Genomic DNA, 72,089 nt, shown 5'->3' on the forward strand with positions numbered 1-72,089 from the left:
TTTTTTTTCTTTCAAAAGAAAATATTCCAGTGAGAAAGCCCAGTATTTATATTATGTTCATATGCAGGGAGTGTACAGCTATTGAGGGAGAAAGTAATTTAGGAAAGAGGTAGACTGGAAGGGTAGCAACATCTTTTTCCACAAACGTCACAGCGCTGTAGACCTGCGTAAAGATGGCAGCTGTTGCTCCAAAAGCCATATGTGGCAGCACAGACATCTTTTTTATTCCCTCTTACACGTAAATTGAGATAATCTGGGCAAAGAAATCTGGATTTCTACTTTCTCTTGGTGAGATTTCAATTCATTTGAAATTAGGCATTTTTTTCCTTATATAAGACCACAAGATAGGGCATTATGTGTGGAATGATTCATGGTACCTTATTACATTTAAAGGTTGTTTTTCTGGATTAAAAACAAGGGACAGAATAAGGAGCGTACCACTTTGAGACTCTCAGATTGGCAGGTTGCTGGATTTGTTCGCTCCCCCCAGGGTGTAAATATGTGAGCCTGACACTTGGGTATTGGGACAGACGTGTAGGAGTTTGGAAACTGGTAGAGAACTCAAAGTGAGGAAGATAAAAATCTAGAATTTTTATTGATTACAATCTGCTTGTATATGCAGAACCCTCAGGGTAGGTTCAAACGCAGCGCTGTTTAAAAATATGTAGTTAACTAAACTTGAAAATCAGAAGCTAAAACAATGATCATCTTAATGCCAACCCTAGACTACTGACTTGGGAAGGCAATCAAGAAGAAATGGGAATTGCAACAAGCTTCAAAGATGCGGTTTTTTCTGTGTTGGACTCATGGGTAGAAGCAATTCCAGATGGCTGGGTGTGACAGAAACAGCAGACCTCAAATGCCTGGTATATAGCTATACTGTGGTAGGTGCTATAGGAGATAGAAAAATATTTAAAAGATACATACTTTCATCTTCACAGAGTTCATAATTTAGTTGCATGATAATGGTTAAGAACGCTGGTTTTACATTCCGGCTTTACCTCTCACTGGCTCTGTGTTCTTGGTTAAGATTTTTAAGCTCTTCAAGCATAATTTCCTCACCTGGAAAACACTGATAATTGTATCTCCTATATGGCAGTTCTGCCTGCTTCCTTTCAGTTCTTCCACTAGGCAAGCTCTCGTTCCCCTCACTGCCTTTGCAAATATACCTGTTACCTGGAAAGCTCTCTGCATGGCTGAATCTTTAGAGTTTGGCCATTCGTGTCACCTCCTCAGAGCGCTCTGGTTCAGAAAAATAGCATGTCTCCGTCCACAGATGAGGCTGTCAAAATACTAAAGGACTGAATAAAGATGAGTATGCTATTATCATCTACCCTAACTAGGCTTTGTTTGAAATCTAAAGCGTTCTGGAGGATGTTGGGTCAGAAAACTTTTCTGTAACGGGCTAGATGGCACGTAATTTAGGGTTTGCAAGGCAGTACTCAACAAATGCGAGTGGCTGTGTTCCAATAAAACTTAATTGATGGACAATGAAATTTGAATTTCTTATACTTTCTACCGACACTGGACCGGATTTGGCCTCTGCCCTGCGGTTGACAGACCCCTCATCTACGAAAATGGCAGACAAGAAGGGAGTTGGAAAAGAACGGATATTGCACAGCAGGCATCAGGGATCAGACCGCTGCTGTGCCAGACTCTCAACCTCCCCGAGCGCCAATGACTTCTTAAACGGGGCTGTGGCCCCCATATCGGGGTGTGAGATGAGGGTTAGATGAGTACACACAGGCGAATCTCAGAGCTCACACGAAGTGCTCCTTGGTGCATAATTCCTTTTCAGCGGCTACGCCTCGGACGCTTCAGCCCCCGGGGCGCGGGAGGAGGGGCGGCCCCCAGCCCGAGCGGCTGCTCGGCGGGACCAGGGCGGCGGCGCGGGGCGAGGCCGGGCCGGGCCGAGGCGCGCGGCGCGAGTCGGGGGCGGGGCGGCGGCGCCGCCGCGTCGTCGTCGTCCCCGCCTCCTCCCCAGGGGCCGCGTCGGAGCCTCCGCGGCGGCGCTCACAACCCGAGGAGAGCGGCTTGCCTGGAAGCGGCGGCGGCCATCGAGACTCACCCGAGGCGCGACCCTCTCGGCCTCCGCGCTCCCAGGCCGCTGTGCCCGCGTCCCTTGAGCCCGGTTGCTCACCTTTCTTCTCTGCGGCCAGCTGCGCCATGGCGTTGGCGTTGGCGGCGCTGGCGGCGGTGGAGCCGGCCTGCGGCAGCCGGTACCAGCAGGTGAGCGGCGCGGAATCCCTCCCCGGACCCCGGACCCAGGGCCCTGCCCGCCGGCCGCTTCAGGCCTCTCCGGCCCAGCCTGTGGCCGACGCGACGCCGCGGCTTGACAGGCCGCGCCTGGCCTGGGCGGGCCGGGCGCGCCCCGGGCTCGGATTCGAGGCTCTGGCCCATCCCTCGGCGACCTGGGGCGGCACTCGGGCTGTGGAAAACCTCTGCCCCGCAGCGTTTCCCGCAGTTTCCGCAGCGGGCGGGTCCCCGAGGACCCCGAGGGTCGGAGCCCGAGACCCTCGGGAGGCATCGGCCCGGGGGCATTCAGTGTTCCTTTTTCCACCTTTGGTTTGATGTCATTGGAAAGAAAAGAAAAGGAAAAAAAAAAAAAAAAAAAGCACGCCTGAGATGGAAAAGGAAACTAGGTGGAGAGAAAAGATTAAAATCGCTGCTACTGCGGCCGATAGCTCCCCGCAGCGAGATGCGATTGCTCAGGGTTTCAGAGCCTAGTCTGTTTGTGGAAACCCATCCCCCTCGTCTCTGTTTTAAGACAAAAGTCAAAAATGAGACGAGAGGCAAGTCCACAGTTTGCAGTAGATTTGGAAAAAGGCGATGTTTTTTTAGCTGGGGCCAGCCCCAAAATGTCGAGCTTCGTTGAATGCTGCAGGGCGTGTGCCTGGGTGTGTGTTTTAAAAGCTTGGAAATGACGTTTAAAGAGATTTAATAGCATGGCTGGGGAGGAAATGTATAGGGGATGATTGGAGTATTATCTGGGTCATAATTTATAAATTGAGGCCCTGGGGAAAAGAGCTGCTTGTTTTACTCGCCTGTGTATGTAGCTGGGTTCCCCTCGGAAATTCACAGTCTGCAGGGTTTTAGTGGTATTTGACCTAATACTTAGTAGTTGTGGAAATTAAGCCGGGTAGTAACTGGTGTTGATTGGAACCTCAGATAACTGCTTGCATCTTGTCCTTTCAGATGTTTTTGGTATAATTTGCATACAGATGTCAGTCGTGCTTTTATGAAATTAAATGTCCTATCATTGATGATCTACAGTTTTGTATTTTAGAAATAAGGAGAACCGGTATGATTAAAACATCTAGATTAACCCAGTGCGGCCGGTTACCAGTTTGTTTTGCTGTCATCAGCCCTGTGTTGTAATTTCCTCCCTCCTCCAGCCGGACTCCTGAAATGACTGGTTAAGAATTTAGCTTCTTGGTTTCATAAACACGCCCAAACTGGCAGTGCAGTCTAGTCCTTACATCTCTCACTGTCTGGGGTCTGGTACATGCTTTTTTGTATGACCTTGGGCATGGCTCTGGGTTCCTCCCTGTTTAATCAAATACAAGTGACGGTTGTCACTTAACTGTCACCACAGTGTTCAAAAAGCTCATGTACCCCACAGTGTGTTCTAATTCTTTTCATCCTGCCTTGGGTAAGGCAAACAAGCAAAAAGCTGTGGCTTTTCTTTGTACTGCCATCTTCTTGAGCTATTAGGTAATGCTGACATATTGCTGGAATACAAAAATTTTGCTGCTGGAGTATTAAAACTATGTATACATTTCTTGGTGTAGTACTTAATATCTTTAAATAGGCAGAATTGAAGTATGCCAGGGACAGGCTGTCCTTATTTTATTTTTTAAAAATCATTATTTTGGAGAAATAACTTCCAAAAACAGCATGGAAAAAGAAATAATCTGCCTAGAAAAATTGCAAAATATGAAAGTCAACCTCGTCTAAAAAACCCCACAATGAAACCTATCCCCCATGGGTAACCAGAGTTAGTATTTTGATGTGTATCTTTGTGGACTTATAGGTATGTAAATATACACAAATATAAATCAGTATGCATTTGTACAGATAAGGAAAGCTAATATTGATTGAGCATTTACTTTGTGGCACTCACAGGACTAAGTGCTTTACATCCATTATTTCACTAATCCTCATAAAACCCCCATGAGGCAGTGTTTGGTATGATTGTATAGATGACAAAGTCAAGACTCCAAGAGGCTACTTAACTTGCTCAAGGTCACAGCTTCTAAGTAGTGATTACAAGGATAAATACACACTCACCTGCTTAAAACACAGGCTCACGTTCCAAATATAGGCATGTGCATTAGCAGATATATATGTGCCTATGTATTTTCTTATGTACCCATACGTGTATATATAGAGGTACATCTTTGCACACATGTACTGTTCTATGGGCCCCTGATTATACTTATACACATTTTGTGCATAGGTGCACATGTGTATGTTTACATACCGACTGTGCCCCTGTGTATCTTGTTCTGAGACACAAGTGCATTCACAGAGTTGCATATATATGTCTATGTTCGCATTTGTGTACAGAGGCACACAATACAGGTAATATAAGGTGGGTTAGTATTTTAATGCCTGCAAAGCATGTAATTATGGCTGTGCTATAGTTCAAGTCAGTTGCCTGTTGGTCACTAAGTATGTTCATAATTTTTTTCATTCACTGAAGTTTCTTTTATATACATCATCTGTTTTCCTTAGTATAAATTTTATTTGTGTTTTAATTTTTTTCTTAGTATAAGTTTTTAGAGGTGGAAATGCTTCGTCAGAGAATATACATATTTAAAAGGGTTTTGCATTATAGAATGTTGGTGAATTGTCCAGGCAACTTGATAGGAGCATGATACTCTGGTTGTCACAAAAGGCCGTTCTAACTTCTACTTGATCTGGTTAATCAAATTGAGCTGGTCCTCTAGTAAAGTAAAGGCAGTTGAAGACTGTAAAATTCGTTACTAAATAAAAACACAGTTTTGCCTTTATGGTCTTTTTATCAGTAGGACACCATGTGCATAACTTGAACTTAGCATCATGATGCACAGAAAGTCTGAGCTCATAGTTTCCCTGTGACTTTATTTTTTTTCCCCCTTTTTGCATTTTGAAACAGATTGTATATCCAAACATTCAGAAGCACTGTTTCAGAGGGTCTAGGTAAGCCTGAGAAACTTGTTATGTGTTGCTCTCTCTGCAGACTTTTATTCCTGTTCATCCATTCTAAGACCTCTTGGCCTCACTAGAATGGATCTTTGCCTGTATCATGAATTTTGCCAGATACTTTCCTAAATGTTTTGAGATCTTTGAATTTGAATCTAATCTCAGGGCGCAACAATGACACTGCCATATAGGCCTAAAAATAGACTGTAGAATGTTTAGCTTTCGACTTCACTCATTGCCTGCTGAAGAAGTTGACTGCTTATAAGCATCACTAATAAGTTTGTATCGTCTGATGACACTGTAGAGCAGCTTTGGGAATGATACCTTTTTGGATAAATTCTTTCAGGATTGCGGAGGAAGGTTTTGAAAGATCACAGAAAGAATTTCATCTCTTCCAAGCCAAACCATATTTATGCTAAAGTGTTAGATGAAGTCACGATCCTGGAGGAAGGGTGAAAAGTGCCCATGTGGTTTTATTTTTTTATTTTCAAAAGTCACAATTATATCTTGGAATGCCTCTTAGGATGTTATGTCCAGATTTTAAGGTTATTTTGCTGTCTTGCTGGCCTATATGGCCAATGATCAAAGAAAACTTTTCCAAAACTTTTGAGAAGATGGGTAGAGTTGTTTCCACAGTACCTACACCATTTTACATTCCCACCAGCAGTGTGTGAGAGTTCCAATTATTTTTTTGGGGGGTGGCACAGTGTTCCAATTTTTAACATCTTCCTCAATACTTGTTATTTTATTTTTTTGATAAAGCTATCTTAATGGGCATGAAGTTTTATTTTTTGATTTACATTTCCCTAATGATTAGTGATATTGAGGATTTTGTGCTTATTGACCATTTGTATGCCTTTGGAGAAATGTATATTCCATTTTTGAATTGGGTTGTTTGCTTTTTGTTGAGTTGTAGGAGTAGAGTCATTTCTTAATAATATTTACATTTTCAACTTTTTACCATGAAAATTCCAAACATACTAAAATACGGTGTAATAAATCTAATGTACTCATCACTCCGCTTCAGCATTGATTAGCAAATTGGTAATATTGTTTCATTTATACTCCCCACCATTATTTTGAAGCAAATCCTAGAATGGATGTCATTACATCCATAAATTTTTTTTTGTAACTCTAAAAGATGTAAGCAGATAGTATCCCATGAGAAATATATCATGAGGGCACTTTTGCAGTTTATTATGAATATGGAAACAGGATTTGTGAGTGTCAGGAGCTGTAGATTACAACTGTGATTGGTATTTGACTCCCTCTTGGTAAGCAGTGAGTGTTTTTTGTGTAGCAGCGATGATTCTTGCTGATCCATTGTTATTTTCTTGTCTGGTCCTACTGGTGACCACTTCTTAGGGGAGATTTAACCAAGGCAGGTTTAACCAGATTTAACCAGATTTAACCAGACTTAACCAAGGCAGAACTCCTTGGTTTGGGTAGGGACTAAGGCCCAATTGAGGAAATCCTGGCATCATCTCAACTGATGCCACCGGCTGGTTTGCCTGAACATAACTTCACATTACTTTATGCTAGACACCCATATATCATGTTACCTGACATAACATTGTATTATGAAATAAATCCTATGAGAGTGACTTTGTATTCTTACTAATTTAAAAAAAAAAAAAAAAAAAAAAGAAGGCCTGAAGAGGTTCAGGTGCCATCTTCTGATTTATTTGTTCTTAGGGCTTTAAAATAATTGCTTTGGTTTCTTAATAATTTATTCTTACATTGTCTTTGAACAAGTACAACTGTTTAGTGGAACCATATACTTGTAGTAGTCGATGGTGCCTGTTTAGATAAAGCAGCTTCTAACACTTTAATTAGAGATCGATGTTGATAACCAGCCTGATGATCTTATCTTTATTCTCAGATCATTTTTGCCACTATAGGCAATTGCTAAATATCACGTATTAAATTTGTTGAGCTTTACATACTCCAGTTGCTACTGTTTCTAGTAGCTATCTAGATAGAAATGCAGTTATGGGTTGTTGCCTTCATCAAGTGTAGTAATAAAGTGAGTGTTATTAGACATCATGTAGCACATCCTGCTATAAAAATTAGGATGACTCATTTATTTTTGAATAACACAATTTATACTAAAAGTTATAAGTACTGGGTCTAAATACTGATCAATTTCAGAATGTTTCAGGTGAAATATTTTCTTACTGATTAAAGCAATTTCTTTCATATGTGTGAATATGTATATATACACATATATATATATGTATGTATTGTGTGTGTGTAGATGTATTTTTTTATCCCCCTTAGCAATATTGACAGTTTTTCTTTTAAATTCATATATTATAGTAATATCAGTTACTAGTTAATGAGCTGCTTGAATGGGATTTAGAGGTTTTTCTGGAAATTGGATGGTTTATGAACAGAAATATAAGAGCTTAGGGAACGGCTTCTGTTTAATAGCACTTTGATTTTATTTATTATTCCGTGCTTAAGTGTGTCATTTAAAATTAAACATTTGTTGGGGTGTCTGGGTGGCTCAGTCAGTTAAGTGTCTGACTTCAGCTCAGGTCATGATCTCATGGCTGATCTCAAGCCCTGCATCGGATTTTGTGCTAACAGGTCAGAGCCTGGAGCCTGCTTCAGATTCTGTGTGTCCCTGTCTCTCTGCCCCTCCCCTGCTCATGCTGTCTCTTTCTCTCAAAAATAAGCATTAAAGAAAAAAAAAAAAATTAAACATTTGTTGTTATACAATGGTACACAGATACTCTTCGTATACTAGAGCCAGACAGAACACTTGCAAAGGAAAGCTTGATTTCCCTCCCAATCTCTTCTCAGAGGTGTAACTGCCCCTCAAGTTTGTGCGCATTCTTCAGGCTTTACAAATTTTTTTCCCCAGGGCACCTGGGTGGCTCAGTTGGTTAAGCGTCCAACTTTAGCTTAGGTCGAGATCTTCCAGTTTGTGGGTTTGAGCCCTGCATTGGGCTCTGCACAAACAGCTCAGAGCCTGGAGCCTGCTTGGGATTCTGTGTCTCCCTCTCTCTCCCTGTCCTTCTTGCGCTTGTGTGTGCTCTCTTTCTCAAAAATAAATAAATATTAAAAAAAATTTTTTCCCTTTCCCTTTTTTTTTTTTTAAAGTAGGCTCCATGTGCAACATGGGGCTTGAACTCACGACCCTGAGATGAAGACCTGAGCTGAAATCAAGAGTCAGACACTTAACTGACTGAACCACCCAGATGCCCCTTCCCTTTACTTTTTAAAATAAGCCTTTAAAACATTTTTTTAAATAAACTTTAATTTTTGAAACATTTTTAGATTTTTCAAAAACATTGAGAAGATAATAGTTTTCATGTACCCCAGAACCAGTTTTCCCTATTAACATCATTTATTAGCATAGTACATTTATGACATTAACGAGCCAATATGGAAACATTATTATTAATTAAAATCCATTCTTTATTCAGATTTTCATTTTTTAATCTTTTTATGTTCCACAGTACCATACAGGTTACCACTTTACATTTGGTCGTCATGTTACCTAAGGATCCTCTTGGTTGTGATGGTTTCTCAAATTTGCCTTGTTTTTTTTAAAAAAAAAATTTTTTTTAACGTTTATTTATTTTTGAGACAGAGAGAGACAGAGCGTGAACAGGGGAAGGGTCAGAGAGAGGGAGACACAGAATCTGAAACAGGCTCCAGGCTCTGAGCTGTCAGCACAGAGCCCGACGTGGGGCTCGAACTCACAGACCGTGAGATCATGACCTGAGCTGAAGTCGGACGCTTAACTGACTGAGCCACCCAGGCGCCCCAAATTTGCCTTGTTTTTGATGACCTTAACAGTTTTGAGGAGTTTGAATCAGGTGTTTGTAGACTGTCCCTCAAATGATTTTTTTTTTTGCAGTTTTATTGATAAATAATTGACATACATCACTGTATAAGATTAAGGTGTACAGCACGGTGGTTTTATTTATATGTATTTTGAAGCAGTTACAATAGGTTTACCTAACGTCCATCTGCTTATGTAGTCAATTGCATTTGTCTAAATCTTTTTCCATGATTAAATTGGAGTTGTGGGTTTTGGTGAGGAAGACCACAGATGTAAAGTGCTATTTCCATCATATCATATCAAGAATGCATAAAACCAACATAACATTGTTGATGTTGACCTTGATCACCTGGCTGACGTGGTGTTTGTCAGATTTCTCTACTGTAAAATTACTCCCCCACTCCCTGCCTTTCATGCTGTGCTCTTTGTAAGGAAGTCGCAGTCTATGTACCATATGCACTTAAGGATTGAAGAGTTATGCTCCACCTTGTGGAGGGCAGAGTATTTGCATACATTATTCAGAATTTTTCTGCGTGCAACATTTATCTCTTTGTATCTATTCATTGATATCAGTGTGGACTCATTTATTTTATTCTTTGAGTTGTAATCTAGTACTATTTTATGCCTCAAATTGTTGCACTTTTGGCCATTGGAACTCTCAGTTGGCACTTGTGTCCCTCTGACCTGGCTCCATCTTTTGGTTTTTTTAAGCACTTCCTTGCATTTGGCACCAGGATCATCATGTGCATTTCCTGTGCCACCCTAGAATCAGCCATTTCTCCAGGGAGCCCTGGCTCCTTTAATTGGAGAATGGTGTTAGAAACCAAGATCTGTGCTCATTGCTACTGGGCCCTTTTGGTTGACAGAGGAGAGAAATATATGTGTGTATACCTATCTGTATGCATTTCTATATGTAATCACCTGTATCTATGTTAAGCTAACCAAGTCTAACCCATTACTATGTGGATCACTCTAGCCTCCTGCCCTGGCCCCTGTGTAAATTCCCATTCAGTAGTGAGAAACCTTGCTTCCACTACCCGCCATCCATTTACTTAATTCTTTAATTCTAACATACGTGTGGAGTGGTGTCACAAATGTTAACCTATTCCTCTGTGGGAAACAGTTTTCTCAACTAGAGGACAGGGCATATGTACAGTTTCTTTGCTTTTAGGTTTATAGACTACTCATTTCCAAAGTTGCTTAGGTCGTACCTTTCCCCTCATCTTTAGTGGGGTTGTTTCATACATTTATAATAGATTGTTAAGAAAAATGATAGGAGTGATTTCTTTTTTTCCCAAATTTTTGTTAATAATCATGTGGTTTTTATGTTAAATTTTTTATAAGTTTTGTTTTTGTTTTTTATTTTTTGTAATGTTTACCCATTTTTTTGAGAGAGAGAGAGAGAGAGAGAGAGAGAGAGAGAGAGACAGAGCACAGGCAGGGGAGGGGCAGAGAAAGAGGGAGACACAGAATCCAAAGCAGGCTCCAGGCTCTGAGCTGTCAGCACAGAGCGCAACACGGGGCTTGAACTCATGAAGCATGAGATCATGACCTAGGCCAAAGTTGGCCACTTAACAGATTGAGCCACCCAGGCACCCCAGTTTTATTTGTTTTTTTAAAGGTTTTATTTTTAAGGACTCTCTCCACCAATGTGGAGCTCGAACTCATGAGCCCGAGATCAAGAGTCACATGCTCCATCGATTGAGCCAGGCGGTGCCCCAGTCATGTTTTGCTTGTAAAAAAATTGCTTTACAAACTAATTTGGAAATAGTTTCAACTTACAAGTTGCAAGAATAGTATAAAATAAATCCGTATATTTATTACTCACATTCATCTTAAGCATTAAGGTCTGATTAACAATGAATACAGTGCTGTAAAAACTGAAAGCACTGTAGGTAAAACCCAAGTCCCTTTAACCTCTACGGTCTTTTTTCTATAGAATTCTCTGCTTATTTTGCTATTTTCTTTGTTACTAAATTGTTCTTAATTTATTTTGTCCTTGTTAAATTTAGATGAAATTTTGTGAACTAGGGAATCGGGAATACAGTGTTAGTATTTTGAAGCTTTCATTTTAGGAGCTTTATGTTGTAGCATCCAAACTCTTCACATACCTCTGCGTTAATAAGCAGGTTTGTTGTTGTTGTTTTTCAGTAATCTTTACATCCAACATGGGGCTCGAACTCATGATCCCAAAGTCAAGAGCTCTACCGACTCAGCCAGCCAGGCACTCCAATAAGCAGTTTTTGAAGCTGGTCATGTAGACTTTCTATCTGGAGGGTTCACTTTGGGCACTAAGTAGAGACTGGGTTAGGAGAACATAAAAGAACTTTATTAAAACATCTAATCAGTAATACTCCAGCTTCTATCATGAAGTAAGAGGTTGTGTGATTGTGGGTGAGAATTTTAACCTCTTATTCTGGCCTTATTTTGTATTGTGTAAAATGAAGTAGTTGGACTATTATTATCACTTTGATTCCTTCCAGCTTTATAATTGATTGCTTTTGCATATAGGAGCTAGTGGCTTTGATCCAAAGAGACAGCATTCTACTGATGATTTAGCAAACGTCTTTGTAATAATTATTAAAATTTTTTTTAATGTTTATTTATTTATTTTTGAGAGAGAGAGAGGGGGATGGAGGATCTGAAGCAGGCTCTGCACTGAGAGCAGAGAGCCCAATGTGGGGCTTGAACCCACGAAACGTGAGATCACGAGCTGAGCCAAAGTTGGACGCTTAACCGACCACGCCACCCAGGCGCCTCATGAATAATTATTTTTAAAAGTGATGTCAGTAAATATAGATGGTGAGTTTATGCTAAAAGATAAATTATACATTGTTTAAAAATATAGAAAATGTTATCTTAATAGTATATTTTAAAAACAGATGGGTCATTGAGTATAGAATACCATTTTGTAATTTTACAGTACTAGTCAAAGCATTCTGTTTGTAAATCTTTCCCTTCTGGTCAGCTTCAAATATTGTATGTCCCAGAAAATAATTAATAATGCTTTTAGAAATCGTAACTAAAATTTTTTCAAATAAACTTTGTTTTTTAGAGCAATTTTAAGTTCACAGTAAAATCATCACTTGCTGTCACACAATTTTATTCCTTTGTGATAGAAGCTGGACTATTACTGATTAGATGGTTTTATTTTAAAGCTTTTATTTTATTTATTAAAACAATTTTTTAATGTTTATTTTTGAAAGAGAGAGAGAGAGGGAGGGAGAGAGAGAGAGAGAAGCGCAGAGAGAGAGGGAGACACAGAATCTGAAGCATACTCCAGGCTCTGAATTGTCAGCACAGAGCCCGCCATAGTGCCTGAACCCATCAATGGCAAGATCGTGACCTGAGCCAAAGTCGGATGCTTAACTGACTGAGCCCCTCAGGGGCCCCTAAAGATTTTATTTTTAAGTAATCTCTGTACCTGATGTGGGACATGACCTCATAACCCTGAGATCATGGGTCATGTGCTCCACCAACTAAGCCAGCCAGGCACCCCTGATGAGATGTTTTAATAAAGTCTTTGTAAAAGTGAGAAGCTACTAATTTTAAAAGTTCTAGAGCTTTTTTTTTTTTTAAAGAAGTTGGCTCTTTGAGTTATAGTATTCTTTTTTTTTTTAACTTATTTTAATATTTATTTATTTTTGAGAAAGATAGAGTGCACAAGGAGGGGAGGGCAAGAGAGAGGGAGACACGGAATCCAAAACAGGCTCCAGCTCTGAGCTGTCAGCCAAGAGTCCAACGCGGAGCTTGAACTCACAAACTGTGAGATCATGACCTGAGCTGAAGTCAGACACTTAACCGTCTGAGCCACCCAGGTGCCCCGAGTTATAGTATTCTTATTCACTGCTTTTAGTAGTAGCATTTTCAGAAATTTTGAAATTGTCATGTTACTCTTGAAATAGGATAAGAAGAATGATTTGGGGGTAATCTGTAGCCTTGAGGATCTTACACGTGATTGATGGTTGATACTAGGTTTTTTTCAGCAGTTTTGTCCTTCTGTGACTGAATTGTCACAGATAGAGTATTTTAAGGTGTGGTTAAAATCAGTTCTACTCAGTCATGTATGTAGCAGCATTAATTGTCTTAAGCATGTTGGCCGAGTTTTATTTCAGGTGGCTGAGTTAAGTGAGGCGATCACAGTTACTTGATATTGTGAGTTTCACAGCCGTCTTGCCACCTTTCAGCTGTGACCAAAATGATCAGCTGAGTAGAAGGGGAGAAAGTTATGGGAGGTGTGAAAGGTAATCGTTGGCTTATTATGTTAGCATCTACTATTATTTGGAAGGTTAAAATATCTTCATGTGTCAGGTTTAATGTAATCCAAATGCCATTTTAAGTTTGACTTCACATTTCAGTGAAAATATTTAAAGTAAGAATCTGTAATTGTGTTGAAAAGGATCTCAACAATTACCAGGCCATACCTTCTAATCCTGATTTTGTATTTCTCTTAGCAGATTACTTTAATTATTATTTAATTGTCCCTGGTTAATGCTGTAGTTACTTCAAGAAATGAACTTTTTTTCCCTTTAAAAAAATGTACACTGGGTTTCAGATACTATAGTGATATTATAAAAGGTTATTTAATGATGAAGAAAAATTCCACCATGCAGTGAATGAAAAGCTTATTCGATTATTTATATTCACCCAAATGGCTAGAAGGATATTTGAAAGATGGGATTATTGTGGTTTTTATTTTCTTCTCTATATTTTTGCCTATTGAGTGACTAAAGAGAATGTATTACGGTATTGGTGTGATACTAATTACTTTAATTCAGAGAATGAGATAGCAGATAAAAGACATCATTTTAAGGTGGAAGAGTAGTACCTAGTACCTGGTTCTAGGTAGGACGCTTCTGAAAAGGTGAAACTTGAGCCTGGCCTTGAAAGATGAGTAAGATGTAGATGGGGGAGACAAGTATTTGGGGGAAGGATGGAGTCTCATGACTTGTTTCCCATGGGGAACATGTTTCAGGTCTAGAGTGCATCACCCTCTGGTCTGGAGGCCTCCTCTTACCTAGCCCCCAGCTTAGTTTAGGTAGTCTGTCCAAAAGGGGGTTTGAGTACTCCCCCCAATAGGTTAGTTTCTCCTGAGCACAGTGAGAATCCCCTTTTGTGACACATTTTGTAATCATGTTTTATGTTTTAAACTTTTTTTTTTTTTAGTTTTTATATCAAAGTTATATATAGGCGTATAGGTTAGAGTAAAATAGATCTCATATACTTATTACTAAAAACAGTAGTCTCCTGTTTAGTTGCCTATGTCTTAATTCTTTTAACTGTTTCTTTTGCTGTTTTGCTATTATCCTTGTAGCTACATAACATTTTATAGTGTGCTACTTCTTGATTTTTCAGTTTTCAGTGTTTAAAAAAAACTTGACTTAACTGCTATGGGAGGTAAGGATTTCTCTCTCTTTTACCACCCTCCCACAGCTGCATGTACTCCTGCTTCCTTTCTTCTCACTTTTCTGATATAGTTGTGTCCATTATGTGGTTAGATCAATATTCAGCATTTACAGTAATTGAAAAAAATAAACACTGTTCAGGGCTGAAATATGTACTATACTGTGGTTACTTGTCCTTGCCTGAATAGTACTTTATTTTCCCTGAAGTTAGTAATTATTTTGGGAGTGGGGGGATGGGTGAAATTGGTGATGGGGATTAAGGAGCATACTTGCTGGGATCAACACCCCAGGTCATGCATGGAAGTGCCGAATCACTACATTGTACCCCTGAAACTAATATAACACTGTATGTTAACTATACTAGAATTGAAATAAATTTTATAAAGTAATTACTTTTTTGTTTGCTCATTTTCTATGTACATATCAGAAATTGCTAATAGCACTAATTAATCCTCAGACTTTGACCTAATATTCTCCATAGGTTTTTTTGTTTGTTTTTGTTTTTCTTTTTTGATATGTTCAAACATAACAGATATTTTATTGCTGTTGTTTAGGGTGGGAGGTATCTTTTCTGGCCATTTGACCCATTCTGGAAGGTTGCTCCCAAGGTCCGCCATTTCCTTGTTATCCCAGGGGTTTCCTTTCCCAGACTTTTTGATTGAAGCCCCTTTCCTTGATTCACTTCTTTCTTTCTCTCCATTTACTGCCTTATTTTCCTAGAACACAGCCTACAGTGTCTTTCTGAGGAAGAATGCATGGGAAGTTAAGCACCCCCTTCCTTTTTTTTTTTTTGACACTTTGCACATCTAAGGCTGTTTTATGTTGTTGTCACACTTAGACTTCTGGTCCAGAAACATTTTCCTTTAGAATTTTGAAGGCATTTACTCTAGTGCCTTCTAAGTTCTGTTGCCATTAGGAAGCCTGAAGCCACTTTTGATGTCTCATTCTTCAGATGTTGCCTACTTTCTCCAGCTCTCTGTCTCTTTCACCCTGGAAGCTTTTAAGAGCTTCTTTTTGTCCCCACTGCTCTTAAATTTCACTGTGTTGTACCTTGAGATCTACTTTTGTCCACTGTACCGGGCATTCAGAAGGCCCTTTTGGTCTGGAAGCTCATGTTTATCAGTTCTGGTAAATTTAAACAAGTTTTTTAGATTCTAACTCATTGCAGTATTTTTAATATCTGTTTTTTAAAATGATGTTTATTTATTTTGAGGGAAAAAGAGAGTCCCAAGTAGGCTGTGCACTGTCGGTGCAGAGCCTAATGCGAGGCCCAAACTTAGAAAGAACCGTGAGATCGTGACTTGAGCCGAGATCAAGAGTCAGACGCTCAACTGACTGAGCCACCCAGGCACCTCAAAAAGCTCAGGATGTTTGATGGAGCTTCTTGTTGAATCTGACTAGACTGTTTCTTTGAGTGGATGTCTTTAGGTCTCTTCTTCTGGGCTGCTTAGTTTCCCCCAGAGAATAGGCCTGACTGCTAGTAAAAAGGGAACTGAGGGACACCTGGGTGGCTCAGTTGGTTAAGCTTCAGTCTTCAAGCTCCGGTCATGATCACACGGTTCGCGTTGGGCTCTGTGCTGACAGCTCAGAGCCTGGAGCCTGCTTTGGATTCTGTCTCCCTCTCTCTCTGCCCCTCCCCTGCTCATGCTCGCTCTCTCTTTCTCTCTCTCTCTCTCTCTCTCTTTCTCTCTGAAAAATAAATAAACATTAAAAAAAAGAAAAAGAAGGGAGCTAAGTGGGGAGAAAGCTAGGAGATCTCAACACTTGGTACATAAATCTCTCAATCACTCCTGATTTGCTACCCTTTCTCCTAAACTGTGTGTCTCCAGCCCAAAACTCTGTGCTTTTACACTGGTCAGAAAGAAAAAAAAATCTCTAGTCTTCTAGTGGGGATCCTGGAATTGGATTCTGGGCTGAGTCTGTCACCTTTCTTTCTGCTTTTAAATCTCATTTTCATTCCTACTTTTACCAGTAACTGCTGCCACCAGTTTTTGAGCCTTTTGAGGATATAGTGCAAGACATGTCGCTCTTCTGCTTTCTGGTTTAGGATTCACTTCTCTTGGGTCTGCTGTGGTAGTTGTCACCTTTCCTCTTGCTTCTGGCTTTTGGGATTTTATTGCTGCTTCCTCTCCTGGTACTTGTCTCTCTATTTTTTTTTGACTTAAAATTAACAAAACTTTACTGACATTACATTAACATTTACATTTCCTAAAGGATTATTTATGGAGTAAATGTGTGTGTTTAATCATTAAGTAGAATATTAAAATTGCAGTTACTTCTTTTGATGGTCTTTTCTTTGATGAACTACATACTTAGGTTAAAAACAGCAGTCACATTCGCTGTTGTGTCCTCTACCCCACACCAATCATGGCCAGACTTGTTAACACATTGAGTGGTGTTACATTATTCTAGCAGTTAAAACACTTGCATGATGGAACTTTCTGGGATTATGAGGTGGAGGGAAAGATAGGAGATGCTTAATGCATCTCTCTATCTTGGCTCTCATTGTTCTTGGAGGAAAAGGGGACCTCTTGACCAAGCCTAAGTTTAGGCAGACTCTGTTGAGCACCTTTTGCCATCCCTAATCTGTGCCCTAGCATGCTCTAGTCTAGGCATAATAATAATAATATAGTAAAAAGCAAGCATAGCTTTGGAACTCAGCCTGAGAGAGCTCTCGTTGCTCCTGGGGCCAGCAGGGCCAAGCAGGCTGTAGTCAGAGCTAGTGCCTGAGTTGTAGGCATGTCTGTCACTTTTAGTGTGTGGACATTTGACTTTACTGTCTTCTTAATATAGAATATTCCATTTCTTGCTATGCCAGTTGTTTTCAGAAGAAAAAAACAGTCTAGGAATTAGTGTGATTAAAATACTAATTTTCCTTCACTTGTACTACAAACATTTATTGAATACCTGTTTGTACCTAGTACAGTATGCTAAATGTTATAGGTGGAATACTAAATGTTACACATATCTTATTTCTCAGGAGTTGAAGGTTGAAGATGCCAGTTTCTCCTTTGTGTTTCTTGCACTTTTGTTCCTATTTCTTTTTAAAATTGGTAATTATAGAATCACAATTTTCTTTTAATTTTTATTATGAAACACGGTACATACAAAAGGAATACATGTAATGCATAAGGTTATAAAGCCTGCAAATAAATCAAATACCTGTGAGTTGGCAGTCCTTTTTGGAAGGTTTTTGTGTGTGTGTGTCATACCTCCTTGCTTTTAGACTAGCCAGTAAGAGAGAATAACTTTTGTCTTTGTTGCTTTAGAAAGCCTGGTTTCTCATCAGTTTTCTCCGTGTTTTATGTGCTCCTGGTGCTAAGTAGTGATAGGGATGCTACCTGCTGCTGGTTACTCACGGACCTGTCATCACTGTCCCTTCCACAGTTCAGCACTCATCTGCGTGGTGCTCCATGCCTCATCTGTACATTTATTTGGTGATTGTAAAGTAATGTGAATATTTTAGGTACATGTGAACTGGTCGGTTAAGAGGGCATTAAGATAAGCTGCCATTTCTTTAGGTAGATTTATGTTAAAACTACACCTCCATCCTGCTTTAGGTAACATGTGCTGATAAGGTACCTGTGATGTGCCACTCGGTGTTAAATGCTACGGTGAATATAGAGATAAACCATGCAGAGGTCCCCGTCTGTGTCATGAATACTTTGCTAGTCTCCTTTTCTCCCCTTCCTGAATTGTTATTGAAGTATAATTTACATGCAGAAAAATGCACAGATCATAAATGCACAGCTTAGTGAATTTTCACAAGTTGAACGTGCACTTTTAACTAGTACCCAGATCAAGAAATGACATTATCAGCACTCGAAAAGCCCCCTTCATGTACCCTTCCAGTTACCTCCTCTGCATTGACTGGCATGTTAGATTTGCTTGGTTTTGATCTTTATTTAATATAATACAATACAGTAATACAGTAAATATAATATAATACAGTAAATGCTATTGTTTCTGGCTTCCTTTGCTCAACATTATTTTTGTGAGATTCACCCATGCATTGTATGTTGTCATAGTTTATTCACATGGCTGTGTAGTATTCCACTGTATGGAGATCCCACAATTTAGTTATCTATTCTGCTGTTGATGGGCATTTAATTTAGATAGTTAAATTAAAACAACAATAATGTTGTTTTAAACGTCCTGGTATGTCTTTTGGTGAACATATGTGTTTCTGTTAGATATATACCTAGAGTGGAATTGCTGGGTTGTAGAGTATATACAGATTCATCTTTAGTAGGTAATTGCCTTGGTCATGGGTGACTTCAGCTCACGTCATGATCTCACGGTTTGTGGCTTGGAGCCCCGCGTCGGGCTGTGTGCTGACAGCTCAGAGCCTGGAGCCTGCTTTGGATTCTGTGTCTCCCTCTCTCTCTGCCCCTCCCCCACTCGCGCGCGCTCTCTCTCTCTCAAAAAATGAATAAACATTAAAAAAAAATAAGATAATTGCTGAACAGTTTCCTAAAGTGGTTGTACAGATTTACAGTCCCAATTTGAGAGTTTAGTTGTCATATGTCCTCATCAGCATTTGGTGTTTTCTGCTTTTGTATTTTAACTATCGTCTATGGTTTTAATTTGCATTTCTGTATGACTAATACAATGGAGCACTTCTTAATAAGTTCAGTGGCCATTTGGATAACTTCTTTTGGAACTGTCTCTTCAAGTTTTTTTTTTTTTTTAATTTTTTTTTTTCAACGTTTATTTATTTTTGGGACAGAGAGAGACAGAGCATGAACGGGGGAGGGGCAGAGAGAGAGGGAGACACAGAATCGGAAACAGGCTCCAGGCTCTGAGCCATCAGCCCAGAGCCTGACGCGGGGCTCGAACTCACGGACCGCGAGATCGTGACCCGGCTGAAGTTGGACGCCTAACCGACTGCGCCACCCAGGCGCCCCTGTCTCTTCAAGTTTTTAAACCATGTTTCAGTTGGGTGATTTCCTTTTTCTTTGTTTTTCCTTTTTCTTGTTTTTTAGAATCTCTGTATGTATGCTGGTTATGAGTCTTTTGTCTGAAAAATACATCTTCTGCCACTCTGGGTTGTCTTCATTTTCTTAATCGTGTCTTTTGAGTGAATAAAAGTTAATATGAGAAGCAAATGTGGGTGAACTTCTTTATGTCTTTGGACACAAAAAAGCTAACGATAAAGGAAGAAATTGGTAGTCTGCTTTTGAAGAACAGCAGTAGGATCGATGTGTACCGCTTCTATAGGAAATTGCTGATAAAAATATGCCATCCCCTGTGATGCCCCAAACACTAAGCTAACCATCGGTTAGAGAGTATTGACATACACACAAAAAGGTAGAGCCCAGAAGAAACCAGTTGCTAGACCTAAAAAACTACTTCCTTTGGTATTTTATTTTAATATAATGGTATATAGGAATAGTGCTTCTTTCGGTAGATTTAATGAAAAAGTTTTTTCATCCTTGCTGACAGATCTTGATCTTCATAGTTACACATAAAGCATCCTTAAACACATCTCATCAAATTAACTTTTTAACCTCCAAAGTTATTATTACAACTTAAACTAATAGTCTTCCTAGTAAATGGAAAAAATGGAAATGTTCTTTCAGGAACATTAAGGGGACAATAATCAAAAATTGATGTGATCCTGGCATGTATTAGTGCTTGATAAAATTTTATTGAGTGAGATATTTAAATTTATGACTCTCCATGAGGAAGGTTGTTGTGGGCTATGGCAGAAGAAAAGGTAATAGAACAGAAAGCTTGAATCACAACATATTTACATTTGATTATACTCTAGGTTTTATGTCTACATTAATAGTGTTTGCATTTTATTTTTTATTTTTTTAAAGTTTATTTATTTAAGTAATGTCTACACCCAACATGGGGCTTGAACTCACGGTCCCGAGCCCAGGAGCCTCATGCTCTTGCTGACCGAGATGGTCAGGTGCCGTAATAGTGTTTACAGTTTCAGTACTCCTGTGTGGTTGAGCTGTTTTACAGAAAGTTATACAAATCAAACTAATTAAATATATTGTTAGATTTCGTGAGTTTGAGCCCCCTCTTGGGCTCTGCACTGACAACATGGAGCCTGCTTGGGAGTCTCTGTCTCTCTCTGCCCCTCCTGTGCTCATGATCCGTCTCTCTCTCTCTCCGAAAAATAAACATTTTTTAAAAAAAAGCATACTTGAATAGATGTCAGTTGTATTCCATGTTCTGTTGGGACAACTTTTTTTTTTTAAGGCATTGCTTAATGTACAATTTTAAGTGGTGAATAATTAGGAGTTCATTTTTGCTTCCATGTTGGTATTTTAGAGCTGTAACATATCTTAAATACAACATACGGGTTTAAAAATAAAAGCATGAGCAGTATTCACCACTTTTGCATTGAAATTATGGGCTAGATTTGATATAAATCATTTAAAAGTGAGTCTGGTCTAGCTACTATTTTTACGTTGATTATTCTGTAAACAAAAGATGAATGGTTTCTATCATCCTGTCAAAAGCAAGGGGACTAAGCCAAGTGCTTACTGTCCATTTCAACTTATCTTTGCCAGGAATTTTAATTACTTTTCCAAGTTGGCCCTAGAGCTCTGAAGCCTGAGTTTTCTAAGGAAGTAAGAAATGGAGAAGAGAGGTAGGACTCAGGATGTTATGGAGGACACATTGTTAGTAAATAGTTTGGTTGCTACTTCTTAAAAGAGGCACAGAGACCTATTTGAAAATGTTGCATGGTTGTCCCTCCTTGTTTCCCCAGTCTTTATAAAATCATGAAGCATGGGGAGGGTGGGGCTTATCATTAACTTGGAAGGCTCTTGGCTACAGATTTTGTTGAAGTTAAGTGCCAGAAAACACCAGGCACCATTTACTAGATGCTGTCTTGGTGATGCTATCAGTGGTGGAAATACTTGAGCATAAGACATGGATCCCAGAGGTTGGCAGGTTGATCACAATTTTCTAGTCCCACCCAAAAATCTCACAGTGCTACTATCATAGCCATAGTTGGCTAATTTAGTATCTCTGTGGATGAGGAGTGATTTCTTTTTTTTAAGTTTATTATTATTATTATTACTTTTTTTTTTGAGAGAGAGAGAGGGAGGGAGGGAGAGAGCTTGAGCAGGGGAGGGGCGGAGGGAGAGGGAGAGAGAGAATCCTAAGCAGGCTCTGTGCTGTCAGCATAGAGCCGAAAGTGGGGCAGAACTCAGTTCAAGAACCATGAGTCAGACACTTAACCAGCTGAGCCCCCCAGATGTCCTGAAGAGTGATTTCTCCTAGCACCTTGGCTTCTTAGGAAGGTTGAAGTTGGAGGTGAGTGGCTACTATCTTGCCTTCCTCTTATCTCTCTGGATGGTATTCCTTGTTACTTGCATATCAGGTGAAGAAAGAAGAAAGCACAAGTTGTTATATTCTAGTTCATAATATTTGCTCTCATTTCTAAGGACTAGCATAAATACAGAAAGTATTTTCTCTCCTTCCAATCCAAATTTTATTCATCAGTTGTATTTATATATGTAACAGTGATCATCACAGAAATCTTTATTTTTTTAATGTTTATTTATTTTTAAATTTTCTAAATGTTTTCATTATTTTTGAGAGAGAGAGAGAGAGAGAGAGAGAGAGAGAATCTGAAGCAGGCTCCAGGCTCTGAGCTATCAGCACAGAGCCCAATGTGAGACTCGAATTCATGAACCACGAGATCAGGACTTGAGCTGAAGCCAGATGCTTAATGACTGAGCCACCCATGCGCCCTATTTATTTATTTTTGAGAGACAGAGAGAGAGAGAGAGAGAGAGAGAGAGGGAGATCATGAACGGGGAAGGAGTAAAGAGAGAGGGGAGAAAGAATCTCAGCAGTCTCCACACTGTCAGCACAGAGCCTGATGTGGGGCTTGAACTCATGAACTGTGAGATTGTGACCTGAGCTGAAACCAAAATTTGTACGCTTAAATGACTGAGCCACCCAGGTATCCCCATCACAAAAATCTTTAAGTGAAAAGCTTTATGAACTGATGGCCTTTCTAAGGGGATTTACTGTGGTATTAGTTTTCTTTTCCTCTGTTATTGCATTGACTTTTTAAGGCATTATTCTGATTACTCTTCTTTTGCTTTGGTGAATTTTGACTTTTAATTGTGTTTTTATTATGGTATTAAGATTTGCATTTATTTTTTCCTTCTGACATGAGACATAGTATTGGGGATAATCTAATTCTGGTGGTTTATTTTTAAAATTATCTTTGGGGAAACTTTTGAAGTAGAAAAAAATAAATTAATGCTATCCATTCTCAGCTCTTAAAATAGGTTGTTAGCCAAACTGTTTTTTTTTTTAATCTACACAATTTTATTTATTTATTTTTCAATATATGAAATTTATTGTCAAATTGGTTTCCATACAACACCCAGTGCTTTGGGTTTTTTTTTTAAGATTTTATTTTTAAGTAATCTCTACATGCAATGCAGGGCTTGAACTCATGACCCCATGGTCAAGAATTGCATCCTCTACTGACTGAGCCAGCCAGGTGCCCCAAACCTATGTGATTTCTTGATCCTAATATTTTTCTTATCAGGAGGGGAGAACATTAAGAATTTTTTTTTTTTTTTACTGCAATTAGTTTGTAATTTACTGTGTTACTTTTCTTTATTTTTGTCTGTTTGCAAGTACATGTTCCATGTTGAGATCTGAGGATACTGATGGGATCAGGACCATTCTCTCCCATTTATGAGCATAGACATTGATTTAGTAAGAGAATGATGATTTGGAGCAGTTAATTTTCAGCACCCCCCCCCCCCCATGAAAATGCTTTAATGGTGGTGTCTGTACAGCATATGAGATCACAGCAGGAAAAAGAGTAAGAGACATGGCTATACACAGAGACGTAGCTTTCAGAGAACTGGTTACGAGTGAATACAGAGTTCACACAGCGTCCATGTTTTATTGGGTATCAGCTCTGGGCCATCTCTTCCTCTGCCTCCTCTTCACACTCACCTTCCTCCTTGACTGTGGTGTCCTGGTACTCAGACACCAGGTCACTCATGGTGCTCTCTGCTTGGTAAAGTCCATCTCATCCAAACCTTTACCTGTTCACCAGTGCGGGAAGGGCTTATGCCAGAACAAGGCTGTGAACTGCTCTGAGATACATGTGAACAGCTCCTCAATGGACGTGCTATTGCTGATGAAGGTGGCAGACATTTTTAGCCGCCCCCCCCCCCCAGGGTGGGGTGGCACAGCTGATTTTATATTATTGGAGATCCCACTCCACAAAGTAGTTGCTGTTCTTGTTTTGGACGTTAAGTGTATGTTCGTCCACCTTCCTTTATGGACATGTGGCCCTTCAACACTAGGGTCACAGGTAGTGGCTGTGGAGGAGGTCTCAGGTGGTCATCATGTTCTTGGCATCGAAAGGCTGCCGAGTGAGGTCTGGCACCATCAGGGCCAAGTACCCTGGCTGCCTTGGCTGGTCAGTGAGGCAAAGTCCCACTGCACTGAAGAAGTACAGGTGGGGGAAAGGTACCATGTTGACAGCCAGCGTGTGGAGTCAGCACTGAGCTGGCCAGGAAAGTGCAGGCAGGTGGTGACCCCCCCACCCATGGTGGTTGACACCAGGTGGTTGAGGTCCCTGTAGGTGGGTGTGGTCAGTTTTAGGGTTCTGAAGCAGATGTCACAGAAGCAGAAGCAAGGCCTCGTTATCAGTGCAGTAAGTTTCATCTGTGTTTTCTACCAGCCGGGTGGACCCAGAGGGTGGCATTGTAGGGTTCTGCCATCTGTCCAACACCTTGACTGAGGGCACCACGCTGAATGTGTTCGTGATCCTTTCGGGACATTCTCCCCGTATGTTGCTGATGAGGAGGGTACCCATCCCAGACCCGGTTTCCCGGTACCCCACCCAGGGAGTGGGTCAGCTGGAAGCACTGCAGGCAATCACAGCTCTCAGCTCCTTCCTCACAACATCCAGCACCCAGTCGGCCAGGTCTGCACAGTGCATGTAGGGCCCTGGACCCAGTTGTTCCCAGCACTACTCTGACCTAAGATGGAGTTATCTGGCCTGAAGATTTGCCGGGAGGGCCTGGAGCACACGCAGTCCATGGTACCGGGCTCCCAGGTCAGTGAGCGTAGTGCGGGGCATGTACTTGCCACCTGTGGCCTCTTTGTAATACATGTAAATTTGCTCCAGCTGCAGGTCGAGGTGGCTGTGGTAAGTGCCGGTAAGGTCCGTGCCAGGCTCGTTGCTGATCACCTTCCAGAACTTGGTGCAGATGTGGTTGCTGCCCTGGCCTGTCTGCAAAGTGCAACATCTCCCTCTTGGCGAGAGTGTTGGTGGCAGTGTGGGCAGAAGGACCGGCGCAAGAGCAGACCAGTGGGTGTGCAGAGTGTTCTTCAGTTTTGTTTCATTTTTTTAAAGAGTTTTTTTTTTTAATGTTTATTTATTTTTGAGAGAGCACAAGCAGGCGAGGTACAGAGAGAGAGGGGGACATAGAATCCAAAGCCGGCTCTGTGCTGACAAAGAGAGCCCCATGTGGGGATCCAACTCACAAACTGTGAGATCACAACCGAAGCCAAAGTCGTATGCCCAACCGACTGAGCCACCCAGGTGCCCCTTCAGTTTTGTTTTAAACAAAATTTACATTATATAAGTTTGCCTTTTCAAAATTAGAGAATACTTTATTTTGAGATGTAATTCACATACCACAGAATTCACCTTTTTAAAGTATACAGTTCATGGATGTTGACTATATTCACAAGGTTTGGAAACCATTATCACTATCTAATTGCAGAACATTTTTATCACCCAAAAAGAAACCTGGCAGTTTCCATTAGCAGTCAGTTACTCCCCTTTCTTCCCTTCCCTAGCCCTAGCAACTACTAATCTTTGTCTCTCTTGGATTTGCTGTTTCTGGACATTTTATATAAAGGGAATCATAAAATATGTGGTCTTTTGTGAGTGGTTTCTTTCACTTAGCATATTGTTTTCAAGATTCCTCAGCATTCTGGCATGTATCAATGATGAAATTATGAAGTGGGGTTTGTGAGCAAACGGCTAAGAAAGAATTCTTGAGACCTTTCTTTTTTTTGGTGCAAAAAGGTGATTTTATTATAGTAGGGGGACAGGACCTGGGGGCAGAAAGAGCTGCCCTGGAATTGTGAGGAGTGAGTGATTATATATATTTTTAAGTTTGTGGAGGAAGATGGGTAGAGATAAAGTAGGTTTCTAAGGAATTTTGGAAGCAGGACTTTTAAGAACTTGAGGGGCTAGCTGCTGTTAAGATAAAATTACTTTTAGGGGCACCTGGGTGGCTCATTCGGTAAGCGTCCGACTTCAGCTCAGGTCACGATCTCGCAGTCCGTGAGTTCGAGCCCCGCATCGGGCTCTAGGCTGATGGCTCAGAGCCTGGAGCCTGCTTCCGATTCTGTGTCTCCCTCTCTCTCTGCCCCTCCCCCGTTCATGCTCTGTCTCTCTCTGTCTCAAAAATAAAAATAAACATTAAAAAAAAATTAAAAAAGATAAAATTAAGGCACTAAGGGAGCCATGAGTTCCTTGAGGAAGGTCACGTTCTGCATGTTTCAGGTGTCTGTCAGTGGGCTGCAAGCTGTAAGGAGATTTAATTTAAGCTACATCTCTGTTGCTTTTGTTTCCCTCATCATCAGTACTTTTTTGGAAGGGGGATATACCCTATTTTGTTTATCCGTTCATCAGTTGATGAGCATTTTGGCTATTGTAAATAATCCTGCCATGAATATTCATGTACAAGTTTTTCTGTGAAACTGTGCTCTTGGTTCTCTTGGGCATATACTTAGGAGTGGAATTGCTGGATCTTTTTATAACTCTGTTTAACTTTTTTTGGAGGAACTGCCAAACTTTTCCACAGTTGCACCGTTTTACATTCCTACTGGCAGTGTATGAGGGTTCCAATTTCTCTATGTACTCAACAACACTTGTTACTTTCCTTTTTTATTTTTTTATGGCCATACTAGTGGGTTAGAAGTAGTATCTCTTGGTATGATTTTGCATTTCTGTGATGACTAATGATGTTCAGCATCTTGTGTACACTGCTCATTTGTGTATCTTATTTGGAGAAATGTGTATTACAAGTCTTTGCCTGGGGCGCCTGGGTGGCTCATTTCGTTAAGTGTCCTATTCATCTCAGGTCATGATCTCATGGTTCAGGAGTTCAAGTCCTGCATTGGCCTTTGCACTAGTGGTACAGAGCCTGCTTGGGATTCCCTCTGTTTCTCTCTCTCTCTCTCTCTCTCTCTCCGCCCCCCCCCGCCCCTCCCTCACTCGCATGCACTTTCTCTCTCTCTCAAAATCAATAAATAAACTTAAAAATAAATTTTAAAGTCTTTGCCTATTTGTTTATTATTTTAAAGTAATCTCTACACCCAACATGAGACTCAAACTCATGACCCCAACATCAAGAGTTGCATGTTCTACCAAGTGAGCCACCCAGGTGCCCCTGTGCTAGTTTTTAAATTGGATTTTTTTATTGGCAGGTTTCTCCTTATCAGAAGTATTTACCTTACTTTAAATGTCATCCTCTAATTACTAGCAATATAATAGAGAATTGTTCTTGAATATAAAGAGTCTGTTGATGTTAGAACAATAAAGTTTACAGTCAGTATACAATTAAAAATCTAAGACTATGTATAATAGAAAATTCCTAGTCCTCACAAACTTTGGCTATTTATTTTTTTTTTAAGTTTATTTATTTATTTTTGAGACAGAGAAAGAGAGAAAGAATGAGAGAAAGAACCAATAGGGGAGGGGCAGAAAGAGTGGGGGACAGAGCCTCTGAAGCTGGCTCTGTGCTGACAGCAGATAGCCCAACACAGGGCCTGAACCCACGAACCTTGAGATCATGACCTGAGTTGAAGTTGGGCCCTCAACCGACTGAGGAACCCAGGCACCCCACAAACTTTGGCTTTTTCTGAATAACAGAGTAAAATGCATACTCAGTTGTTTACCTAAAGAAATGTGCTTATTTATTTTCTGTTAATTATACTGTCTCATCTGGTAGGATTTAGAGTATGCAGAAGTAGTGGGCTGGTAATGAGAGGTTTAAAAATTGCATTATAAGGTAAAAGATTTAGGATTTAACGCTAAAATTAGAAATAGTAACATTTAAAGCTAGAGTTTAGGCATTGATCCAGGGTTTTCTGAGACTTACTGTTAATAACTAAAAAAGGGATTTAAAACATAAAGGAATTTTCTTGCTGTTTAAATAGGACCCAACCAAGAAAAAAAAAAATGAGTGGTGCGAATACTTGTAACATTATGGGTTTCTTGGCTAGTTCAGCATTATTTTCCACATGCTTGTTGTGTTTGTGTGAATTATGAGGTATATTTTGGTACATTTTGTCATGTATAAGGCTTTTGGGGTCTTTTGTAGTTTTGGGTTTTTTGTTCTTCCATCCATAGTAAATAGAAACCAAGAATGACTTTTTAAAAAAGTTTTTTTTTAATGTTTATTTTTGAGAGAGAGAGAGAGAGAGAGAGAGAGAGAGAGCATGAGTGGGAAATGGGCAGAGAGAGAGGGAGATACAGAATTCAAAGCAGGCTCCAGGCTCTGAGCTGTCAGCACAAAGCCCGATGTGGGTCCTGAACTCACAAGCGTGAGATCATGACTTGATCTGAAGTCGGATGCTTAACCAACTGACCCACCAAGGCAGCCCCCCCCGAAGAATGATGTTTAAGTGCCTTTAGGTACTGCCATCCAGTACATTTGTGAATGTTGCCCCTTACTTAGGCCTAATCATAGCTCTGACTCTGCTGTTGCTTAAAAACAGCTCATTTCAGGTTGCTTGCGTGGCTCAGTCAGTTAAGCATCAGACTCTTGATTTCAGCTCAGGTCATGATCTCACTGTTCGTGAGATCAAGCCCCGTCTTGGGCTCCAGTGCTTTGGATTCTCTCTTGCTCTCTCTCTCTGTCTGTCTCCCCCCCCCCCCCCCCCCCCCGCAATAAATAAATAACCCCAGCTCATTTTTCAATGGAAGACCATCTTTAGAACGACTCAGGGGAGAGGAGTGATGAGGCCTTTTTGCTGGGATGTGAACTCATAAGAATTTACACCTGCAGGGTGTAAGTGTCTTTAAACTATCTTTTCCCTACTCACTAGGAATATAAATTCCACTTCCAGGAAGTCTACCTGTCTCTTAGGCCCCATAGGTCCCTATTATCTAACTCCCATGATACCCTGGACTTCACTGCAACACTCACTTCACTGGAGTCCCTTTTATGCTGGGTTTCCTCACTAGAATGTGAGCTCGAGGAGGTCCTCATTGCATCTGCCTTGTTTCCCACTATATTCCTCATGTCTGGCACACAGTGGAACTCATCAAGTGAATAAATGAGTGCCACGATCTGTGAATTGTTGGAACAACTTTACCCATTAAGATAAGAGAGGGGCACCTTAGTGGCTCAGTTGGTTAAGCGTCCGACTTCAACTCAGGTCATGATCTCACAGCTCATGAGTTCCAGCTGTGTGTCCAGCTGTGCTAACAGCTTGGAGCCTGGAGCCTCTTTCAGATTCTGTCTCCTCCTCGCTCTGTCCCTCCCCTGCTTGCACTCTGTCTCTCTCTCTCTCAAAAATAAATAAACATTGGAACGCCTGGGTGGCTCAGTTGGTTGAGCATCCGACTTCGGCTCAGGTCATGATCTCACAGTTTGTGGGTTTGAGCCCCACGTAGCGCTCTGTGCTGACAGCTCGGAGCCTGGAGCCTGCTTCAGATTCTGTGTCTGCCTGTCTCTCTGCCCCTTCCCCACTCGTGTGTGCTATCTGTCTCTCTCCCTCAAAAGTAAAAATAAACATTAAAAAAAAATTTTTTTTAAACATTAATAAAAAAACTTGTTAAATTCAAGTTTGCTTCTCTTAGAACTAGAGCTGTGTATGATTTCTGTATGGGAGATTCCTTAAACTGTTGTTTAGGTAAAATACCATGTATTTCTTTCTCATAGCAACAGTATAGATAGGACACAGTGGAATGTAGTAAGGAGTCATCACAGCCTTTATGTTAGATGTGCTGTATTTCACTGGTTGAATCTGGAGGACAAAACATTATTAGCATCTATTTGTAGGTACATATTAAAAAAATAGAAAGTGATCAAGGCCAAGAGGTACCACAGCAAATTGTGATATGCAAAGTGGGAACGTAGAAGAGTTTTAGGGTTCTTTTAGGGACCCATGACAGAGTCTGCTTAGAGTATGCAGTGGAACATGGGTAATAAGGAAAGTGGGAGCCAGGGCACACTGCAGGGGATGGGGGGCGGTGGAAAGAGAAAGGCCACCCGGATTTTCAGATGATTGGATTATTCCTCTCTCAGGGCTGGAGACCTGGGTGGTTTTAGGTAGTTTTGTACTAAACTCAGTACTTTATATGGCATGCATAGGTAATTGTATAATTCTATTTGGGAAAAAAAAATGCCATTTAAAGCTTATTTACAGATAAGTGAAATTGATCAGAATTGTTAAGAAAAGAATCAGTCCCAACAGGTATTTATTATCTGTCATAGACACACAATCAGAGGATCCCCCTACCCACCACACGGAATAGCATAGTAGGGAGAGAGCCAAAGGTGCCCCTGCTTTCCAAACCTGCGTGCCTGTCTGTATCCCCTACAACCAGGATTCTGTGACAGGTTGGGCTTAGGTTCCCACTGACCTTGTTCATAAAAGAGACTGGGCATCTTTCCAACACCAGGCCCAAAGTGACTATGACCCTTATTCTCTCAGAGAGTCTCAGGAGAGAGCCTGAAGATCCCTGAGCCTCAGGGATGTTGCAGGGATGGCTGCGCAGGAAAGATTCCCAGGGACAGAAAAGAGGAACGTTCAAAACACATTTTGGAACCAAGTAACCGACTTGATAGCCTTATAGATATGCCCCGCTACAGTTCTGGTGTGCATCCCAGCCCCTCCGCCTTGTTAGCGAGTGCCCGATTTGTTTGCTGGCAGAGCCACATTAATGGCCATAGATATCCCCCAAAGTGTAAAAACATATATACTTAGGGATTCTGTTGTTTACCAAGTTATTCTTCACACAGATGGTGGTCACTAAATACTTCTTGCAGGTGGTTACCTCTCTTTTTTTCCACCTGCTAGTATTTTATTTTAAACACATTTCTTGATGGAGCCTAAACTTAAGGCCAGCACATAGAAAATAAGCCAGTGTTGGGAAGCCTAAACAGTGAGGTCCTGGGTTCATCCCAGAGTGTGGAGCCTCCATAGTCATAGTGGGTGTTTTTTGTCATTTTTGTTTTTGGTTGGAAATAGTATTAGTACATGATTCTAAAGTGATGAATTTTTTTAATTAAAAAATATTTTCTAATGTTAATTTTTGAGAGAGAGAGAGAGAGAGAGAGACAACCCTAATGGAGGAGGGGCAGAGAGAGACCAAAGAGACACAGAATCTGAGGCAGGCTCCAGGCTCTGAGCTGTCAGCACAGAGCCCAATGCGGGGCTCAAACTCATGGACCGTGAGATCATGACCTGAGTTGAAGTTGGATGCCCAACCAACTGAGCCACCCAGGAGCCCCTAAAGTGGTGAATTTTAATGGAGCAAAAAACTTTACTTGGAAATGTTTGTTTTTTTTATCCTCACCAAAGAGAAAATGGGGGTTTCTGAGACCGTTGGAATTTCTTTGCTCTGTTATCTCTTCCCCTGGTGTGGGATGATCAAATTCCACATTTCCAGGTTGCTAGGAGACAGGCACCCTATCTTGTAGATATTGGCACGTAAGATCTCTTTATTCTTTGGACTTCTGTATTTCTCAGAATTGTCATACTTCTTTTCTAAACCCTAAATTATGCAGAGACAACATGATTATATGACCCAGCTCAGGAAATATAAAACGGGTCAAAAATACCAAGCTAAGTTTAAATAAAGAACATTACTGGCTGCAGTATATTAAGGCATCATTCTTGCAAAGTCCATATTTGCCTCTCTTTGCTGCTGACTCTTTTGTGACATTTTCAGGGCACAAAAGTGGTTATGCGGGAGTAGGCTGAGAATACCCTATCTAGAGATTCATATAAAGTTAAAAGTATTGCAAGTGGGGGCACCTGTGTGGCTTAGTGGGTTGAGCCTCTGACTTGGGCTCAGATCACGATCTTGCAGTTCATGAGTTTGAGCCCCGTGTCAGGCTTGCTGCTGTCAGCGTGGAGCCTGGTTTGGATCTTCTGTCCCCCTCTCCCTCTGCCCTTTCCCCACTTGTGTGCATGATTTCTCTCTCTCTCTCTCTCAAAAACATAAATCATTAAAAAAAAAAAAAGGTATTGCAAGTGAACCATGGCCCCAGGAACTCAATTTATGTGTTCTTAAAAAATAGTGTCTCGGGGCGCCTGGGTGGCGCAGTCGGTTAAGTGTCCGACTTCAGCCAGGTCACGATCTCGCGGTCCGTGAGTTCGAGCCCCGTGTCAGGCTCTGGGCTGATGGCTCAGAGCCTGGAGCCTGTTTCTGATTCTGTGTCTCCCTCTCTCTCTGCCCCTCCCCCGTTCATGCTCTGTCTCTCTCTGTCCCAAAAATAAATAAACGTTGAAAAATAAAAATAAAAAAAAAAAGTGTCTCAGTGTCATTTTTTTTTTCTTTTTTTTTAAATTTGTGTGAGAGAGAGAGAGCTTGAGCAGGGGAGGAGCAGAAGGAGAGGGAGAGAGAATTCCAGGGGTGCCTGGGTGGCTCAGACTGACTTTGGCTCAGATCATGATCTCAAGATTAATGGGTTCCAGTCCCACATCAGGCTCTGCACTGACATCATGGAGCCTGCTTCAGAATTCTCTGTCTCTGTGTCTCTCTCTCTCTCTGCTCCTTCCCTGGTCTCTCTCTCTCAAGTAAATAAATAAGCTTAACAAAAAAGTGAGAGAGAGAGAGAGAGAGAGGGAGAGAGAGAGAATCCCAAGCAGGCTCTGTGCTGTCACCAGGGAGCCTGATGCAGGACTGCATTCCACAAACCTTGAGATCATGACCTGAGCTGAAATTAAGAGTCAGACACTTAACTGCCTGAGCCACCCAGGTGCTCCCAGGAACTCTATTTAACTAATTTACTGATGGGGGGTGGGGAGGCCCTAGGATCATGTGGCTTTACTATAGCTATTTTGCCCTATATGCTTTCCTTAAAAGGAAAATTCATCTTACATTACCATACAGTTTTTTGGGGAGGGCCTTAAGTTTAACGTTAGAGTACTAAGGTTCAAAAAAATGTGCCCAGATGGTAGATGTTGATAATTTGGCACCAGAATTCTTCTGAAATTGAATACATTGCAGTATGTTTAAAAAAGTTTTTATTTATTCATTTTGAGAGAGACAGAGAGAGCAAGTGGGAAGGGACAGAGAGAGAGAGAGAGAGAGAGAGAGAGAGAGAATCCCAAGCAGGCTCCGCACTGTCAGCTTGGAGCCTGATGTGGGGCTTGACCCCATGAAACTCAAGATTGTGACCTGAGTTGAAACAAACAGTTGGATGCTTAACCAACTGAGCCACCCAGGCACTCCTGAATACATTGCAGTATTAATCAGAAGTTTTTTGTTGGCTTCTGATTTTGAACGGCATAGGGATTGGAGACTGAGATGGTTAGTTAAAATTTAAGGAATTCGGGAGCTCTGCTTCATGTTACCACCGGTCAGGCTCTCTGTTTTCCTGTCTGAATTCAACGTAGAGTTTTTTGTAGCAGTTGGTTTAGAAGGGTTTGTGTTTTGTGAGTGGCTCAGTTGGTTCCCTGTATCATGATGGCCCACAGCAGGACCCAGACCCCTGAGTCAGTTACATCGATAAATACGGTTATTACTTTACAGATGGACTCCCATTCTCAGCCAGTTCATCTTTTTTAAATGAGCTGTAGTTTATTGTCACACTATAAGAATTAAATCTAACATCTTTGTTCTATGAAGATGAGTTTGAGTAGATTGTCCGGACTGGCAATGACAGGAAGACACCCTTTTCATTGTGAGTTATTTGGAGTAACTGGGGCTGTAGATTTGACCGAGAAAGTCTCTGAGATAGGGAAGAGGGAGATTTACTGACAGAGGTTATTTGTAGAATTACGTAGAATTTAATGTTTTCGTAAAGGTCTTAATTATTTAAGATTTAATTTCTATGTGCAGACTGAATATAATGGTAAACCTTGGTTTGGTATGATTTAGCTTTGTCTCAACAGATGATTATTGGATTGTTTTTCTAACTTAAAAAATTACACGAGTGGTAAATGTTCATTACCAAAAATTCAGTATACATATAAACAAGAAAAAGGAAAAATTCCCTTATGATTGTATCAGCTAGAGGTAAACATTGTAAACTGTAGATGTCTATCATTCTAACTTTCTTGTCTTTACTTAACTGTCTTTCAAAAGCAAATTATGTTTTGCCTGCTATTTGGTAAATTTTGCTTTTTTTCATGTACAGCATAAATACCCATTTAAGCCATCACATTTTATTTTTATGGGTGCTTAGTAATCCTTTGTGAGATGACCTATAATTTATTTAAGAGTCCCCCATGATTGGAATTTAGGTTGTTTGTATATTTTGCCACAGTAACATTAATATCTACTCTTTTGCCCATTTATTTCCTTAGGATAAATTCCTGAGAGTAGAATACTTTGTTTCTTGCTTTAAAATAGATATATATATATTTTAAATTTTTTTCAGTGAGAGAGCAAGAAAGAGCACGAGTGGGGGAGGGGCAGAGAGAGAGAGGGAGACAAAGAATCCAAAGCAGGCTCCAGGCTCTGAGCTGACAACACAGAGCTTGATGCGCGGCTCGAACTCACAAGCCGTGAGTGAGATCATGACCTGAACTGAAGTCGGAGGCTCAACTGACTGAGCCACCCAGGCTCCTGAGAGTAGAGTACTTTGTAAAGGATTTGTACGTTTTAAGATTTTTGAAACACATTGCCAGATAGCTTTCCAGAAAGCTATTCCAGAAAGGCCATTCCAGTTTTCACTTTCTTCTCTAATTGGCTTTATACTTGGATTAAAATGTGGAATTTTTATTTAGTTGCAGAATGAGGAAGAGCCTGGAGAGCCAGAACAGGCTGTAGGTGACGCTCCTCCACCTTACAGCAGCATCTCTGCAGAGAGTGCAGGTAGGTAACCCGCAAGGTGACTGTTGAACTCATGAAATGCACTTAGCCAGAGACTTGTCCAGTGTGTGTTTGTCTTTGCCTTTGCTTCAGCTTTCCTTAAGAAGTCTTTGACGTTGTTTGTAGTTTGTAGCCGGAAGTGGAAAAAACTCATGTTACTTTTCTGAAAAACACTTAAAACTCCATCTCAGTATGTCTTTTTTATGGAACTCCGTTTCATTCCAATAGGCCCTTCATAAAAAGGAAGTAGAAATTCATAAACTAGGTGATCACCTGATTTTTTGTTCTTTTTGTAGTTTCCTCATTAATTGTTTTGCTCTTTGTGATTTTAGTGCCTGCGACCTGGAACATAGTACATTTGATTGATTTGTGCTAGTAAATTCTTAATTAAAAAAAAAAAAACAAAACTAAAAGTCTCTCAGTTCTTTCATAATATTCCTCATAGTTCAAGCCCTCCTTGAATAATCTTTTGTCTTCACATTTTACGCCGGATTATCTATTTAATTTTCACATATATACATAGAAGGGATGGGGGGAAAGAAAGAAAATCTCAACAGTTGAGGACTTTTGGTAGTTTAAAGCTTCCTGATAAGCAGTTCTGCTTTAATTGCTGAAAATGGACCAGTTTTGATGGAACCTCTTCATTTTCTCTAAAAGAGAAATGTGGCATGAAATCGTCCATGGTGCCACCATTGAACCCATCCTACTGCCAGGGTAGATAGGCAAGTTGAAGACAGCGTTTATCCCAAAGAGCCTCATAATCCTTTTCAATACAGTATTTGGGCAGCTATTGTCAGTTGATGAGGGCTTACTTTGGTTGGTAGTCTCTGGGGCCCTGAGGCTGCCGTTTAATTAAGAACACGGGTCAGAAAGTTTTTTCCCTCTACTCTGGCTTCAAATTTTGAACTCTGTATCCTTGTATTAAGATTCTTTTATTTATAAGCATCTAAAACTAACAATGCTAACTTCAGGTTTTTGAGGAATTGCAGGGTGTCTCCTTGAATCAAATTAAGATAAAACACCAAGACTTGGGAAAGAATTGCAAAGCCATGCCGTATTTACTCATTTCTACCCAGACTATAAGTACTAGTTATCCATTAAATACATCCACTGAAAATTTAACTCATTAATAAGAAATTTGGTTCCTGTTTTTTTAATGATAAAAGTCTTTTATATTTAGCTACCCAGAATTATTAAGAGGTAATTTTTTTCCTGAATATCTGAGTTTGTACTTTCTGTAATTGTAAAAAGTTAGAACCATTTTTGAGACAAGTCTTTTTCAAACACTTCCCTCCCTTATTCACTTATATCTCATATTCTTTGTTTACATTTTTTCTTATGATTTAGGGATTGCAACCAGAAACATTATCTGGAAGGTATTCTGTTCTATACTATAGTGATGCCTTTATTCATTGACATTTGTAGAACTTTGATTCAAGAATCAGATTCTCCCTTAGCTGTCAGATGGTATTTCCCATAGCTGTCCTTACAGAAGTCCCTTTAATCTTTCTCTTTTGTTGTTGTTAATCTTGCTGTGGGCCTCAACAGCAAAAAAGCAAAGCTTCTTGAGATTGGGTATAAAGTAGAGGTAAACTACTTCTAGAATAGAGCCTGAAGAATACTCTTATGAATAAAGTCTTTGGATTTTATAGCATTTCGTCTAACTACACAGAAGCCTTTAAAACAAACAAACAAATAAAATACATAAATAATACATAAAAATAAAATAAAATAAACAACCAAACTTTTAACTTCCTGAGTCTCTACTGAGCTCTTTGAGTTTCAGATGAGTGAAGTTTCAGGGAAATCTTTTTTAGGGATCATAAGTTACTCAAGAACATTAATTTTTTGTGTATGAACTGGGGTTTTCCATTTTGACTTTTTTTTTTTAAAAGGAAACCTCTAAAATAGTTTAAATGGCCTTTTCCCCCTTTGTTGTTAAATTAACATTGCTAATTTTTTTTTAGATAAATGCTATGTGTACCTGTTACTCCATTTATGAGGAAAGTGATTAGAAACAAAATGACACATGCACGTTGGTAGGGAAAAAAAAGAGCACAAGTCACACACTCTACCTATTTTAATTTGTGATATATAAATTGAACAGTCTAACAAATATTGGTTGTTGTTGTCGTTCTGAATGTATTAAATAAACTTGAAAGATTGTCACTAAACTTTTCTTGGTAACTTAAAATGATGTGAGTATGTATATTGATGGATCCCATTACAAAATATTTTCAAATAGGGAAATAAACATGTTGTTAATTTTCTTCAACTTAAGGTGGTAGGTATCAGTTTTATTCATGTATTCAGAATTACTATGTCAGTAGGCTAATTTAAATTGTACATTTCTGTTTGTAATAGTTTGACTTGATGAGAAATAAAAAGAAATTTGATAGAAGATTATGCAGTGTTTTATAATGTATGTATTACATTAATTATATATGTATGTATTACATTAATGTATATATTATAATGTATGTGTGTACATGTATCTTAAATAGCAATTTTGACATGGAAAAAAACAAGTTCTTTAAATTGGGTTAGGTGGCAGCTTTAGTTTCAGTAACACATTTTCCTATATTTTCTTCTAAAAGCTTTAATATTTTATTTTCATATGTAGATTTATACTCCATCTGATATTGTTTTTTCTGTATAGTGTAAGATAGTGGTCAAGATGAATTTGTTTTTCTGTATGGATCGGCAGTTGGTACAGCACCATTTATTAAAAAGACCATTCTTTCTTCCCTGCCCTACAGTGTCACCTTTGTTGTAAATCAGATGACCATATATGTGTGGATCTCTTTCTGGACTCAGTATTCTAGTGTTTATTTATTTTTGAGAGAGAGTGACATAGAGTGAGCAGGGGAGGGGCAGAGAGAGGGAGATACAGAATCCGAAGTGGGCTCCAGGTTCCAAGCTGTCAGCATGGAGCCCGACACAGAGCTTGAACGCACGCATGAACCGTGAGATCGTGACCTGAACCAAAGTTGAATGCTTAACCGACTGAGCCACCCAGGCACCCCTGGACTCATTTTTTTGTTCTTTGGTCTGTTTATTTATCCTTATGCCCATCCCCTACTATTTTCATTGTAGAGCTTTATAATCTTGATATCTGGTAATATAGGTCCTTCACACTTAACTGCTCTTCAAGATTGCTTTGGTTTTTCTTGGCCTTTTGCATATATATACATTTTACAATTAAATAGGCTTGTCAGTTTCCATAAACTGTAACAAAAGAAAACAGTAATTCTGCTAGAATTCTAGTTAGAATTGCACTGAATCTGGGATCAGTCTGTATAATACTGCTTCCAGTCTGTAAACATGATATATCTCTCCATGTAATTAAGATCTTATTTAATTTCTCTCAGTAGTATTTTGTAGGTTTCAACATTGAGTACTTATATATTTATTACTAGATTTACTTCTCATGTTGTTGTAAAAAATGGTCCATATATAATTTTACTTTCTGTTTGTTGCTGGTATATGGAAATACAATTGATGATTTATATCCATCCAGAGACTTTGCTAAATTCATATATTAATTCTAATAGGCTGTCTGTAGATACTCTTGAATTTTCTGGGTCTATAATCATGTCATCCATGATGAAGGACAGTTATTTCTTCTGTTCTAATACTTCTGTCTTGTATTTCCTTTTCTTGCCATATTATATGAACTAGTAGGATCTTTAAGGTAATGTTTGACAGGAAGTAGTGACAGTAGGCATTTTTGTCTAATTCTAATCTTAGGGGAGAAAGCTTTTAAAAATTTGCAATTAATTATGATATTGACTCTAGGTATTTTGTAGAGACTTATGATCAAATTAAGGAAGTTTTATTCCTGATTTGCTAAGTGTTTTTATTATCAGTAGGTGTTGAATTGTGTAAAATGCTTTTTGTGTCCATGTGAATACATAGAATTTTTCTTTTTTCTGTTAATGAGGTGAATTTTATTGGAAGTTAATTACAATTAACCAGAAGAAAAAGAAGAGAGAAAAATGTTAATCTTGATGAACTAGAGGACTTTTTTCAAAATGTTTGTTTTTTAAAAAAAAGGTGTAGAAATTTAATAGATTTTTAAATATATCTTTTCTAATAAATATTGAGTTCCTTATCATAGAAGTTAATGAGAATGAAGATACATTAAAAAGAGGAAATGAGGGGCGCCTGGGTGGCTCGGTCGGTTAAGCGTCCGACTTCGGCTCAGGTCATGATCTCACGGTCCGTGAGTTCGAGCCCCGCGTCGGGCTCTGTGCTGACAGCTCCGAGCCTGGAGCCTGTTTCAGATTCTGTGTCTCCCTCTCTCTCTGCCCCTCCCCTGTTCATGCTCTGTCTCTCTCTGTCTCAAAAATAAATAAATGTTAAAAAAAAAAAAATTAAAAAAAAAAAAAGAGGAAATGAAAGATTTAATTCAGATAAATGATGGCTCTGTAACTGAATTAGTTACCTCAGTTCAGTTACCTGTAACTGAATTAGTTACCTGAACTGATTAGGCACATCATAGAAAACAGTACCTGGTAAAACTAATGGGTAAGAATCAAAGTGCCAGAATAAACTTGTGAGAAATGAATTTTAACTTTTTTATTAAGTTGGTTTTCCTCTTTATAATTGGGAGGAAACTATGGTACAGCTTACAGACACACAGGTGATGTATTTTTGGCTTAAATGTTGTCTTTATGCCACTGTTAATACTGAGTGCCTTTGGTGAACATATCAAGTGACAGTTGAAAAAAGTGTTCCAAGGCATTTGGGAGGGAAGGCAAAGTGATTTAAATGAATCTGCTTAAATAATTAAAAGGTGGATGAATTTAAAAATCATTCTCAATCTCTTATATTCTTATATGAACAGTTTGGTTCAATTATTCTGTATGTACCCTTAGAAGTATGGCTGGTTTTTGTTTTCCAGAGTTAGTAGAAATCATCTTTTTCCTGCGTTTAGCTAATGGTCAGTTAATTATGACTTCCTTTTTATTCTGCAGCATATTTTGACTACAAAGATGAGTCTGGATTTCCAAAGCCTCCGTCTTACAATGTGGCAACAACACTGCCCAGTTATGATGAAGCTGAGAGAACAAAGGCTGAGGCTACTATCCCCTTGGTTCCTGGAAGAGTAAGTCCAAATTACCATGTTACTTGCTGGCTGCTTTATGGGAATTAGGGTCTCTTCATTACCCACTTTTGATGTATTGCTTATGATTGTACTAATTCATAAACGTACAGTTAATTTTTTATTGTTTAAATTTTGGTTAACGTAGAATGCAGTATTGGTTTCACGAGTACAAGTCAGTGATTCATCATGGCTGAGTAATATTCCATTGTGTGTATATGTGTATATACACACACATGCACACATACCACATCTTTAGCCATTCATCAGTCAGTGGACATTTGGGGTCTGTCCATAGGTTGGCTATTGTTGATAATGCTGCTATAAACATTGGGGTGCATGTGCTCCTTTGAATTTGTATTTTTGTATCCTTTGGGTAAATACCTAGGAGTGCAGTTGCTGGATCATAGGGTAGTTCTATTTTTAGTTTCTTGAGAAAGTACAACTATTTTTTTAAAAAACAAGTACATTTTCTTTTGGGATAACAAACTCCTACCTCTTCCTGAAAATGATGTGGTAAAAGTTACAAATCAGCAAAAAAAAAATCACTAGTCAGGCCAGTTTAAATTTTCCCTGTATCTCTACTTCCACCACCATTTTCTCAACTTTCCTGCCCTAACTGAAACGTCTTAGAGGAGGGGCTGATTTAGGAAATACACTGACTTTGCCTTGATCTACACATTTCATATTTTGGCGTTAGGTAGATAGGGAGATTTATGGAGAGAATAAGTTCATCTTTATAGAATTAAACTTATGAAACTTATAACAGGGCCCCAGCAATTGTCTAGGTGAATCTCATGTCACCAGTAGTCCAGACCACTCCTGTGTCTGTGAGGACATAGTGAATTCGGATCCTGTAGGTTGGGTGTGATGAAAGCCAGTGGGAGATTTTAAGGCACTCTTTGTTCTTGATGTCAGATCTGCAAGTGACTAGATGTGATTTCATAAATACTCATCCAGGTTAAAGCTGATGGCAGGTAGGGCCTTGGGCCAGTATTGGGAAAATGTAGAGTAGGGGCAGTCAGGGTTCCAGACTCATCCCGAGAGGAAACTAGAGTGAACAATAAGAACAAAAACAGAGGTTTAGCTGGGACAGTGCAGTGGCATAGGCCCCAGAAGTTCAGGCCTTAGGGTAGAGGACTGTTGACAGACCATACCTACTATGAGGAGTCAGGCTCCTAAAACCACTACTTGATAGAAATAATAGTTCATAAGCCTAGACTAGGCTGATTCCATATGATAGTGTGTGCTCAGTTCTTGTAGTTTCCAGGGAGAAACTACCAACCTTCAAGGAGCTTATTGTCTAAGGACAAAACAGTCTTCATATAATACTGGAAGCCAGCGACATGCTTGGCATGTACTCAGTTTCTAGTATATTGTTTCCAGTCCTCACAACAACCTTGCAAGATGGAGATTATATTATCCCCATTTTACAGAATTGAGCCCAGAGAGATTAAGTAATTTGCGCAGTCATAATAGCTAATAAGTAGCACAGGTGAGAGTCACACCCAGGTATTCTAGACTCTAAAGTCCTATGTGTATTCTTTAGTTCCCTTATATTATATGGTAACTGTCCCATGGAAATAGACCAGGAGGTTAGCTCTGATTAATAACAGAACTCCTTAGAATACTTTTATTTGACAAGGATACATACTTAGGAACCTGTTAAACGTTATTTAGCAAACATGTATAGACCACTTTTTTTTTTTTCTTTTTACAATGTGCTATGTATTTTGTAATGGATAGGTAGAAAGTTTTGAATAAGGCAGTACTCCTGCTATACAAGAACTTAAGACAGCTGGGGAAAAGGCCCCCAATTACCAATATCTAAGCAGCACAGGTGCCGTGAGCATGAAGAACTGTGACTTTTTACTATGTGATTGTGGGGGAAATGGGATTTGAAGTGGATCCTGAGTTTTGATGGATAAGAACATTCCAAAAGGAAAAGTCCAGAAAGCAGACATGAATTTAGCCGGTGTGGGAAAGGGTCTATGAATGTAGTACTTGATTTTGCTTGAGCAAAGAGTTTGTGACCAGACTATAGGCTGTAGAATGTTTTGAATGCTAGGGCATGTAGGCTTATGTGTGGGTCACACAGAATCTTTGTGAAAGTTTTTGAGCAGGGATATGATAAGACAAGTATGGTGTTTTAGAAACATTAACCCAGCAGCAATTTGTAGGAGGAATGATAGTACAGATACCAAGGACAGGAAGAACAGTTAGAAGGCACCTACAAGGAGCACCTGGGTGGCTCAGTTGGCTAAGCATCACACTCTTGATTTAGGCTCAGGTCATGTTCTCACAACGAGTTCGAGCCCTGAGTCAGGCTCTGCGCGTACAGTGCAGATTCTCTTTCCCTCTCCATCTGCCCCTCTGCGGCTTGTGCAAGTGCTCTGTCTCAAAAGTAAATAAATAAACTTTTTTTTTTTTTTAAAAAGAAAGCACCTGCAGTATTACTAGAAATTACTTCCCTGTCTTTCTGTAGTATATCTTTGAGTATTTATGCAAAAAAAAACAAAACAACCCAATTAGTTTCTAATTAGGCAAGGCCTTATTTTTCCTAATATGAAGTCAGAAACTGGGTACTTAGTATTTTAAAAAAAACAAAACAAACACATTCTTGTAAAATTTTTTCCTTCCTTCCTTCCTTCCTTCCTTCCTTCCTTCCTTCCTTCCTTCCTTCCTTCCTCTTTTGAGAGAAAAAGAGGGTGCAAGTGAGCGAGAGGCAGAGAGAGAGAAGCAGGGTTTACTTGAAGCAAGGCTTGAGCTCACCCAAAGCAGGGCTCACACTCACCCGATGCAGAACTCGAACTCACAAACCACAAGATCATGACCTGAGCCAAAGTCAGATGCTTAACCGGCTGAGCCATGCAGGTGCCCCTCCTTTTTTTTTTTTTTTTTAACAGTTTATTTGTTTTGAGAGAGAAAGCACTAGTGGGGGAGGGGCAGAGAGAGAGGGAGAGGGAGAATTCCAAGCATGTTCCAGTGCTGTCAGCACAGAGCCCAATTCAGGGCTCAAACCCATGAACTGTGAGATCATGACCTGAGCCAAAGTTAGACACTTAACCGACTGAGCATCCAGGTACCCCTCTTGTAAAAATTTCTAACAGGAGACGAAGTGTGTTAAGTTTTAAATGGAAGCTGCCCCTTACATTTCCGTTTCTCCAGTACACCCTCCCCAGGTGAACCCTAGCTTGTTATGGATTTCCCAGCCTCCTTTCTGTCTGTGTAGGGTGAGTTTGGATTGTCCCTAAAAGTTTTTTTTTTCCCTTTTTTTCCTTTTGTGCATTTGAGGAACCTTCATTGGACTGTGTACAAATCTGGCTTTTACTTTTAAGTGTATATTCATATGTGTTTCAGTATTTCAACACATAACGTACATCAGTTGAAAAGGTGGGCCACATGGTTAATGGTAGTCAGGGTCCTGTTCCTCCTAGACTTGGAGTAATATGTTTTCAAGTTAGGATGGAAAGGATCCTCTCCGCCAATAAGCTTGGAAGTGAGGTTGTTTCAGACCTTTATGCTAATGTGAACAAAATGGTTGTAAAGTTGAGCACTGGGCAGCCCCACAGCCTCTTCATGTGTGATCTTGCTATTCTTTTTCTCCCATGTCTTATAAAAATTTGAACTTCTTAATTAGGTACTGGGTTACTAATATCTGGGCCCTCAGCAGGCCCTGGGTTACTGATTCTAGAATGTAAGGCAAATTTAAGCCAAATATGTATTTTTCCTTTAGATATATTTGAGTGAATACTTCTCTTTGAACTTTATAATTTTTGAAGTGTATTCTTAAAGAACTTGGGTTATAAAATGAACAGTTCATTTAGAAAACTATAGAGATAGAAGAAAGATTTGCCTGTTCTCTAATTGTATCTTTTATTAAAAGACAAAATGAAACTTTTAACACATACTGAACCTTAATGCTCATTATTTTGAATTGAGCCAAAGCGGTAAATTTTCTCCTTGGTACTCACTTTTATTCCTTTCCTTATTTTTCTTGATGCCTTTCATTTGCCTACAAATAATTCATCTTGATTTTACCTTTCTCTTTTCATTTAGGATGAAGATTTTGTGGGTCGGGATGACTTTGATGATGCTGACCAGCTGAGGATAGGAAATGATGGGATTTTCATGTTAACTTTTTTCAGTAAGTAAATACACATAGTAGGACCACCTCTCACCAACCAGAGTGCTTTGAAGTATGGCCGTATCTGACTGAATTAAAATGACTAGTTGAACTAATATTTTAATACATTGTATGCATTTGATGCCTCTTATTGAGATGTTCAGAACTTAGTATACATTTTTGTTAATATTCCTTCTGTTTGTCTTCTCTTATATCTATAGAAAACATAACTGAAGTAGTTACGGGGATGCTGTATTTTTACATGAGCTAATAAGTAAGCCTCATCTTTTAGGTCTGCAAGGATCCTTGGCATTGCTCCTACTCAGACCTGACCTGTAGAGTAGGAATTGAAGACCTTAGTCTGATTGATTTTGCCTTTTTTTTTTTTTTTTTGCAAGCTTCTATTTTCTGACAGATCAAAGTCAGCCGAATTTTTTTCCCCTCCTTGATATTATTTTGCATTTATCTGTTCCTGAGTGTCACTTAGAAGTGAGCAACCATTTTTTTAATTTGCGGTATTAAAAAGATTAGATATAAAGGAAATGCCGTGCTTTTAGAGGCGATGCTATGTAGCTGTCAAGATTCATAGAAGTAGGACGATGAATAACTTGAATCAGATTCTTTTATTTACTGAAGTGTAACACATAAAAGGGCGCAAGTCATAAGTATACAGTTAGGTGAATGTTAAGGCATTTTTGAAAGTGAATAGCAATAGATATGTTTTCTTGTTTGCTTTTGGGAGGAAGACAGAATGGATGTAGGAGGTAAGGGAAGTGTTATGGTGGATGGGCTGGGCTTTTATCCTTGGAAAAACCATTTAAGCAAAAGCAAGTGTAGAAGGCACTCTTACCATAATAACAGGACATGTTTGACATGTTTTGTTTTTTTTTCTTCTCTGCCTTTACAGTGGCATTCCTCTTTAACTGGATTGGATTTTTCCTGTCTTTTTGTCTGACCACCTCAGCTGCAGGAAGGTATGGGGCCATTTCAGGATTTGGTCTCTCTCTAATTAAGTGGATCCTGATTGTCAGGGTAAGTTGTATACCAGAAAAGATAGACCCTTTGAGAAACAAGAAGTGGAATAAGTTTGAATATTTCATTTTTTTTTTCATGTGTTGTTGCTTAACATTATCTCTACATTTAAAATGATTTTAGGTTTGTCTTTATTCTGGCTTCATGAAGTTGAACCTAAATCATTTGCAGTTAGTTCATGCATGCAAGTCTTATACTTAAATCTAGTGAATATTGGTGGCCCGAAGGTATCTATCTTACAGGTTGTTCACAAGTTGCTTTCTCTGCTTTTAATGTTTATAATAGGATAATATGTGTGTTTGTTCTGAAATTAGTTGTTTTTATGACAAAAAGAAAGATAACACTTCTTTGGTGTCTCATTAAAAATAGGCATTCCTCTCACCCTCTCACTAATTCTACTAAAGTTTTAGTTTATCTTTCTTCTTCCCTCTTTCTTTCACTTTGTTTCTCCCCACTTCTTCCCTCTCTTCAGAGCTCTCTTCCTCCCTCCCCTCCAGGGTTGTTTATCAGTAGCATCAGTGGTTATACCAAAATGTCTGGGAGCTGAAACTGTTTAACAAGTGCTACTCCATTAGGGGACTTTATCTCTACAGTATATTAGAGAGGAATCATCAGTGATCTGGGAGTTATCAGGTAGTCACAATTGTTGAAGTAATTTATACTTAAAAAAAAATCTAGTCTCAAAGTATACTGCGATTTCATATAAGTTTATTGCTTTTATAGATAAAATCAATGTATCCATCATAAATTGGCATTATAAACTAATTAATGGGTGTTGACTGACAGCTGGAGTTTTTCAAATTTATTTATTTTAACCAGTTGTTAACATTTTTAGGATTGCAAGTTCCTTTGAGAGTCTGGTAAAAGTTAAGGACTTTTCCCCCAGACGGCTAATATATATTCATCTGAGACAAGCCTTCAGGTTAAGAGCCTGAATCCTAAAGAGGTTTCTCATTCCTTCTGTCTTAAATTGTTATTCTATTAGGAAATAAAATGCTATATTTTAACACTGAGACTGTGTTAAATTCTTGGACACTGAAGCCCCCAGTAGAAAACAGAGATAAAATTAGTTACCAATCTTTTTTTTAACTAAAATTTTCAGAGCTGACTAAATTTTAAAACTGAATTGAGTGAATCAACTTGTATCAGATTGGCCTGGTCTGTAACAGAAAACGGGTTCAACATGGCTTAGAAAACCATGGAGCACATTTATTTCCCATGAAAACAAGCCCTGACGTCGAGGATAGTTAAATCAGTGTGTCATTGACATCATTAGGGACAGTTGCCGCTTCTGCTCAGCATGTTAGTACAGCTGCTCCTCCCTCAGGGTGAAAACGGCCATAGCAGTTTCAAGGCATCACAGCAGAAGCACAGCAGTGCTCAGCAGAAGAAAGACAACTGTTTCTTCTCTTGCTTTTCTCTCCACATGCAAGAAGACCTTAGCAGCCCTCAATTCCCATTGGCCAGAATGTGCCATTATTTGGCAAAGGAATCGAATTATTGTGTTGTACATGATAAAGCTTGCAAAGTGAAGGCATACCTGGAAGAATAGGAACAAAATAATTGGTTTTGTCACTGGGTAAGCAAAGTCAAAGGGTCATCAAAACGTATTTCTAGAAGGATGAATGTTACGTGGGCAAAAAAAAAAAAACCAACCTTTTAAAAAATAAACAGATTTGAGCACTGCAAAACAAGGAGTCTATAAGACAAAATCATATCTCAAGATTGCCTTTCCATGAAACGTCTCTGCATATGTCATAACCATTTCAGGTCAGTAATACATAAAATATTTTCATTTAAAAAAATTGCAGGAGCTAAATGATAGCATTAGTATGCAAAAGTCTTGTGTTTTGTGTGCCCTTACGTTGAAACGTGAAATTGTATTTGCTAAGCTGCTATAAAATTGTTTGCTTTATTTTTCAGTTTTCCACCTATTTCCCTGGATATTTTGATGGTCAGTACTGGCTCTGGTGGGTGTTCCTGGTTTTAGGTAAGTGCTTTTAACGTAGACAAAGGAGAGAAAAGATATTTTTAATTTTAGAAGTAAAATTGCTTTTAGTAAACCCTTATCTTGTTTATGATACAGTAATATATTACCAAATAGTAAGTATAATTTTTAAAACATTTCTTAAAGGCTAGGTTGTTGTCACCATTAGAGTAACAAGCAGGTTAATAAAAGGTCTCTCGGGGCGCCTGGGTGGCACAGTCGGTTAAGCGTCCGACTTCAGCCAGGTCACGATCTCGCGGTCCGGGAGTTCGAGCCCCGCGTCAGGCTCTGGGCTGATGGCTCAGAGCCTGGAGCCTGTTTCCGATTCTGTGTCTCCCTCTCTCTCTGCCCCTCCCCCGTTCATGCTCTGTCTCTCTCTGTCCCAAAAATAAATAAACGTTGAAAAAAAAAATTAAAAAAAAAAAAAAGGTCTCTCAGTGGTAGGTTTTTCCTAACCCATTCGTATATACTTCTCAGGTTTCCCATGTGACCAGTGGGGCATGGTAATATGACTTTATAGTTTGTGAGTATTTTTCCCCTTGAGAGTATTCATGACAAAAGGGTTCACAAACTTAACCCGAAATTATTTATAGGTATATTGTAACAAATTGAACTAACTACTCAGGCATGTATGCGGCCAATCTTCAGTGAGATCTGTCAGCAAGAAACAAAATGTATAGTCTTACTAGACATAACTTCTGGAAGAATCATTATTGGGTTTCTAGAACTCTTTAGTTCAGTACTGGTGAGAATAAGAATGATTTTGCAATTAAAAGAATATAATATGCTAGGCATTTCAGGTTGTTCATCTTAAGATTATCTTTTTTTACTCTGTATTTAAAAATTTTTTCTTCTAAGACATTTTAAAGCAAAGAAATGAACAGTGGGGTGAATAGTTTTGGCTTCTTCTTTCTTTGTGAAGAAAATATTTATGATACAATAACTGACCACCATCACTGTTGTCATTTCTATAGAACCATAGCAGGGTCATCCTGTTCAAGATAGTATAATTGCCTCGCCCACTTCTATGATATCGCTTTCTCCTGTCTCCTGTTTTGGGCTGCCTTGTTACCTCCTTAATCAAGATCCTTGGTGGCAACGCTACTAATGGGTCTAGTTAGCACAGTGTAGCACCCATGCCCAACAGGTGCTTAATATATTCAGGACCTACCTGCTTTGCCCAAGGTGATAGACCATCCATTGGTGAACCTAAATTTTACTTAGAAAATACAAATCTTATATCACAGCATCCCCCACTTCCCCAGTAGCATCATCTATTCTACTAATAGTCTTTGGAATTCTAAGGAAAGATAAATCATAACCCCCCCCCTTAATCTTAAGGCACTTAATAATAAAAATGACCCATAGAAGAGTTACTTTAGAGGAATAGTTTCTTGGCTTGCTTATTCTTGAAAATGTATCTTTACGAAAAAGGGTGACTTTCCTTTATCCCCCAAGCCTAAGTTCAGACAAGTCCTGAATGGACCAAAGGAGAGGCATTAAATATGTACTTTTAGGTTGATTGTTGACAACATAGATAATTTATAGAAACTTAATGAACTGATTTCCTTCCTTTATTAAAGTTTCTTGGGAGAAGAATTTACCATACTTGCAATTAGTCATTCTGTTTATCTTACTGCTTACTAGTAAGCGAAAAAACAGTGACACTTAGGATATAACTTGTGCATTTGGATCCAATGTTTAGATCATTTTGGGAATTTCTCTTGCAGAGAGTACCAATTCTTGGGTATTTTGTTATTTTGTTTGTTGTTTTGCTAGGAACAAGTCTACACAGAGCTCTCAAGCTGACACTCCATGAGCTACATCTAGCCTGTAGTTATAATTTGTTCTACAGTTATTTTTAGAGGTTTTTTAAAAATTAGTTGCTGTCACTTACAAATCAAGAGTTTCCATATAAAATGTCTCAATTTTTTTACTTTTCTTAAAAATTGGAATATCTAGCAAAACAGGCCTGTATTTCCACCTGGCCCCCACCCTTTGACTGGAGCTGAGTTGTAGGCATCCACTCCAGATTAACCACTCATTTCACCAGGATTCCACAACCCAGCACGTGATGGGGTAACCCCTGCTGTCTAGTCACTAACTACTTTTGCTGCCAAACAGAATGGGAATGAGGAGTGCTTGCTGAATGGGTACAGATTTTTTAGGGGTCATAAAAATGTTCTCAAGTTAAGATAATAGTTTTGGTTGTACAGCTTTATATTTCTACTAAAATTAAATAAAGCCAGTGAATGGTATACATGAAATGAGTGAAGCTTATGGTATGTGAATTATATCACCATAAAGGTGTTTTTAAAATGTCTCTTAAGACTCAGGGAAGAGCTCTGAAGGAGGAAGGTCAGAAGAGAGTGAGCTGTCATTAGAGGGGGCATACCCCCTTCCCGGGGGGAGGAGGGGGTTGGTTGTTACAAGAGGTGAAAACTGAATGTAAATAGCTTTTGGTGTAGACTTACAAAATCAGCCTCACTCCTTCAGTGCCTGGTAAATAAAGGGCAGAGTGAACCCTACTTGTATATATATTTTTAAGAATAGAGAAATTAAATTTAGAGTTGAGAATGTAAGAATTGCTGTAAAAACAAAAAAAAACGAAACAAAATATAAAAAGAATAGCTGTAATAGGTTAAGGGGATCCTGACACCTAGTGGAGAGCATATGTACAGTTGACAGGAAAAAAAAAACAAAGCTTGACAAGAGGGATGGGGTTTTTTTTGTTTTTGTTTTTTTTCTTGAGAAAAATATTTTATAACGTGTCTTTTTTGGGGGGCTTAATTATCTTGAAATACTGTTTTGGAACCTAGAAGGTAGGTTTTCATAATGCCTTTCAGTGAGGTTATCAAATAATAGAGGTTTAGCTCTATCTTATTTTTTATTTGCCTTTTAGACCAATTAGATTCTGAATGTGCAAAAAGACTTTCATTTGGGCTCTCAAGATTATGTCTTCTCAATGAGAAATGGAAAATTTTGTATGGAAATCATTTGGAAATTGCTCATGTTTTGATAACTTTTAGCAGAAAAATGATGAAATAGTGCTATCAATAGGGATATTTCTGTGGGCAGGGTGTACTTAATACAGAAATTATAAATTCATTCTTGATTTTTCTTTTTTAAATCAGGTTTTCTCCTGTTTCTCAGAGGATTTATCAATTATGCAAAAGTTCGGAAGATGCCAGAAACGTTCTCAAATCTCCCTAGGACCAGAGTTCTCTTTATTTATTAAAGGTATTACACAAAATGTTATTCTAGTCCCAGTATAATCATGTGATCCATTGCCGATTTTTCTCCACGATCAGAGTATAGTATGCCCCCTGTAGTTGGAAATATAGAGAAGGTAAGGAAGCCATAGTCCTTGCCTTTTTGGCAGTTTCTAGTTTAGTTAAGGCGTGTTTTCATTAAAAGCTGTTGAAATGGGCAAGTTGGAAAAACTACCATAGGAGAAAACATTATCTCATGTTCTGACAGTATAGAAGAGGCAGGGGTCTTCATAGTCTTTGGGAAGCTAGGATATTTGACTGTAACTACGGGGTCCAGGATCTTTGAATCCTGAATCCTGAAGCCACTGCTTATTGTACCAGCTCCAGAGGATAGCATTGAGAAGGAGCCTTTTAGGCCTAATCACTTGGCTGTAATTACATAGGTCCCCCAAACCCCAGAGCTCCAATGGGAAGAAACCATTGTCTGCATGAGGAACTCCTTTTGCCTAGGCTACTTACAAGCCCACTAAGGCTTCCATCTCTTAAAATTAGTCAGGAGACTTTCCTGGTGCCCTTCTTCACGTTCACACCCTGACATTACCACTCTGGTGGTAAGGAGGGTCAAACCCAAGGAAAGGAAGGGGAATGGACCTTTATCTCTGCCTAGAAGAGGAGGACTAAGCCCTGCTAAGGCTCCTCTTTGATTCCTATGTGGTTTTCTCCAGAGCTTAGCTTCATCTTCCATCTTTAGCTGCAAAAAGGAAGAGCTATGGAATCTTGGAAAAGAGTATACCAGAGAGAGTCCTCTCTGGTAACAAGATCTAATAGGACTTCTTGGACTTCACTTTGTTCCTTTAAGTTTGGGATGGGTGGGTTGTGGAGAGGAATCTCGAACCACCCTAGGGGCTAGGTTAGTTGAAGATCAGACAAGGCTTTGGGGCTTTTTTTGTGTGTTTTTTGTTTTTAAAGATTTTATTTTAAAGTAATCTCTACACCCAACATGGGGCTTGAACTCACAACCTTGAGATCAAGAGTCACATGCTCTTCCGACGGGGCTAGCCAGGCACCCCCTGAAGATCAGACAAGGCTTTGTTTTAAAGGGTGTACCAGTTGACATCCATCTTAAGTGATACGCAGAAATTGGATAAGGTGGGGTAGATTTAGAATCACCTAAAGCAGAGTGAAGAGTGTAATAGAGGCAAGGAAGTATGAAGCTTGCTCAAGGGACAGCAGTTTGATTATAGCATAAAGGAGTGTTGAAGGTCAAGGCTGGCAAAGCCAGCTTGAGACAATGGTTTCAAATATCTTGAGCACTAAGCCCATTTGCAGTGGAACAGTAGAATGCATAGAGCAGCCCTTAAAGTCCAGGGACATGTTGGTTCAATGCAAGCTAACCCTTTGTGAACATTAATTTGTTCTCTATTTGCTGTGGGTAGTCATAGTTAACAAAAGTAATCAGATGCTAAGAATGGAGTTCTCCGTGTTGAAGATTCATGATGGTATCAGGATGTGTGCATCTAGAAAAGAAATTACCCACCATAATTAATTTGCCAGGTGATGTGAGACAGCGTTAAAACTTTTTTTTTTTAATTTTTTTTTTTTTCCAACGTTTATTTATTTTTGGGACAGAGAGAGACAGAGCATGAAGGGGGAGGGGCAGAGAGAGAGGGGGACACAGAATCAGAAACAGGCTCCAGGCTCTGAGCCATCAGCCCAGAGCCCGACGCGGGGCTCGAACTCCCGGACCGCGAGATCGTGACCTGGCTGAAGTCGGACGCTTAACCGACTGCGCCACCCAGGCGCCCCAAAACTTTTTTTTTTTGTTTTAATGGTTATTTATTTTTGACAGAGACAGAGACAGAATGCGAGTGGGTTAGGGGCAGAGAGAGAGGGAGACACAGAAGCAGAAGCAGGCTCCAGGCTCTGAGCTGTCAGCACAGAGCCTGATGTGGGGCTCGAACTCACGAGTTGTGAGATCATGACCTGAACCGAAGTCGGACGCTCAACTGACTGAGCCACCCAGGCACCCCAGCATTAAAACTTTTTAAGCAACAGGGATGCCTGGCTGACTCAGTCAGGAGAGCATGCTCCTCCTGATCTTGGGGTCGTGGTTTTGAGCCCCGTGTTGGTTGTAGAGATTACTTCAAAACAAAATCTTCTAAAAAATAGGTAAAAGTTTTTAAGAAACAGAATAATATGAGAATTTCTTGAATATGACAAATTGCATTAAGCATTTCATATGTATAATTAAATGTATTTATGTAAATAACAGAAAGTTACAGTGATAGATGAGGTCAGATACCTGCATGGTAGAGTATATTCCTAAGGCATTTCTTACAAAAGTTAAAGCATGTGAAGAACTTAGGCTTGTATTGGTTAAAGTAAATTTCTTCAAAGCAATATGTACTTTGATTTGAAAGAAAACTTTGTTCCTTAAGAGTGCCATATGTGCTGATTTTTTTTTTCTTTTTTTTAAAAGAAATAAAACATTTGAAGTAGGTTTTAATTGCGTGTTTAAAAGTATGTGGCATATCCTGAATTTGAATTAGGTTACAAAGTCTGGACTCAGATGGACGTTGACACTGCTGGTCTAATGCCCTAATGTGTTTTTGTGTCTAGGACATCCTAACTTTAAGAGACTTATCAGATGTTCTGTGTAGTTTTATGAAGTTACTATTGTCCTCTTTTTTCTTTCCTCTCTATATTCATATCCATATCCATATCCATATCCATATCCATAATTGGTAACTATTTCTAAGCCTCACATTTAACTCTTACCTGCCAAAGATTCAAAAGTTAATTCTTTTGGGTTGCCATGGTTCTCCTTACAAAAGGTGTGCAAATCACCCATAGATTTCCCCTAATCCATTCGTGTCCATATATCCTGAGGGGACAGACTTCTTTCTCTCTCTCTGTCTCTCTCTGTCTCTCTGTCTCTCTGTCTCTCTCTCTTCCCCTTTTAATTCTTTTAAAGTGATCTCTGTTTCCAGTGTGGTGTTCAGATTTATAACCCTGAAGTCAAGAGTTGTGTGTTCTACTGACTGAGCCAGACAGGTGCCCCCTTATTTCTCTTTTTTAAAAAATAATAGATTCTATAGGTCTAGGCAAATGGTAGCTTTGAATTTCTGAATGGACCAAGATCACACTTCTATTCTCTTCATTCTTCAGTTAGAAGGAAATTTCAATGTTTATTAGGGGATTGCACACCTTCCTCATCTTGTTTCTAACACATAACCAGTAACAGCCAGGTTCAGAAGAAAGCCTGAACTTCTCAGTTTTCCTGTATTGTTAGAGACTATATTGAGTGGCTTTTGTTCATAAAAATTGGTATTGTTTTGTTTGGATTTTTAAAACTGTCTGAAATGTTTTATAGGAGTATTCTAAATGTAAAGCAAAGTATGGGATTATGATTTGCAGTAGACAGTCGTTAGTACTAATGCTGATGGAATTGTGAAGGGACATTCTAGGCCCCTGCGATTCTCTGTATTTTGGGGTCAGAAGCCTTATTGTGCTTTAGGAGTTGTCAGAAACTTAGAGCATCTCTCGGTGAAGGGCATCTTAAGTTTCTTTTCTTTTCTATCTGACTTTGCTAATCTAGTTGATTTGAAATCATTTCTGACATGCCCAGAGGATTCAGAGCTCTAAATTAGGGGTTTGGAGGCTTAGAGCCGCATTTAGAATTCTAATGACTTCCTTACTAATTGTCAGTATCCCCAGAGTGAATCTGAAAAGCCATAATATCCCATGGGACTGAATTTCCTTTGTCCATTGACAGGGATAAGAACTGTTCATCTAGATCCAAATGTAGAATGTTTCTCTAGTTGAGAGGAAATTTAATTTAGTTTGAAGTTGTGCTAGCAAACCATCATGTAAGATGTGAAGATTTTATTTTCTTTCACTGAGACTTCTTAACTTTCTTTGATATATATGTCACTAGTTAAAAGCTAGCTGTAGGCTTACTTTTTGCCAGAAAGACACGGGTAGGTACTTTTTAAAGTAGCTTTGCCGTAACAGAAAAATAACTTAATTCCCATGCTGTACTAAGGTCTGCCATTTTACTGGAAAAGGGTACAAGAATAGTGACTTTTCTGTTCAGGTGACCCAAAATACAGGACACACAAACAAACAAACCTTGAAATGACCCCAGAAGGCCTCTTTCTAATCAGCCAAAGTAGATGTTACAAAAGCCGAACAGTGAGGCTCATGTACTGCTATCATAGGGGCAGCTCTCAGGTTCCCTTTTGGAGCTCATTTAAGCTTAAAAAGGAAATCTGGTCTCCTGCCCCACAGCAAGAAAAGCCAGAAGGAACTGCTAAATGTAGGCCCGGTGGCCTCAAGAAGTGAGTGACTGTGAGGAAGCAGAAAAACAGAACGTTCCTTCTGTATTGTTTCCAAAGAAACAGATACCTTTCAGAAACCTCTTTATCTGAAATGGTCAAAAATGTCGTGTTCATACTTATTCTTATTTACCATTTTACTGGAAAATAAATTTTTATGGAGTACCACTTCCTCTGATGCTGCCAAGGAACTGAGGGTTTAGCTGCAGTAGTTGGAATGTGGTAGCACAGTGAACTGGTATCAGACGCTGCTCCAGAAGCACTTGTGCCTGTGAAGCCCAAAAGATTTTAAATTGTTATTTTAACCACATATAAAATAGGAGGGAGGGGCACCTGGGTGGCTCCATCAGTGAAACATCCGACTTCGGCTCAGGTCATGATCTCACGGTCTGTGAGTTCGAGCCCTGCGTCAGGCTCTGTGCTGTCAGTTCAGAGCCTGGAGCCCGTTTCAGATTCTGTGTCTCCGTCTCTTTCTGACCCTCCCCCCGTTCATACTCTGTCTCTCTCTGTCAAAAAATGAATAAACGTTAAAAAAAAATTAAAATAGGAGGGGAAAGTTTGTAAGCCCTGGCATTAATGAGATAGGACGCTTTACAATTAGATAATGATTCCTGTGACCTGTACCTATTAGTTACCAGATATGTAAAATTTCCCCACATATGATGCTATTTTTCCTTTTCTGTGATGTTTCCCTTTCTATAATCTTCCCCCTCCTCCTTAATACTTCTCTTAATTTATTAAAGGAAGTTCACCCCAAGTTAAAGTTAGATTTGTTGGACTATGTTGTCAAGCAGCAAGACAGAGAGAGAGACAGTGCGTGAGCAGGGGAGGGCCAGAGAGACAGGGAGACACAGAATCCGAAGCAGGCTTCTGGCTCTGAGCTGTCGGCGCAGAGCCCGATGCGGGGCCTGAACCCATGAACCGTGAGATCATGACCTGAGCCGAAGTTACACACTTAACCAACTGAGCCACCCAGGCGCCCCAGTGGAATTTTTGCTAAAAAAAGTTCATATAACATTCAAGAAGAAATGGTGGTTTTCCTCTTGAGATTAAATGATCTGTAGGCTGATGGTTCCTTTTGTTTCTGAAGTGATCCGATCTACAGTTTAGTAATGATGTCCAGAGTCCCTAACAGCCTTCTTTCCTCCAGTTGTGTTCCACCATTGTTTTTGTGACATCTTGTGAGTCAAGTCTGTCTGGACAGGCCTCCAGGTTTAAGAGAGCAGTAATAATTTTCATTTGGAGCCTGTATAGTGATTGAGATCACCCACTATTAACCTATCTAGACTCCTTTAGTGGAATTTTATTGTTTGTTGGGTGGTTCTGACTTTGAGGGATCTAATCAACCTCTGTGGAAGCAGCATGATCTAAGGCAAGTGGTCAGATCGTTACCTGGACTATATCTTATGTTCTTGCAAATTCTAGTGTTTTAATGAATAAGAACTCTTACATCATTTTTCATCTGTTAATGGAAATTAATAAAGCTGAAGTTACTTAAAATTGTAGTAAGTCTAGCCTCATTGCAAAAACCTCCACTTGACATAGGCCTGCTGATACACTTTTTGCTTCTGCTTGGTTTTTAGAGTTCCTTATGTTCTCATGTCTTTGTCACTGTACATTCTGAGGTTTCTCAATCTAAAGAAAAGTTGTTCTTGTGTCACTATTACTGGTTTACTTGAATACCAACTGAATTTGGAATTTGGAAAAATATTGAACAGTTTAAAAAACCATATATTGATTTCCTCTATTGTAGCTTCTCTGCATTTTGTCAGCCTTTTAAAGATTTACGCAGCAGTCTAATCAGAAAAGATAGAAAAGAAAGGGCTAGTTCTAGCTTTTACAGTAACCTGGACAGGTAGAAAAGTAAGCTAAGGGTCTCCATATGAGCCCATCCAACTCTCCCTTGGTGCATGATACCACACAGTTGTTTCTCAAATATTTATGAAGTAGTGTGTGTGTCTTCAGTGTTGTTGTGTGTTTTTTTGCATTAACATAGGGAGTCACTTGTACGTTTTCCTGTTAATTCCATGAAAACCAAAATGATTAATTATGCCAAAACAGAAATGCCTCAAAGTATTGTATGAAAACTGCATTTAAAATACAGAATATATGGGGCACGTGGGTGGCTCAGTCAGTTAAACATCTGACTCTTGATTTCGGCTCAGGTCAAGAGCCCTGAGTCAGGCTCTGTGTTAACAGCCCAGAGCCTACTTGGGATTCTCTCTCTCCCTCCCTCTCTGTCCTTCCCCCCATGCTCTCCCTCTTGTTTTCTCTCTCAAAATAAATAAATAAACTTAAAAATAATATGCAGTATATGGGCATTGTTTTGAGAGTGTTTATTTCAGTCATGTATATTCCTTTTTAAAAATCAGTTTTTTGGGGTCCCTGGGTGGTTCTGTCCATTAAGTGTCTGACTTCATTCAGCTCAGGTCATGATCTTGTGTTCATGAGTTCGAGCCCGTGTCGGGCTCTGTGCTGACAGCTCAGAGCCTGGAGCCTGCTTCGGATTCTGTGTCTCCCTCTCTCTTTGCCCCTCCCCGGCTCACGCTATGTCTCTCTCTCTCTCTCAAAAATAAATAAACATTAAAAAAAATTAGTTTCTTTATCAAATTTTTTCAGAAATATATGCCCCACAATACATTGACTTTTTTGTCTGATTGATTGAAAGAAGTATCTGTGATACCTGTGAGTTTACAGTTATTCTTTAACTTTGCGGTGCTCTAAGTACAGCATGACATCATTGGCGTCCTTTGTGGAAATCTTCCTTGTGTGAGATCTGGCAGAATTGGCAGGGTAAACAGGAGCTTCAGGTGTATTAGGAAAATTACCTGTGCACTTGGATTCTACTGTCTCTTAGTCCCCAAGTTTCAGTCATTGCTGTGGAGGTTAAGTGCAGGAGGAAGGAAGTGTTACTTGCATTTCATTATGTTGTTAGGACGTTTGGAGAGAGAGATCGATCCCTGGCTTTGTGGGCTTTAGAGAAAGCATTCAGGTTCTTCCTAGTTCTAGAGTCCTTGGTAACTTTAAGAACTGAAATGTTAATGTTTATTGAATAGTATGATGTCAGTGTATAGTAATCTTAAAGCTATGTTAAAATCTACTTGTGTCTGCAAACATCCTGCCTTCTTTTGTGACTACATCCTTCTCTTGGCCAAAATAACAAGCTAACTAGAGTTTCAATATTCAATATCCTTCTCTGGCAGATGTTTTCTGGCAAAGGCCTTCCTGCGTTTATGAATTCTCTCTCAAGAAGCAAGAGAACACCTGCAGGAAGTGAATCAAGATGCAGAACACAGAAGAATAATCACCTGCTTTAAAAAAATAAAGTACTGTTGAAAAAGGTCATTTCTCTTTATTTGTTCCTAGGTGTAAAATTTTAATAGTTAATGCAAAATTCCATAAACTTTGAATCATTAGTGGTTAATGTTTGAAAAAGCTCTCGCAATCAAGTATGTGATGTATTAATAATGCCTTATCTATTGTTTGTAGTTATTTTAAATAGCATGAGCCTTGTCCCTGTAGTCAGTAGGGGGCAATCTTGCTTTATTCATCCTCCATCTCAAAATGAACTTGGAATTAAGTATTTTAGTGTAAGATATGTATAATGCTGGCCATTTTAAAAGGGATTTTCTCAAAAGTTCAGATTTTTGTTATGACTGCATTTCTACGCATAATCCATACTTGCTGTTAAAATTAATCTAGAAATTTATTCAGTTGTACTGTGAACACCTGGAAGCAAAATCATAGTGCAAAATGCATTTAAGGTGTCGTCAGGATTAAGTTAAGTTCTTAATTGGTGAATAATAAGCATTAAGTTTTTATAGTCTGTATTCTAAATTTTGCAGTACCTTATTGTTCTGTGTTATGTACCTAAGAAATTGTAAAGGTGTTGTCACTATAAAATAAAAAGGACAAGGACAATTGCAGCTTAATTACTAAAGTACAGTTGATACTTTATTATTAAGAGTCCTACTCTTTCTTTCTTTCTTTCTTTCTTTCTTTCTTTCTTTCTTTGTCTCCTGATGATTAGGCCAGGGGCTGGAGTAGGGAGGGTATTAGATACTAAGGAGCAAAGAAAGAATTAGTTTGGAACTTTTGAGATGATCCCTAACATACTGTAGTACTACTTGCTTTTATAATGTGTTAGCAGAAACCGATGAGTTATAAATGTAGAATGATGTGCTTTCTGCCAAGTGGTAATTCACCTTGGTTTGCTATGTTAAAACTGTAAATACAACAGAACATTAATAAACGTCTCTTGTGTAGCAACTTCTGCTGTAGATTAGTGTTTAATTTCTTGGTTTGCATTTGTTCATTGCCAAGGCAATTTTTTTCTAATCTTTATTCATACAGATTCATGCAGAATCATTCATTAAATTAAAAAAAAAATTGGTTTGGAGCCAGTTTTTTTCTTTTTCTTTTTTTTTCAGCACAAAAAGTTCCCTTCTGTTATTCTCAGTACATTCCTAAAGATGTATGTGAAAATTGGTTCTGCAAAAGCTAATGGACTAAATACAGAGGAGTTGTAGAGATCTTAAATCACTCCAGAACTCCCAATTATGCTTCATTTTTTAGACCTAATCCTAGATAGTTTATTTCCAATATTTTCTGCATGTTTCTTGCCTTTGCTCTTTTTCTCATTTGAGCACTATCCACTAGTTTAAGCCCTATGAGAACCCAGCTGAGGCGAAAGACTCCTCATTCCTCCGTTTCTATTCTTGTCCCAGTTGTGTTAAATTTAAAGTCCCGTGGTTCTTAACAATGTCAGCCATTTGATGTGTCCCCCCCTTCTTCCACTTATTAAATAAAATATAAAGAACAAATGCAGCATGCAGCAAGATGGTCATGGAACTCACAGATCACCAGCATGTATGGCAGCTGCAAATGTTCTTTTATCTCCTGCATGCAAATATCTGGGATCAGCCTCAGAAGTCTGTTTAGGGGTGTCAATATGTAATGCATAGAAGTATAGGTTGTTTGAGAGCTAAATAGGAGAATTGAGGGCCTCCTGGATGGACATTTCAATGATCATTCCAACTTGTTTGTTATTTGTAATAGTTATATATTCTTGTTCAAAAGTTATATTTTGCAGTAGATAAGCAGGGGGTTTTAATGAAAGTCTCTTTGAATCTCTTTGAAGATTTTTACATTTTGAATTAGATTATGCCAACAATATAATTTGGAAAATTTTATAGCCTATATCGTGTTCTAAGTTTAAGAATGAATATATCTCCAACAATCATAATAGGGACACATGCAAGAGAGAACTATTGAAATTATCTTACAGGACAAAATAGAAGGTCTCTAAACCACATAAACTGGAACATTATAAACTCGCTTTGTGTTTAATCTTTAGGTCCTTGTGTCTTCTTTGGTTTTGTATATTCAAAGGACTAAAATATTTGGAATTTCTTTTTCTACATATTTGGTGGCCCTTAAGACTTTGTCACATGTAAATCTATAGTTTGACATGCTTTCAAAGTACTTAGAAGGATGATTTCTCCTTTTTCTTTTAAATGTTCTAAATATTAAGGTCTTTTCAGACTTGTCAAGTTGGTACCATTTGATACCTAGAGTCCTTAACTATTAGGATGGAAATATTTATACTGTACTATTTTCGTTTTTCTCTCTCATTCTTTTCTGTCTCCCTTCGGTAGTTTCATTATTAAGAATAACCCTTTCATATAAACTATTTGAAAGGGGATACTGAGGAACCATTTATTTGGCTAAGGTGATGGAATAAACTGCCCTTGATCCCGAACTAAGGGACAACTAGGGCTTACCTATGACCACAGAGGTCCCTCATGCCTCTTACTTCTGTTCATTTGGAATTATACAAACTATGTTTAAAGGATTCTGTGTAGCAGTTTCTTTTTTCAGAAAATTAGATTGCTTTGTGTGGGAATAAAAAGTTATTAAAATCTACTTGTTAAAAAATTATGAGTGAATATCTTTACTATTGGGGTCAATTTTGTTTACAGTTTTAAAGAAAACAAGATTTTTAAGGAAGTAAATGATAATACTTAAATTTTTTTGTTTGTTTTCTCGTTAAGTATGACTTGGGCTCTGGCCCACCACGAGTCATTCGTGGTACATAGGAAACTTCTTTTGACCTTCACTATATTCTTCTACTAGAATATACTTTACTTAGCCATAAATTGTTTATATTTAAAGGAAGAAATAACTACTGAAAGGGAGTTTCAGGGCCAGGAGAAGTGAAAATTCAGTTTAAGTGGTTGCTGAGGTGGCAAGATTCTGAGGTCAGAATCAACAGAAATGTACCCCACAAATGGAGTGTTCTTTAGTTTTGAATCCAACCCTACCACCTCTTCTCTGTGTCCGACCTTGAAGGTTAATGTGGTAGATACTGGAAAAGCACTTGGCCCTGATTCCATTATATCCCAATAATCAAATTTTAACTTCAGACATGCCAAGGCTCGACGTAGAGATGTATGTTCTTGTAAAATGTGCGGGAATATCTTATGAACAGGAAGCTGTGGCCCCTTTGCTCTACCTGAATCTGGTTCTTGGTGAAATCTCAGTGATGGATACAGGTAAGTTGTAAGATGCAGTTTAATAATTTTCAGAATCTGCTATTGTTTTCAGCTATTTAGATTTTCACATTTTTAGGCTTTGATTTAAGAAATGATGAGAGGTGTAACAAAATGCAGATAAGCTCCTATGGATGGTTGGTGCATTCTTAAAATTGTGTTTTGCATATTTTTAATGCCTAAATACTCCTTGTAGTCTATAAGGTACATGAGGCGAATTGAGCGAGAGTGTTTGTTAAACCAATATTGAAGTACTCTTGCTTTTGCATATAGCTGTATACCTTTGTATATGTGTATGGTTGTAGTCATTTAGAATGCCCACAAAGAGAGAAAAAGTGTTCTTTGAGAGATAGCCTCGTAGTAATCATGGTTTTCTGTAGGCTCTGCTACTAAAGTGGAGAATATCTCAAAGAAATACACCAGGAATTCCTGGAGGGCAAAATAGGTTTAGGTTGAGAGTAAAAGGTTTTCAGGAAGAAAAGAGAGAAACTGATTTTGTATCATCTCTAATCTGAAAAGAGGCTATTTTATAACTCAGTTCATTGTATCACCTACAGCTTGATGGCCTTATAGAAAGACCTGTTCTTATGGGAAATCTGTGAATGGAGAGTTGATCTCCTGAGGACAGTGTCCCTGTCTCTAAATTCAAAGTAATCCAACTAATGCATGGCATTTTGATCCTTCCAGTCCTCCTGTTATTTTTAGAATTTGAAACTTGTAGAATATATCACTCAAGTTTTGGTTTAAACCCTGTTTTTACTTAAAAGTCTTTCGTCACCAAAAAGCATTGTTTTCTGATGGTGAGAGTTTTAACTCTTAAGTTCAGTTGGTGAATTACTAAGATGTAAACTGAAAGGCAAATCTCTTAAACCTGAATAGAGAATATATGAAATATAGGGAATTCTCTTGCATTTTGCCAGTTTCATCCAAGTCAGAAACTGAGATGCATTTGTGTGAAACAGACCTCTCCCAATCCTGCTTTGTATGTTCTTCCTGTTCTAAAAGTGATTAGTTTTTACCATTTATATGGGAAATGAAATGTTTTACAAACTTCCCCATCCATGTGTGATTGCAGGTTTATGGACACCAAAGTGGTGTCCTTTAAGTCTTACAAAGATTAATGCTGAGGCTCTGAGAAGACAGTAGTCCTTGTTCATTAGTTGTCTGGGAGTTTCAAGAGTGGTAGAGAAAGCCTGGGAAACAAGAAAATGGGTCAGAAACCTAAGACAAATCTCAAATAGAAAAGGTGATTTCTTGACACAAAGCATTATCAGCTAAACTGTACAACTAAGCACGGGCTGCCCTCTGACTATGAAACAGCCTGATTCTTCTCTGAAATTCATCCAGAGCTGCAGTGATTTTCCACCTTGCAGAGTTAGGGTTTGCATTCATGTCCCCTACTGAGAGCTGCTTCCCCCATTTAAGCCACTTACTTCCTGAGCCAAGTAGAGGATTGAAGCAACCTATTATCATAACTTGGCTAGAGTTACACTTGATGAAACCTCCTTCTTCTCTTTTGCACAACAGTTAGAAATGCCTTAAATGTCCCCTTATGTGAGGTTTTAGAAAGAATTTTGCCATCTGCTTACTGATTTCCCATCTTTATTTTGATGGGACATTTCACAGGCTGTATTTGGCAGTCACTGAGTTCAGATGTCATTCTGGTTATTTGGGCATGTTCATTTCTTCTCTGATGATCAACTTGAGCGATTTTTACATTGATGATTTCTTTCCAGTTCATATTTTAATTGGAATTTCAGATTATTAGTAAGTGAGCCACTTGATCTCTTGGATCAGTATTTTTACCAACCCTTTTATTACGAGCATCATTTGGTAGCATGTAGTTTTAAAAAAAAAGTGGATATTGGTGGCCGAAAGAAGCAAAATTAGCAGTCCATGTTTTTCTAAGTTTGACTCAGTGACTCTCAAACTCTGGATCTGTGTACATATCGTCATGTATATGAGAAAAACCTTTTTGGGGGTTGTTCTGTATGTTTTCCCTGAGGCTATATGTGTGAAATGGGGTTTAATCTGTAGGTAGGTCTCCTACCCATTTTTGGCGCAAGCCCATCTGTGATTTAGCAGTTTCCTAGATTTAGTATTGAAACAAAACTTTGTTTCTCTAACATCGATCTTGTAGAATTATAAATAGTCAGACTTGGTTCCTGCAGCAAGCAGTGCCATAGAGCTTCCAAATAAGGATCATGGTGGGTAAGTACTCATCTGGAGCCTTCACTTTCCATAGAAGGTTGAATAGAAGAAATTTGTAGAGCTGTGTACCTACCTACACTTAAAAGTAAGAGTTAATTTTTCATTATAATACTTTCAGGGCATTGTTTGCTGGGTAAGATCAGAATTATTTTGTCTTCAAAATAGGTCTGTAGGTCTTCTCAAAGCTCATGGCTACAGTACTTTCCTCTGTTTTATAGCAGGACTGTGGGAAGGAGTATGTTTGCAGAACAACTGGGAAAGCCATAGAGAAATTAATTGCTAAAATTAATTTGGCTAAGAATGATTGTGGACTCTTCCTCGGATGTCCTTAAAATAGAGTAGATTGTTGTCTGTTTGAAATGGTTTAAGGGTAAAGGAAAAGGAATGGATTAGCGGGCCCCTTAAAATCCCCAAGAGCTCTAGAGGTTTGTATGTCGCCTATGTCAGTGACAGATGGAGTAGTAAGTTGGACAGATGTCACATCTGCTGTTCTCAAGGCCATGCTTATTTTTAATGTGGTGACCTTATGGGAGCATTGTCCTAGATAGTCTGCAAGAGGGAGAAGAGTGTGTCTAAACTTCTGGTAAACCTAACTTGGGAGGCATATTACCTACTACTACATAGGTTTTAGGATCAAATAAGTTAAACTTTGCTCAGAATTCCAAAATGAGAAAACAAAAAGCAACCTCAAGTTTCTGAAGCCATTTTTCAAACCTTTGTATATTCTGAGGGAATTTTGTTTAGGTGGCATTAGCAAATGTTACCTTTACGAATCCTTCCCTTAAGGGACTATGGGAGGAAGAAAGAAAGCAGATTAGGTGGGTAAGGAGGGCCCTAGAGGAAATGAAGTCTGACTTGTTAAGAAAGGACTGATAGAAGAGGGTAGCAAATCGGTTCCTTTTGTTCTTTGCTCCTGCTTTAATCCTTTAGACTCACAGGATAAAATTGCCAGCTAATTGCTAGGAGCCTCCTATAAAAGAGGATTGGCCTAAATTGAAGAATAAACTTAGAGAGTGACTAAGGATTTTTTTTTTAATTCTTCCTTTATTCGGGTCACTTTTCTTTACATATGATTATGTCTCCAAGAAGCGGTTGGATACCCTCTTGAGAGGTTTTCTTTTCAAAAAAGAAAGAAAAAAGTCCCTGAAATTCCATAGACTCTCTTCCCCCTCACTGTAGCCTTTTTGTAAGAGTATGATGAACTGAATTCACTAGACAGTAGTTTAAATATAAAAAAAAAAAAAAAAGACAACTGTGTTGCATAGCGGCATTTTTATACAAGTGACTCATTGGTAGAAGTATATTGACCATTTTTAAGTGCAATCTGATCTTTCAGCAGGAGATATAATTGAAGTGTCAGAGAATTTAATCTGCGTACAGACACTGAGGACAAATGATTGTGTTTTTATCTTGGTGCCAGTCTCCAATCATTTCCTCGTTGGGTACTTATTTTCAAATAATACCTGATCCATCCAAAAACAGTATACTAAAAATTGTCATGAAAACATATCAAGTTTTAATGGCAAGCCATGGATACTTTTACTGCCCTTGATTTATTGCCAGGTGTATTTTCTTAGAAGGAAAGGTAAATAAATGTGTTCTGCAGAAAATACGTAGTGTAAGTCAGTCCCAGTAGCGGTTAGGCTATTATTTTTTAACTAGATGGTGAAGCATTTACACACTGAGTTTATTAGTGACCTTCCCATAAAATTTTTAGGAACACAGGGCCAAGCAGAGGTCATAAGTTTATCCAAGCTGGCCTTGTGGAGCACTGCTTTGGGTGACATCACACAGCTGAAGAGAAGCCAAGACACCTGCCCCACATCTTCACATTCCAAGTGGCCTCGGCTTTACCTCCATCTACAGGGCTTTATTCCCTTCAGAAAGACTTATGGGTGGAGTTTAGATGATCACCTGTGTCCAAACTGATAAAACTACTTTGGAAAACAAAGTTCTACTTTTATGTATTATAAATCCTTGTGCCTTGGCTTTTTTGTTTTAAATCACTTAACTGAGATATAACTGACATACAAAAAGCTATATATATTTATTTAATGTAGACAATGTGAGTTTGGAGATAAGTCAATCTATGCCATAAACATCCAACACCTTCAAAAGTTTCTTCTTGCTTTCTTTATCACCATCTATTTTCTTTCTTTTTTAATTTTTTGGTGATTACAAAAAAGATCTCCCTTTTAAAAAAAATTTTTTTTTAAGTTTACTTATTTATTTTGAGAGAGAGCACGAGTTGGGGAGGAAGAGAGAGAGAATCCCAAGCAGGCTCTGCACTGCCAGCGCAGAGCCTGATGTGGGGCTCAAACCCACGAAGCCACAACATCATGACGTGGGCCAAACCCAAGCATCAGACTCAACTGACTGAGCTACCCAGGCACCCCAAGATCTGCCTTCTTAGCAAAATTTTAAATGCACAATACAGGGCTGTTAACTCTGGGCACTACGCTATATAGTAGATGGCTAGGACTTAGTCATCTTGCATAGCTGAAGTGCTCTGACTTCTTGGATACAGATGTTTTAGGCCTTTATTTGATAAATATTTACGAGCTGATTATGATGTGTATGACCTTGCACTGGCTATAGCACATGCAAGCTTTGTAGAAGAGAGCCCCTGGTTGCAAGGAGGTTCTGGCCAACGGTGAGGGCTGTGCAGGACACAAGACAGTGGCTCCTGTCCAGGAATCTTAATAACACCATAATTTTCTCTGCCTTACTTGCATAGCAGTGGGAGAATCTGTTTATACGTTACCTGCCTCAAATTTCGTTTTCACCAGAAGGGCACTAAAGATCTTCATAAAACCAAATACCCTTCAAGGAAAGAGAGATTATTGCCACCTGGGGAAGCCACAGCTGCCGGAAGAGCCAACAAGGTTGGAGGAGGGTGCATCTCAGGGTGCTGTGAGTCTGGGACCTGGAAAACCAGCTGCAAAGGGAGGTGCAGGCCTGAGTGCACTGAGCTGGGACTTGAGCCCTCACTCCCCATTTCCTAGCTGTGCAACCTAGGTCATTCGCTTGCATTAGCCAAGCTTTGTTTTCCTAACCTGTGTTCCAGAATATTTTCTCACAGGCCTGTTTTTAGTTCTAAATAGGATAATGTAGGTAAAGTGCCCAGCACATAGAAGATAGCTCTTTGCAGCTCTCCAGCCAGCTACAGCACTGGGTCCAAGGACGGAACGTTAAAAACCCAAACCTATAATTCAAACCAAGGGCATTCATTTCCTTCTCAGGACCACGTGGCTTCCATAAGTTCTGCCTTTCCTCATTCTTTCTTTCCTAAAGGCTGTCATTAGCCCATCCCTGATAAATCAGACCACTCTTTTCCTCCTAAATTCCTGCTGCCCAAATGAGACTATGACTTACCCTTGCTTTTCTGGTAATACCATCTTGTGTTTATGGAGGACCTTATATTTGTGTACATGTTCATTTGATCCTCACAGATTACCATAAAAGGGATTATTGAGCGTTCTTTACCACCAAGCAACAAAAACCTCCCTCCTCCTGGCAAATAATCTTTCAACACTCAGTCACATCAAAACACTCTATAAATCCAATAAACTCTGATTCTCATTTCCTTTCCTGAGTTCTACAGGCTGAGATTCTGGCCTCCTTTTTTCTTTGGCCATTTGTATTTCAAGATTTCCCATACACTATCTTTGTGTAGATTTCGGTCTTCAAAGCGTCCTTTGAACCTCTTATCCTCCTTGTTTCTTTCTGCACTTGCCTTAAATTCTTTGCTACTTTCCCCACTCTTCACATATCTTCTTTGCCTGCTTCCCTGCACCTCCCCCAACAAGCTTTCCAGTACTTCTTAGATGACTACTTCTCTTGGCCTTTTCCGGTCCTAAATTCCTACACATCTCTTTTGTATGACCATAGATAGGGCCATTTTCTCCATAGCCACCTTTCCCCTCCTTTCTCTGCATCTTGCCTCGGCCACGTCAGCCTCGTTACTCCCTGCCTTCCTGACCATCGCACTGCTCCACCCAACAACAAAGTCATATGCTTTGTTATCCTTCCTGAGCCCCCCTCCCAGGGTGGTTGCTTCTGGCCTGTGTGTGTGTGCCTCCCTCACTCCGCCCTGTAAACCCAGGCCTGCCCACGTACAACCTGTCTGTCTGCTCCTTTTATTTGGGATCTGGGGAGCTTCTCACAGATATGGCCCTGGTCACAGGATCCATGTGCTCACCTCTCCATGTCCCTTCTGTGTGAGTTTGGTTTGTCTTTAGGTAGAAGACATCGAGGTGTCCTCTGCACCATGTTCTTCCTTGCTTTACAGGAACAGAAGTGACTTCCACAGGAATGTGTGGTGAGCTCGAGGTCCCTATGGAAAGCACCTGACAGTTGGCTAGCCCCAATCTGCAGAATCCTGTTGATGTTTCTACTACCTTCCAGGAAACGCTGGGATCCTGCAAGCTTCTAATTGGGATTTTATCTTCTAAAAATATCTTTAATCCTTAAGAAATAGAATAAAATGCCTTTACTCAAATGTGTATTCAACCGGTGTAGATACCTGTGTTCTTATTTACAGTCTTCAGTGGAGGGAGAATTAAAATTGAACATATAAATGAGTTGAATAAAAGCACTATTTTATCTGCTTCATAGTTGTATCAATAAGATTTTGTTTATGAAAGATTCTCCAGCTGAAAGAAAAGGCTGGAAAACCACTGTCCTACATGAACACCCCAACTCCTCTCTCACTTGGCCTGAAACTGTTGGACCATCATAGTTTTTTTTTTTTCTCTCTTGATCTTACAGGGGTCTCCAAAAATACCCTGATTTGGGGGCACCTGGGCCGCTCAGTCAGTTAAGTGTTCGACTCTTGATCTTGGCTCAGGTCATGATCTCACGGTTCATGAGATCGAGCCCTGCTTCAGGCTCTGCGCTGACGGTGTGAGCTTGGTTGAAATTCTGTCTCTGCCCCTGCCCTGTTCGCGTATACTTGTGCTCTTTCTCTCTCTCAAAATAGACTTTAAAAAAAAAGTTTTGCAAACATTAGCCAACAAGTCTAAAAGTCGCCTCTACTCCTCTACCCCCCCCCCAAATTAACTGTTTGTTCTTTTTCAGCCTGGTTTTTGTAAGTTTATCACTTTTAACATAGTGTAGTCCTAGCCTAGTACAGTCTACTGAGATGAGGTCGCTTATTAAGCCATTCTGCATATGTCAGGCATTAAAATTTTTTAGTCTTTTTGCTGTCCTGGAGATTCTCTTGCCTTTTCCTACTTTTCAGCGAGTTCTAATGAATCCTAAATGATAGTGTTTTATCGTGTGTGTGTTTTTTAAGTCTATTTATTTTGAGAGAGAGAGCTCACATGTGTATATGAGCAGGGGAGGGGCAAAAAGAGAGGGAGAGAGAGAATTCCAAGCAGGCTCCACTCTGTTAGTGCAGAGACTGACCTGGGGCTTGATCCCATGAACCAGAAGATCATAACCTGAGATAAAATCAAGAGTCGATGCTCAACTGACTGAGCCACCCAGGTGCCCCAAGGATAGTGGTTTTTAAGCCAACCTCTAATTCTTCTTTCTACTATTTCATTGATAAGGACAATAACTAGGCTTTTGCAGCAACTATAGTAAAGGCTTCCTATATGCTTTTTGTCTTTCATTGACAGGGTGTCTAAAAGAGATCAAGTTCTCCATACATCTGAAATTCACTTCAAATTCTTTGTCTCCAGGGATTAAACTTACAGTAAATATGTACATTATTGTGCTGCAGATGCCTATCATAGACAGACAGTAATGGGTACCATGTATTGAGCATGTCGAATATGCTGCTTCATTCTTTATGCATATTACCTCATTTAATTGCCTTTGAGGTAGATAGTACTATTATCCTTATTTTATACTTTATTTATTTTTTAGTGTTTGTTTATTTTTGAGAGAAAGAGAGCATGAGAGGGAGGGTCACAGAGAGAGGGAGACACAGAATTCAAAGCAGGCTCCAGGCTGCTGTCAACACAGAGCCCGACACGGGGCTCGAACCCATGTACTGTGAGATCATGACCTGAGCCGAAGTTGGACAGTTAACCGACTAAGCCACCCCAGGTGTCCCCTTATTTTATACTTTAAAAAAGGGAGGCTCAGAGAGGTTAGCTGACTTGCACCCCAGGGCTCTTAAGTGGGAAGCCCAAGACTAATTTGGTTTATGCTGTTGGAGCATGAACTCCATATGGTGATATGATACCTGCCCCTATGAGTGCATCTGCTTCTATCCCCTTTTTATCCTCCTTCTTGATCCACTCTTTAACACTATTCCTTTCTCTTCCCCCAGAGCTCCTAGCCTGCCAACTTGGCTTCATTGGAGGTGGCAGTGGGGGGCTTCTGGCCTGGAGACATGGAACATCTACCCTTCCACACCTGCCTGAGATGTCCTCTGGTCTTTGAATGTTGACCTCAGACTCCCCAGCTTGGACCAGAGAGTTATTTATTCTCCTTCTAAGCCAATGAGGCAGGCCTGGATGATGATATGAATCTTTCTAGCCATGGCTCAAATGAAACGATTTTTTCAGGTTCTTAGAGCTAGTGTTGGACAGAGATAGGACAAGATCCAGGGGTCTTCATTCTCTCCAACTAAGCAAATTACCTCTTGAGACAATATGTCAATACTAATTTCCTATTAACAGTTTACTTTTATTCAGCACTTCAGTGCCCAAATGCTGTTATAGTGCTTTTCATGCATTATATCTTTTTTTTTTCATGTTTATTTATTTTTGAGGGGGGTGGTGGGCAGAGAGAGAGGGAGACACAGAATCTAAGCAGGCTCCAGTCTTTGAGTTGTCATCACGGAGCCCGACGCAAGGCTTGAACTCACAGACCGTGAGATTATGACCTGAGCTGAAGTTGGATGCTCAACCGACTGAGCCACCCGGGCACCCCTGTATCTTTTTTTTTTTTTAATGTTTATTTATTTGGAGAGGGAGGGAGGGGCAGAGAGAAAGAGGGGGACAGAGGTTCCGAAGCAGGCTCTGCACTGTCAGTGTAGAGCCTGATGCAAGGCTCCAACCTATGAACCATAAGATCATGATCTGAGCTGAAGTCGGACCCTTAACTGACGGAGCCACCCAGGCGCCCTGCATTTTATCTTTTTAATACTATAAAAATTCAACAAAAATATCCCCATTTTATTATCCTCATTTTGCACTGAGGGAGCTGGCTCAGGGAGCCAGTAACTTGGGTAATATCACACAGCAGATAGAACAAGACACTCTTGACCACTAACTGATACTTCTTCCCCCTTCTCCCTTTTTTCTCACCAAAGGTAATTCATGTTCATTATGGAACTATTTCAATGCTGATTTTTAAAAATCTTCCTTCTGTCAATAAGGCTAAATCTGGAGTACTTTAACCTCTTAAAATGGCACTGATTCTCATGTGTACATCTGTGAACCTTCATGGGAAGAGTGTTTTTGCCATTAATTTTTTAAATAAAGTTAAAAAAATTGAACTTTATTCTTTTTTAGACTCGATATTTAGGTTAAGATCCACTGCAAATGTGAAGGGAAACAACCTTGATCTTTGGCTATCCTCTAATAGAGCTTTATGGTAAATACTTTGTCCAGTGCCTCTCAAAATTATAACATGCATGTGAATTCCTAGGAATCTTGTTAAAATGTAGATTCTGTTTTCAGAAGTCTAGTCTGGGGCTCAAGATTCTGCATTTGTAACCAGCTTCCAGGTGATGCTCAAACTGCTGGGCCAGGAGAACCAAACTTTGAGAAGCAGGAGCAGTGTTCTAATCCTACTTAATTTTCAAGAAAGAAATTCAAATTCAACTATTACTTTCCAAACTGTTTGCTAAATAACCCAAGCCTCAAATGATTGTTAGAAACAATCCCTGTCCTCAGGGTCCATAGCATTCTGATTTTCATGGAATTTTTTGGGGCTTGACCTTGACTCCCTTTTTGGTTTATATTAGTACATGCAGGTAAACTCTCCAGTTTCCACATCATTGCTTCTTTGTAAGCTGAGTCATTCCTCTCTCACGAGTAGGATGTCATTTGGGTCATGGCTTGAACCAGCCCATGTGTCCTGCTTGAAGGTTCTGCAGTAAATTTTCTAAGAAAAAATGTCAATATCACTTTTTTGAGACGTCTCTGTGAGTTGGGGCAGGGGGCAGGGAGAAAGATTTGGGAGCTCGGGATTGAAGATCAGTGTGGTCTTGCCTGTGTGCCATTATTTGATAAAGTGCAGCAAAAGTCTGCCTCTTTCCTACCCCCATTCTGCCTACTCTGAGCCTTGGCCATGTGCAGAATGGACTCTGGATGGCAGTTGTGGATGCTCAGCACAAAAGGTTTCTTGTTTGCTAAAGGGTCTATCAGTGTTTAAATAGAACAGGCGGAAGCACAGGCACACCGTATCAGCAGCTTATCGGGGCCCATGGCTTTCCCTGTACATTTGCTAGTCACTTGAGTTTACCCAGCTCCATCAGCACTGAGTTAAAAATTGCAAGGCCAGGCTGTACAACAAGGGGAACAAGAATAGGTCAGTTACTGAATACAGGGGTTTGTGTGGGTCTTTGGACCTTACTTGCATTCTGCCCATGGAGAGAATGAAGTGTGGTGGTCTGTGTATTAAGAGGCATCAGTGGGTCACCTGGGTGGGTCAGTCGGTTAAGCATCCAGCTCTTGATCTCGACTCAGGTCATGATCTCATGGTTCGTGGGTTCAAACCCTGCATTGGGTTCTGCACTGACAGTGTGGAGCCTGCTTGGGATTCTCTCTTCCCACCCCACTGTCAAAAAAAAAAAAAAGTGGAACCACAGGGAACTGAAGTTCGCTTTAGAGAACTGGGAGGACTCCAGAAGCTAGGATAACTCCCTGGGGCAGAAATAGTGGAGATACATCTTGTGACCCTGGCTCTCCATTTGAGCTTCCCAGGTTTGTAGTCAGCCGAGGGAGTGGTTATAGAAGGTGTCTATGAATACCTACAATTGTATGTACTTTTGGCATTTGCAAGCATGCGTGCACATTTATCTGGGAGTGGATCCATGACCCAAAGGGCCAAATGTTCCTGTACTAGTTGGGCTGCATTTTCTTGGAAGGCAATCTTCAGGAGAGAGAGATGGGCAGCCTGCTTTACAAACGAGTCCTTTCCATTT

General features: G+C 39.5%; 1 protein-coding gene and 1 pseudogene across 1 annotated transcript; one reads left to right on the forward strand and one right to left on the reverse strand.

The window, feature by feature from the left end:
- Positions 1-1,991: 1,991 nt before the first annotated feature.
- NDFIP1 (Nedd4 family interacting protein 1) lies at positions 1,992-58,487 on the forward strand. The gene is made up of 8 exons (XM_047086268.1): positions 1,992-2,229; positions 34,333-34,420; positions 39,397-39,527; positions 43,584-43,671; positions 44,558-44,682; positions 46,606-46,672; positions 49,804-49,909; positions 57,422-58,487. Exons 1-7 carry the CDS (start codon positions 2,167-2,169, stop codon positions 49,905-49,907), a joined length of 666 nt encoding a protein of 221 aa, XP_046942224.1. The 5' UTR covers positions 1,992-2,166; the 3' UTR covers positions 49,908-49,909; positions 57,422-58,487.
- On the reverse strand, positions 23,300-28,667 carry LOC124517136 (tubulin beta-4B chain-like; annotated as a pseudogene).
- Positions 58,488-72,089: the final 13,602 nt, after the last annotated feature.

The sequence above is a fragment of the Lynx rufus genome, unplaced genomic scaffold (genome assembly GCF_022079265.1).
Source record: "Lynx rufus isolate CCGP_SWC_20201006 ecotype Redwood Valley unplaced genomic scaffold, mLynRuf1.p SCAF_1, whole genome shotgun sequence".
Lineage (NCBI taxonomy): Eukaryota > Metazoa > Chordata > Mammalia > Carnivora > Felidae > Lynx > Lynx rufus.

Coding starts and splice junctions, on each gene's coding strand:
- NDFIP1 (XM_047086268.1), top strand. CDS start 2,167: ATGGCGTTGGCGTTGGCGGCGCTGGCGGCGGTGGAGCCGGCCTGCGGC. Junction 2,230..34,332: donor GCGGCAGCCGGTACCAGCAG/GTGAGCGGCGCG, acceptor ATTTTTATTTAG/TTGCAGAATGAGGAAGAGCC. Junction 34,421..39,396: donor CATCTCTGCAGAGAGTGCAG/GTAGGTAACCCG, acceptor TTTATTCTGCAG/CATATTTTGACTACAAAGAT.